We start from the raw sequence: 72,089 nt of genomic DNA, 5'->3' as shown, positions 1-72,089 counted from the left end.
GCTTCTAAGTAAAGCAAAATCAGGTTCAAATCATAGCTGCAGTATTTATTAGCTATGAGATCTTGAACCAACTACCTGAGCTTCTCTTTCTTCAAATACAAAACTAGAATATTAATACCTAATAGGGTAGCCCTGAGAGTTAAATGATAAAGTCCTAACAGTATGCCTGGCTCAGAAGTGAAACTCAGCAGACACTCCTACCACAACCACCACTACTATTAATAACAGTGGCAGTTAACTTTAAATGAGTGCTAACTGCAAGGTACCATCCTAAACATTTTATATAAATTATCTCATTTAATCCTTATTTATTTAATAAATTAATAAGACTTGTTCTATTATCCCTCCAGATTTTACTGATGAGGAAACAGAGGCACAGAGCAGATAATCTTACCCTAGGTTACACGACTGAAACGTGACAAAGCCAGAATATTGCTACTACTATTTTTCTCTCCTCCATAAGTTAGATGTGTAAAAACATCTTATGTAAGATTCCAAACACTTTCCCTCCCATTGTCTCATTTTATCTTATCTTTAAAGCAACTTTGTAATGAAGGCTGACCAGGGCTAACAATCCCCATCTTACAAATAGGAAAAGAGAAGCTCGAAGAAGACAAATGACTTATTCAATCTCACACAAACAATAGTCACACCACAACTTCTGCTGTGTGGCAGAACTGGAAAATGAACCCATGTCTTCAAAGTCCAAGACTAGTATTCTTTCCAGTAGAAAACTGAATTTCCTACATAATATTCCAGAATGGAGACTTCTTCATTCAGACTCTTCTCATATTAATCTAAATTAATGATGTTTTGCTGTCACTATTATTTCTGAAATGCATGTATTGGGATGGTCCTTGAATCAAGTGCCAGTGAATTCACTTGGAGAAGCTTTTCCCAAGGGCTTGAAGAGCTTATGCTCATCTAGTTCAAATGATCAAGTTTCCATCCTCCTATCATTTGGCATTTAGCCTTCTCCTATGCATTAGCATGGATTGCATTACTCATAATGTGAACCAGCTCTTCAATGGCAATGATTAAAGCACTATATAAAGGAAGACATACTCTCAGTAAAAAAGAAGGCACTGGGGGCAGAGCAAGATGGCAGAGGAGTAGGAGACCTGGATTTCGTCTCCTCTCAGGAATTCAGCTGGATAGGGATCAAACAATTCTGAACACCTACAAACTCAACAGGAGATCGAAGAAAAGAATAGCAACAACTCTCTCATCAGAAAAGTGACCACTTTCTGGAAGGTAGGATGTGCGGAGAAGTGAATCCGAGGCGATATTCGGGAGGATAGACGGCAGGGGAGGGGCCTCCGTCAGCCGCTTCTGGCAAGTGATAGAGCCGGGGAGCACAAAATCGGAACTTTTAAAAGTCTGCTCCGCTGAGGGACGTCACTCCGGTGGCTAAGCAAAAATGAACTATTGGGACTTCATCAAGATAAAAAGCTTTTGCAAAGCAAAGGAAACAGTCAACAAAACCAAAAGACAACTGACAGAATGGGAGAAGATATTTGCAAATGACATATCAGATAAAGGGCTAGTATCCAAAATCTATAAAGAACTCATCAAACTCAACACCCAAAGAACAAAGAATCCAATCAAGAAATGGGCATAAAGACATGAACAGACATTTTTCCAAAGAAGACATCCAAATGGCCAACAGACACATGAAAAAGTGCTCAATATCACTCGGCATCAGGGAAATCCAAATCCAAACCTCAATGAGATACCACCTCACACCAGTCAGAATGGCTAAAATTAACAAGTCAGAAAACGACAAATGTTGGCGGGGATGCGGAGAAAGGGGAACCCTCCTACACTTTTGGTGGGAATGCAAGCTGGTGCAGCCACTCTGGAAAACAGTATGGAGGTTCCTCAGAAAGTTGAAAATAGAGCTACCCTATGATCCAGCAATTGCACTACTGGGTATTTACCCCAACGATACAAAAGTAGGGATCCGAAAGGGTACGTACACCCCGATGTTTATAGCAGCACTGTCCACAATAGCTAAACTGTGGAAAGAGCCAAGATGTCCATCGACAGATGAATGGATAAAGAAGATGTAGTATATATATACAATGGAATATTATGCAGCCAGCAAAAGGAATGAGATCTTGCCATTTACAACGACGTGGATGGAACTGGAGGGTATTATGTTGAGCGAAATAAGTCAAACAGAAAGACATGTATCATATGATCTCACTGATATGAGGAATTCTTAATTGCAGGAAACAAACTGAGGGTTGCTGGAGTGGGGGGTGGGGTGGGAGGGATGGGGTGACTGGGTGATAGACACTGGGGAGGGTATGTGCTCTGGTAAGCGCTGTGAATTGTGCAAGACTGTTGAATCTCAGATCTGTACCTCTGAAACAAATAATGCAATATATCTTAAGAAAAGAAAAAAAAAGAAGAAGAAGAAGAAGGTAGCGGGAGGGGAAGAATGAAGCGGGGGAAATCGGAGGGGTAGATGAACCATGAGAGACGATGGACTCTGAAAAACAAACTGAGGGTTCTAGAGGGGAGGCGGGTGGGAGGATGGGTTAGCCTGGTGGTGGGTATTGAGGAGGGCACATTCTGCATGGAGCACTGGGTGTTATGCACAAACAATGAATCATGGAACACTACATCTAAAACTAATGATGTAATGTAGGGGATTAACATAAGAATAAAAAATAAATTAATTAATAAATAAATAAAAAGAAGGCACTAACTTTTTAGCTACAAAATAATAGGCTTAACTCCAACTAGGAATATATATTTGCATCAGACAGGCCAGAGTAAGTATACTGATCTGATCACTACGTGACCATAAATAACTTGCTGTACCCTTCTAAACTGCAGTTTCCTTATCTATAAGATGGGGATAATAACACCTAATCAGAGGATTCAGGAGGAGAATTAAATAGCAAAGTGTAGGTAAAGTTCTAGTACATAGCATGTCTTCACCAAATGGTAGCTATTACATCAACACAGAAATATAAGAGTCTGCTTAAGATAATCACACTGATTAAATTGTTTCTCCTACCAAAGTATAAGAGCTTTAAGAAATATCTTCCATTTTGATAATACTTTACAATTCTCCTTATCTATTATCTTATTTAATTTTCACAACAATCCTGTGAGGATTTTGCAATTGAAAAAGCTGAGGCTCATGCAGGGTCAAAGACTTTTCCAAGGTCACTGTATTTGTCAGGAAAGAACAGGCTAATGCTAAAGAATAAACACCCCAAAATCTCAGCGTCTTAACACAGAAATTTTATTTCTTACTCATGTAAAATCCATTGTAGGTCTCAGGGCAGCTATCCTATAATGGGTAACTCATTTTCTACCAATGGTGAAGAAAGAGCTGTAAGGTCATACAAGGGCTTTTCCTTAACTCAGCCTGGATATGACTCATGTCACATACCTTCCTGTCTACTGAGCAGAACTAGTCTCACAGCCCCACCAACTGCAAGAGAGTTTGTCAATGTAATCACCCAAGAATCCAGGAAGGAGAGAGAGTTAGGACCATATAACAGACAGAACTAATGAAGGCGGCTGAAGCTTCAATGATAGGAAATGGTGAAGGTGGAGTTTGAACTCAGTGTTTCTATTCTCTATTTTCAATATTATTTTCAACCCTATCAAAGTACTTTTCACATTTTCAGAGAAAACACAAAATAAAGAAAAATAAAGAAGCTCTCAAAGTTGCTGTGGTTTATACCTCTCCACACTGTTTTTTTGTTTGTTTTATTTTTAAGATTTTATTTATTTGACAGAGATAGCGAAAGAGGGAACACAAGCAGGGGTAGTGGGAGAGGGAGAAGCAGGCTTCCCGCTGAGCAGGGAGCCCGATGCTGGGCTTGATCCCAGGGCCCTGGGATCATGACCTGAGCCAAAGGCAGGCGCTTAAGGACTGAGCCACCCAGGCGCCCTTCCACACTGCTTTTTAAGTAGCTATCTATTCTGTTTCGCTGTGCTGATCAGTTTGGATAAAAAGCTAATATACTGCTATTGAGATACATTGGCTATAGCTTTAAAGAAAAATAATAAACTCATACAGACTATGATACATCTTCAGTAAAACAGGCTAGCAGAAATAAAGGTAAATTCAGAGCCAGTATATCTACTGATTGATTATGAATACCTTCCACTTTTACAACTTTTCCTGTATTTATATAAAGACTTGTCCCAGAAACATTCCCTTTGTTAAAGATATTTCAATTCAACAGTCTTATGATGAGTGATTTACATTTTCTTCTTAATTTATAGGTGGTGTTTTAAATGCCAGTTTCAATTGCATTTCAACTTTTCCTGCTATCCTGTCTCAACTGACTGCTTGACTGATACAGTCATCATTTAATTCTTTTTTTTTTTTTTTAAGATTTTGTTTATTTATTTGACAGACAGAGACACAGCGAGAGAGGGAACACAAGCAGGGAGAGTGGGAGAGGGAGAAGCAGGCTTCCCACTGGGCAGGGAGCCCGATGCGAGGCTCGATCCCACGACCCTGGGATCATGACCTGAGCCGAAGGCAGACGCTTAACCGACTGAGCCACCCAGGCGCCCCGATACAGTCATCATTTAACAAACATATCCTGAGAACTTATTGCACACCAGACATTTGTGGACCTGGGCAGAGTTGCTACATTGCTGCATTACAAAAGGATAGCCTATGATAGCTAACACTGGCCCAATAGAAAAGGTATGTTTTTCTAACTCACACAAAGGTTCATTAGAAGCTAGCTACAGACCTGATGCTGGGATAATGGAATGGATATGACAATGTCTTTATCTCCAAGGATATCACAGTGTAATGGGGAAGATATGCAAAAAAACATGGAATTATACTACCAGGTCATAAATGTTATTGTAAAGGAAAGTCCAAGATGTTATGAGAACACAGAAGAGGAGCTTCTAACCCAGTCTGGAAGATCAAGGGAAATTCTCCAAAAAAGTAACAATTAAACTGAGCCCTAAAATGAGTAGGTGTTAAAGAAATGCTTTTAGGTAAAGACAGAGAGTGATATCTCCCACAGAAAGGAAACAATTTGGGGGAAAAAAAAACAGAGGAAAGAAATACCAGTGGATGTTAGAGGAAACCACAAGCATCTCTGTTGGATAAACATTGAGGTCAGAACCTAGGAGATAAGGTGAGAGAGGAAGGAAGTAATCAGGGACAGACTCTAAAGGTCCTTTCAAACTAAGGAGCTTGTTTTATACATAAGGTAAGAAACAGGAAGTCATTGAAGGAGATAAAACAGGAAAGCACATGTGATTAGATTTGCATTTTATATTCTTCTGACATAGGTGAGCTTTGTGTCTAGGGCTTTCATATAACACAATTAGAGATATTTCAAAGAATAATTTGTTAAGTAATCCAATTTGAATTTTCAAGTTAGAGAGGAAAAAAAAAACATTAGAAATGTTCATATGACTCTCACTTTGCTAGGGATGGATGCCAAGTAGATAGACATTCCTATCAGTGATGCAGATCTCTTTTCTGAATGACTTTATAAAGCTCAAGCTTGTTTCATATTATAAAAACGATAATCGAAACATAAATTTTAATACAATAAGCCATATTTCAACAGATTCCATTTACATTAGCCCTGCATAACACATTATTTATGATGGACATGTACACCTAATCTTGATGTTGTGAAGGTGACCCAGGCATGCTAGGTGGAGAAGGGAGCTGAGCCAGTGAAAGCATTTACACATCACCTCAAGTGCGTATTACCAGCTCAGCTCTGCATGAAAGGCAATTTGGACTGTGAAGAAACTGAAGACTAAATTGAGGACAATGAGACTATTGAACTAACATATCCAGTACCAAGGCCCAAGTTCTGTTCTCAAAGGAAAACATGCTCCAAGAGGGGAAAATAATATGAATTCTAAATCTCTTTGAAGATCAAGGCAAAAAAAAAAAAAAAAAAAAAAAAAAAACTGAGTATCACCAGAGTGGAAATGGGCATTACTCCTAGTAATCATACCATTGTACTAAAACAATATTTAAAAGTTGAATTTTCAGATGACACCAAAATGTCCTATTCTTTTCTCCCTCATGCAGGTTTTTGCTGAAATGATCAAAAGTTCAGTGACAGGAGATTGGATCAAAGAAGCATAGGGGCAAAGGAGAATGACGATCATTCATTATAATTCATTCATTCAATAAACATTCATAAAGCTCCTACCACTATAAGCCAGGCACCGTGCTAGGAGCTTTCACAAGTACTGTCTCATTTAATGAAAGAAATACTACTACTAATTTAACTTTGCAGATAATGAAACTCAGGTAAGTAGAGCTTAAGACTTTAATAGCCCACATTTAGTTTTTCTTTAAGCACAAAGTATTCCTTTACCAAAAAAAAAAAAAAAAAGAGGAAGACTTAAATTTATTAGAAGTATTCAATGTAACAACATTTTAATGACTTTTGGAAGCATTTAAACCATAAACATATACAGACTTTTATTTTACAGATTTTATTTATTTATTTGTCAGAGAGCAAAAGCACAAGCAGGGGTAGTGGCAGGCAGAGGAAGAAGCAGGTTCCATGCTGAGCAAGGAGCCTGATGCGGGACTCGATCCCAAGACCCTGGGATCATGACCTGAGCTGAAGGCAGACCTTTAACTGACTGAGCCACCCAGGCATCCCATATACAGACTATTTTAAAAGGCAAATATACCATGGAAAACTGCTGCTACATTTCTTACCAACCTAATGTTGAATCAGACTTATTTTAATACTTCCCTGTTACAAACTCAGTTCCTTTCTCAGAAGTTTACCTATTTTGCTCACACTGAGTCATATTATTTGTTTATTCATTCATTCCTTCCTTCTACAGATATTTACTTGGTGTCTATCATATGCTAAGCTCAATGCTATGGACTAGCATACAATGGAACATCTGCTCTCAACAGATTCACAATTTGCAAGGGAAGCTAGACAACTAAGCAGATAATTAGCACACAAAATGATAAGTGCTACGATATAAGGATGTTCAGGGGACCTGGGTAGCACAGTCAGGTTATATGCTTTCAATCTGGAAGCCGATGAGTCTATGACAACCCAGGGGCTTCTTAACTATAGAAAATTCTGAGATCCAACACTTTTCAAACAGACTTCCATCATCTTTCCATGGGAAGCTTCTCTCATGACCTATGACTCTATGACCCCAAGCTGTTCATTCACTCAAACAATATTTAATGAGCAACTGCTATGTGCCGCAAACTGTGCTAGGCACTGAGGTTACAAAGCTGAATAAGTATTCCCTGCTTTCATGAGTTAGCAATCTCATACAAAAAAAAACAAAAACAAACAAACAAAAAGAGAGAGAGAGAGAAAGAGAGAAAGAAAAAGAAGAAGAAAAAAGAAAAGAAAAGCAAAGAAAAAGAATCTGCTAAAGCCTTTGAAAAGACCGCTATGTCATTCAGTATCAGTGAACAACTTGATTTTTGCACACCCTTGCTGTATGACATTGAACAAGTTATTTCACCTTGCTAGTCCTTGGTTTTCTCATCTGTGAAATGATAATAGTATCTTCCTTATTCATTTCATAGCATTAATCAAAATCATATGACATCATGAAAGCAAAAGCACCTTGAAAACTATGAAGGTATGTGAAAATATAATGAATTTTATTTGTCATCCTCATGATTAAAGGGAGTCTCTGATTTAACTAAAAGCATTAATCATAATATATTTTAAAATAAATGCAACTGTATTACTTTCTAATACTTACAGTAACTAAAAGTAGGCCAATAAACTACCATTTAGTAAAAGATCAATTGGAGGCTCATTTAAAGGCATAGATATAAAGTATTTGAATTGATTTGCACAAGTTCATGCTTCTGAACTATTCAAAAGCAGTCAGATCTCTGAAGGGCTATAAACAATCTCTCTTGCAAAGAGGTTTATACTATTATTTGCTCTGCTAGTAATAAGTTTGCAGAGAACATGCCAAATTACTTCAATTTTCATATTAATTGATACTATGTTAATAACTTTCCAACATTTTGAAACTGGAGAATGGCAGTGATATGCCATAGCAGAAAGAAAACATAATTTTTCCTCAGAATACCAAACCTGACTCCTGGCTCTACCATTTGATGCCTGTGATCTTGGATGAGTCCATTAAATGATACTCAGTTTTCTTATCTCTAAAATATGAAAAATAAGCATAGCCACATGACAAATTCACTGTGAGAATTAAGTGAGATAGCACAGCTGAAAGTGTGTTTTAAGTTGTTAACTTAAAATGATACTGATATCAGTGTCATTTTTAGTATATATATTTAACTCTACTTATCAAATGACGTTCAGAGGAGTACTTTTCCTTGATAACTGAGTTTATAGGTAAAACAATGGCTCTGAAGCTCTGTGCAATCAATTACCTTTTTTGTACCTGAGGTATAAACCTGAGGTAAACACTCTCCTAGGTCACTATAAATGCATCAAAAGCACAATGTGGTAAGCACAACTCTAGTTTCCTCAAAATGTTTTTCCAGATCCAAGCCACATTAAAGAGTCCAAAGGAAATTCACTGATCCAAATGAGACTATGCAAATCTGATGGATTTATGAAGCTGAGCGTGGTAAAGACTAAGGGTCTAAAAATGGAGGGAGCAGGGAGTTAGATCTAAACTGTTAGAAGACAGTTCCAGAAGTTAGACTGTTTTTGTTTTGTTTGTTTTTTAAGATTTTATTTATTTATTTGAGAGAGAGAGAGGGAGAGAGAGAGGAAGAGCACAGAGGAAGAAGCAGACTCCCTGCTGAGCAGAGAGACCAATGCGGGGCTCGATCCCAGGACCTTGAGATCATAACCTAAACTGAAGGCAGACACTTAACTTACTGAGCTACCCAGGCACCCCTGTTTTGTTTGCTTTTTAGTCTAGTCCCTGTGGCTGCTGGGGTGGGACAGTGAATAGGAGAGCGTGGAGGTGGGGGCATCAGTGGCATTTTAAAAATACATCTGGAATGTAAGGTCAACAAATCCAAAAGACAACTTATGGAATGGCAGAAGATATTTACAAATGATATATCAGATAAAGGGCTAATATCCAGAATCTATAAAGCACTCATCAAACTCAACACCCAAAGAACAAATAATCCAATCAAGAAATGGGCAGAAGACATGAACAGACATTTCTGCAAAGAAGACATACAAATGGCCAACAGACACATGAAAAAGTGCTCAAAATCACTCGGCATCAGGGAAATCCAAATCAAAACCTCAATGAGATAACACCTCACACCAGTCAGAATGGCTAAAATTAACAAGTCAGGAAACGACAGATGTTGGTGAGGATGCGGAGAAAGGGGAACCCTTCTATACTGTTGGTGGGAATGCAAGCTGGTGCAGCCACTCTGGAAAACAGTATGGAAGTTCCTCAAAAAGTTGAAAATAGAGCTACTCTGCAATCCAGCAATTGTACTACTGGGTATTTACCACAAGGATACAAATGTAGTGATCCAAAGAGGTACTTGCACCCCAATGTTTATAGCAGCAATGTCCACAATACCCAAACTATGGAAAGAGCCTAGATGTCCACCAATAGATGAATGGATAAAGAAGTGATATATATATACAATGGAATATTATGCAGCTATCAAAAAAATGAAATCTTGCCATTTGCAATGATGTGGATGGAACTAGAGAGTAGTATGCTAAGCAAAATAAGTCAATCAGATAAAAATAAGTATCCTATGATCTCACTGATATGAGGAATTTGAGAAACAAGGATCATAGGGGAAGGGAGGGAAAAATGAAACAAGATGAAACCAGAGAGGGAGACAAACCATAAGAGACTCTCAATCTCAGAAACAAACTGAGGGTTGCTGGAGTGGAGGGGGATGGGAGGGATGGGGTGGCTGGGTGATGGACATTGGGGAGGGTATGTACTATGATGAGCGCTGTGAATTGTATAAGACTGATGAATCACAGACCTGTACCCCTGAAACAAATAATACATTATATGTTAATAAAAAAAATTTTTTTTTAAAGGGTAGGGCTTTGGGTTTAGTGAAACTTGATTTTGCCCTGGCTCAAAAATTTGCAGCTACAATATCTTGGGCAATCTATTTTTTTTGTTTTTTCATCAATAAAATGAAGATAATAGTTATCTACTTTGCAAGGTTATGGTTAGGAGTAGATTTATTCATTCAATTGATATTTACTGAGTACCAACTATGTGCCAGGGACAATTTTGGGTGCTAAGAATATGGTGGTGAATAAGAGAGACATGATCCGGGGTACCTGGGTGGCTCAGTCATTAAGCATCTGCCTTCGGCTCAGGTCATGATCTCGGGGTCCTGAGATCGAGCCCCGCATCAGGCTCCCTGCTCCGTGGAAAGCCTGCCTCTCCCTTTCCCACTCCCCTTGCTTGTGTTCCCTCCCTCACTGTGTCTCTCTCTGTCAAATAAATAAATAAAATCTTAAAAAAAAAAAAAAGAGAGAGACATGATCCTACTTCCTTGGAATTTATATTCCATTGGAAGTTATATATAATAAATACACAGACAGATTTTAAAATCTGATAAAAAAGTATTATATAGAGAATTAAAATAGAATGATATAATGGGCTTAGGTTATATACATAGGTGCTTTAGAGTGATCAGGGAAGACTTTCAGAAAACATGGCCTTTACTAAGATCTAGTAATTAAGAAGGAGCAGAGAAAGTGGGGCACCTTTCCAAGAAAAGGAACTGGCCAGGGCAGAAACCTTCAGGCAGTAATGAACTTGGTAAGTTTGATGAACTGAAAGAAAAGCATCATGCCTAGAATATGGTAGGTAGAAAATGATACCTGATTTTGAAGAGATGAGTAGGGCCCAGATCCTGCAGGGATTTATAACCTGTTTTATTCTAAGTGTGATGGGAAGAAGTAAAGGATTTTTAAATAGACAAAACTTTGATTTGACCCATTAAAAGAGACTAGCACACTATCTGGTATTTGACCACTTGATTCATGGTAGCTATTCCTCTCAAAACAGTGATTGTGTAGTAGGATATAACTAATATTGGATCCCCCAGAAATCTATAGTGAATAAACTATTGCTTGAGTACCAGCTATGTGCAGGTCATTATACAATGTTCTAGAAGTAGGAATTGAGAATGATGCCCCAAAAGAGCTGATGAAAGAATGTTCCTCTTTAGTATTATAGTGTCCTTCCCAAGCTAAGTTTCATTCTTCTAAGAGATATCAAAAAAGGCTAGTGCCTTCTCTGGCAGGATTGGATAATCTGGCTAAGACCTGTGTCTACTTATCAGAACGCTATATCCTGTCAAGAAACCTGAACAGTATCCAAAAATAAGTGGTTAAATTCAAATCATAGAGTTCAAGGCAAGAAAGACAGTGATCCAAAATGTTGGTTCCATTGATTATCTCATCTTTGATGGGGAAAAAAAAGCATTTTCAGGTCTTAGTTTCTGGTGTTGTTATTCTATTTATTAAATGATCTCTTGCTAAGTATAGAAATTCTTAATTAGAATAATTTTCCTTTAAAAAGTTTTTTTTTTAAACTGAATTTTTCACTTGCCTATTGAAAAAGGCTTTGCAATGTCTTCAGGATAAAGTCCAAATTCATGGTTTGAAGAAAACCCTTGATGACGTGAGCTTGCCTCATTCCACAATCTCAGCTCTCACAATTACCACCACAGTCATGATAAAATGGTTGCTTGATATGTGCCAGATACTACTGTAAATGCTTTACATGTTCTATCTCATTTATTCCTTAAAACTACCCTATGAGGTTGATCCTCTCATAAGCATCTCCATTTTATGGATGAGGAAATTGAAGCACCAAACATTAGTAACTTGATAGAACTAGTAAGTAGTTAAGCTGATATCAAATCCTTGCAGCTTGACTCCAGAGTTTATGTTCTTAACCAATGGGTTCCACAACCTCATGAATTACTATTTCCAGGAGGTGACATCCTCTTTCCCACTTCTATGCTTCATGTCAGAAAACAGCACTTTCCCTCTTTTGAGGCTTGTCAAATTCCTCTCAACCAGCTCAAACACAACTGTCTTTCTGAAGCATGCCTTAATCTCTCCAGACAGTATTAGTCATTCCAATCTTGGCACTCTCATGTTATTTTCTATGTACCCTATTATAGCATTTGACACTTTACATCATAAGTTTTTGTTTATGAAAGTCTCTCCTACAAGATTATAAACTCTTTAAAGGCTAAGCAATTATCTCCTTTTTTAAATTTTATTTTATTGTGTTATGATAGTCACCATACAGTATATCATTAGTTTAATTATCTCCTTTTTAATCTACAGAGAACCTACTAGGGCCTGCCATAGAGCACTAACCAGACATACACACACACACACACACACACACACCAATGTCTGAGAAAGATGACTGCCTCCTCACTAACCATATCTCTGAGGAAAAGAGGTTCTCTGACTCAGATCAAAACAGGACCTCATAGTAAGACTATCCTGGTGATAGAAAGAGTAGCTTAAAGTAGAAGATCTGGGAGTGTTAGAGTATCTTTTCTCTTGTAATTAATATCTTCTCTCTCTTCCATGCAGCAGAAATGATAAGCAGGCCTGCAGTAGCCTCCTCTTTGGGCACCAAAATAAGGGGGACCATGAGAAGGAAGCACAGAGCCAAGCTTGCCTCTACTTTACCTAGATCTTAAGTAAAAGGGGAAAAGGAGCCCTCCCTGATCACCAAAAAGGAGGCCAGACAGAAATTAGCAGTATAGCCTCACTAAGAAGAAAGAGCATGCCACTGGCCCAGATATCTCCTGGAGAGGGACTCCAGAGAAATCTAGTGTGGCAGAGTAGATGGCTACAGAATGGCCTTCAAAATTAGCAACTGTTCAATAAATACCTATTAGGTGAGCAAATGGACTTTTGCTGCATAGCAGGGCTTTACTTTGCTTTCACAGTATAGGAAGATAACTTTGGTCAACTAATACTATCTTACTGAAAATTCTGTTAAGCCAAAAAGAACAAACTACAAAATCTGGAGAATCTGGCCTATTTTACTGCTGTTCTCCTTGATTTTACATTTGCACTTTGTGTGTCTAGGGATGCTCACTTTAGAGCTATTTCATACAAATAAAAACAGAAACCTCTAAATTGTGACCAGAACAATGCAATAAAAGCTGTATAATATAGAGGAGCCTGGGTGGCTTAGTCAGTTGAGTGTCTGACTCTTGATTTTGGCTCAGGTCATGATCTCAGGGTCATGGGATTGAGCTCCACACTGGGCTCCATGCTCAGCACAAAGTCTGCTTGAAATTCTCTCTCTCCCTCTCCCTTTGCCCCTTGCCCTGCTCACCCTCTAAAAAAAAATAAATCTTTAGAAAAAAAGCCATGTAATATAAATTGCCTTTGCCTAAGAAAAGAAAGCAAAAAAAGGAGTATCTAATCATTTTTGTTTACTGATATTGGGAATCTCTCTTTGGACAAACACACAAATAGATATGTGGGTACCAGAGATACCAGTTGCCAGTGCCCTTGCATCCAGTATGAAGCAACAAATTTAAATGCATCATTAAAAAAAAAGTCTCATCCCTAGTGACAAATCAGTGTCTAGAAGGACAGTCAAATGACTGTTTAGCAAAGGATGACAAATGAGTTTGTAATATACAATATGACAGAGTTCTTTCCATGAACATCAATTACAACAGGGCAGCAGTTATTTTGTCCGGAAGAGAAATATTTATTCTCCATGTCTGACACTGTGCATGTTATCTAATTGACCAGTAATAGCATTTTCTGTGTAATATTCAGTGACTTCTTAAAGGTAAAAGCAGTAGTGAAAGTATATTTTCTTAAACCAAGTCAGGCATCAGCCAGATACATTAGAAAACAAAATATATTTTAATTTGTACGTGATGTGAGTAGAAAGCAAATATTAGATTAATGATATTATACTTGGAAATGATTTATCTTTTCTTTCATTTAAGTAATATTAGATGAGCAACAACTATGTTTCAGACCATGGGCTAGAAACTAGAAATACACAAAACATATCTGACTACCAGAAGCTTACAGGGTAGACATAATCTATGCAACTAACTGTTATTCAGTGTTTTCAGTCCTCAAAGAGAGAAAGGATCCAGGTGCTAAAAGAGAATACTATTTTCTTTCTCCATGGTCATTCCCCATGGGCTCTGGCCCTACCAAGTGGCAAGTATTAGAGAACTGTACCCTACAACTTAGTCCTACCTGTCATCAAGCCTATAAGCACCAAGGATGTATATGAAGATCCCTATCCACAGCAGAGAGTGGGATATGGAATTAGACTTACAGCCCTGAACTAAGTGCTCAGTGTCTGGAAGCAGGTACCACTTATTCATTAACTGACAAACATTAACTGAGTTTTTTATTACATGTTGGGTCCTGAGCTTCCATTTACCTACAGCCTTTTTTCTAACCCCCACACGTGCCAAATTCATCCCATTCAAGTTATGCCAAGCTCTTAGTTTTCACTTCAGATACTGGTAAGAATTGGAAAGAGCCAAGATGTCCATCAACAGATGAATGGATAAAGAAGATGTGGTATATATACACAATGGAATATTATGCAGCCATCAAAACAAACAAACAAACAAACAAACAAAAAAACGAAATCTTGCCATTTGCAATGACGTGGATAGAACTAGAGGGTATTATGGTAAGCAAAATAAGTCAATCAGAGAAAGACATGTATCATATGATCTCACTGATATGAGGAGTTCTTAATCTCAGGAAACAAACTGAGGGTTGCTGGAGTGGTGGGGGGTGGGGGGGTGGGGTGGCTGGGTGATAGACATTGGGGAGGGTATGTGCTATGGTGAGTGCTGTGAATTGTGTATGACTGTTGAATCACAGACCTATACCTCTGAAACAAATAATACATTATATGTTAAAAAAAAAAAAAAGAAGAAGAAGAAGAAGATAGTGGGGAGGGAAAAATGAAGGGGGAGAAATAGGAGGGGGAGATGAACCATGAGAGACTATGGACTCTGAGAAACAAACTGAGGGTTCTAGAGGGGAGGGGGGTGGGGGGATGGGTTAGCCTGGTGATGGGTATTAAAGAGGGCACGTACTGCATGGAGCACTGGGTGTTATACGCAAGCAATGAATCATGGAACACTACATCAAAAACTAATGAGGTATGGTGATAAACAATATAATAAAATAAAAATTTAAAAAAATATATAAAAATAATTAAAGAATTCCTATGAGGGTGAAGTCCTGCTTTAAACTCCATCCCATCTGATTGAACTGGTTACAACTCTCATAACTCTTGTCAGCTCATTCCCTCAAGACCTTTGCCACTGTTTCCTCTACCTCATCTATTATCTAGAATGGTACAAATATATAACGGTAGCCAGAATGAAGAGACTGCTAACCATGAAATATGCAAATAGCTTTGCTTCAACCTATAAATACTTTTAGACCTGCCCTACTTGAGATGCATCTCCAGCTCTTCATTATAAAGAATTAGACTTCTGGCCACCTGATGAAAAGGAGTGTACCTGTGGCAGCAAGTCTGCACTGTGAATCCTGGTCCCAAGTCACAGCTGATTGATTGAATTAAACTAACCATATTTTTTTCAGTAGGAAATCGAAATTATGAGAGACAGCTAGTCTCTGCGTGTGTAGCCCCATACAAAATGATTTATTTTAGAGATACTGAGGAAAAATGATTTTGGGGGCTTCATGACCAATATGATGATGCAGAAAGTAGATTATAAAATAGAGACAATTATGGAGTTTTGTAGGGTTACCACATTCTGTCACAGGGAAGAAGCAGAGAAAGCTTGTCTCTAAAACAGAGAAGAATAACACCTGAGTTAGGAACAAAGAGAGCTTCAAGATCCTTCATGAGACATGGTTACCCTTGGGGTATATGAAACACTTTTGTATCTTTTAATAAACTTCTTAAAAAAAACTAGAACTCAAGCTAGTTTGGTTCCTGCACATGCAAGCAAAGAATTGTAATTAATGTAGCACACCTCTATATGATTTAGTCCTACAAACTTGTTAGTGTCTTTAGCTATTCCATACTCTCTCCTCTACCCCAATGACCAGCCTCTAAAGTACAAGCATAACTTAACCTGGCTCATTCATTCACTCACATACTCTTTTAAAAACATTTACTATGCACCAGGTACTATGCTAAATGATAGAGTTAGATGACTAAGATATAATCCCTGTCCTCATATTGCTCACTGCCCTATAGGGGAGATAAACAGGTAAGTAAGCAATTATAATACAGAATGACTAGGGTTGGAAAAGTAGTGAAATATACAGCATGGGAGAACAAAAGGTTTAGGTGAAATCCAAAAATTTAGCTGGTCAGGAAAAGATTCTTAGAGTGATGACATTTATAAGATGAGTAGGAGACTGCTGGACAAAGAAAAATGTAAGGGGGAAATGATATTTCAAGTAGAGGAAATAGAATGTACAAAATAAGGAAGTTAGAAATCTTATAGTTGGTAGATAGGGAACAACAAGTATTTCTCTACGGTTGGAGCTTTGTATGTGTAGGCCTAAAAAGAAGGGAGTAAGTGGTAGGAGATGAACTTAGAGAGATAGACAACATCTAGGTCACAAAGAGCCTTGCATATGATGCTACAAAATTTGACCTTTATTTTGAATGCTACAGAGTCATTGAAGAATTATGGACTGAAAAGTTTAAAAATTGAGTTATTTTAGAAAAATTGTGTCAACAGTTTGTAAGATGGACTGCAAAACTGGAGTGGGAGGCAGTAAAGAGAAGAGAAAACCATGAACGCAGGAAGTCTGGGAAGAAATCTAAGTCAGCCAGTTAAGAAGAGGTGAAAGCCTGAAATTGTAGTAATGGGATTGGGTGGTAGGAAATGCCTTTGGGAGCTAATGAAGAATATAATCTGGTGGACTTCATAAATATTTAGATACTGGGATGAAATAAGGAAGAATCTGAAAAGACTCATGTTTCCATACTGGATGGCCACTGGGAAGATGGCACCCTGAAGGAGATATGGTACAAAAGAAAAAGAATAAATGTAAGGAAATAATGAGTTCAGTTTTAGACCTCTTGAGTTTGAAGTTTATGTGAAATGCCCAAATATACATGCATAGTAGGCAGTTATAAATAGGGTATAACTCCCAGCAGACAGTTAAGGGCTAGAGATAAAAGATCTGGGATCTTGTTGAATCTCTGAGTGTATATGAGGACAAAAAAGGAGAGTGCATAACATCAGTAGAGGTGGAGATGAGAGAACAAGCCTTGAGGAACACTGGTATTTATGGAACTAAAGGCACAGAGGCATAAAAAGAGCATAGCATGCTTTGGGAAATGCAAACCCCCTAAGATGGATGAAAAGTAGGGTAAGAGAGATGCAGGAGATGGGATTGGAAAGGAAGACAGAGCCAAGTCACAAAGGCTCTTTGTGTTATGATATTTGGCACAGTCAGGCTCAATAAATATTTATTGACAGAATAAAGGACTTGCTACTGTATATGGTAAAAACTACTGAAAAACTACTGAACATTTCTAAGTAGGAATTTTACTTTACTGAACCTAAATCATCACCATGATCATCGTCATCATCATCACTTTTCCTTACATATTGTTCAGGTGTTGCTGTTAAAAAGAGTTTCCATGATGCTTTCATTTAAAAGTTGAGAAAACTCTCTAAGATTTTTTAAAAATATTCCTTTTACAGATGTAATACTCAAATTTAGGACGGTGAAGTACCTAGCTAAAAGCTAGCAAGCACAAGAGAATCCTCAGAGTCTCAATCTTCTGACTTCCAATTAAGTGTTAATTTCAGTATACTACTGCCACCACTCTGAAATAGCCTCCTAAAGTCACATACTGTATTAGCATTGGAAAAACACTCATATGTATTGACATATTTGATAATACATGGTTTCATATAGGATAGCACAAAGAGATATTTGGTTTGAGAGGCTTCCTGGGACTCAGGACTTTCAATGCTAAATCTGAGAAACTCCCAGACAAACCTGGACAAGTTGATCACTCTATAGATTTACTATATTCCTGAAAGGAGTAAATATAATAAAATGATTAAAAACATGATCTTCCATGTCAGACTGCCCAGATTCAAATCCTGGATTTACCTCATACTAGCGTAGTGATTAGATAAATTACTCAACATACTGGGGCAACCGCTGTTTCATGTATAAATAAAGGAAATAAAAATACCTGAATTTTCACGATTAAATGAAACAATATATGTAATACAAATATATAAAAATATATGAAATAATATATGTAAATATCTAGCTGAATACCTAGCACAGAGCAATCAATGACTTCAAATTTCTCACCTCATATGTATTCTCTCCTCTGTTCCATAGTCTGCCTCTTCACTACATTTGGACTAAGATTTTTGTTTTTCAATTTTGATATCAAGGGAGAGAAATTTTGTCTCTGGAGAGTGACTCCACTGGGATAAGAAACAAAGGGTCTCAGCATCTAAATCTCTACAAGTGTTACTGCTCTGAGGCCCTGAGCTGCTGAGAGCCGTGCCCTGGGCTGTGTTTAAGTCTGGCTCCTTTGTTTTGTGACTCGTCACTTGCTCTTTCTGGGTTTAAGTTTTTTCATCTGCAAAGCAAAAAGTTTTGACTAAGTGATCTTTAGGGCGTCTTCTTACTTGGACATTCTATGATGTCTCCATTCCCTAGACTCTACTGAAAGGGTGACGAAAGGAACCAACCCTACTACAGCAACCCTTTTAACTTCCAAAGCCTAGAGATAAAAAGTATGAGAATAACCTAAGGACTTTTGTGGGACTGTCACAAAACTAAAATGAGTGTAACTTTCCTTAAATAAGAAATGATAATTCCTGAGCTGTCTGGGAGGCCCAGTTGGTTAAATGTCTGACTCTTGGTTTACGCTCAGGTCTTAATCTCATGGGTCCTAAAACAGAGCCTCAAGTTGGGCTCCGTACTCAGTGAGAGTCTCCTTGGATATTCTCTCCCTCTCCCCCTTCTCTCACCCTCTCTCTCTCTCAAAAATAAGTAAATATATCTTAAAAAAAAAAAAGAAATAATAATTCCCTATGTGCCTTCTTGGTACAAGGCATTGTTCTCACTGTTTTATATATATCATATTCACATCATATTCTAATTCTCACAACAACCTTGTGAGGTAGTAATTGTTATCCTCATTTAACAGATAAGGAAACTGAGGTTCTGATAAGCTCTATAATTTATCAAAGCCACACATCTGTCAAGAGTTGGAGGCAGACCTTTAATCCAGGTATGTGTAAGTGAAATGCCTGTGATTTTCCTATGATAGCACACTGCTATTAATGATTGTCTCATCCCATAAAAGGACCTCACTTTTAGAATATAGGCATTAGAGGAGATACAGGCATGATTTCACAATATCCTAAATTACCTATGCATATATTCTAATATTCCAACCCAACATCTTGAATCCTGTTCCTTTTCCATGCTGCATGGGTATAGTCTCTAGCCATTGAGTATCAGGATAGTTACTGGACCCATGTTTCTCTTCATATTATTATGAGTTCCAGAAAAATCCATTGCAGCTTTCCTGTCCTCTTGACACAGTTCTCATAATTGTTAGGGAATGTACTTATTATATTCTCTTCCTGCACCATTGTTTCTGATACTCCACAACAGTTCTGCTAGTATTCCAACTCCTACCTCCACTGTCACTCTGTGTATAAGTCCTAGAAGTTACTAGGGAACCATAACCTGGCTTTCTCCCAAGTCTCCCTGTTCTTCTCAGTATTTCCTCCTCCTTCTAGTACACACATCCAGCCAGGTGATCCAAATTCCTACTCTTCTTCAACCTGCATTCTGGGTTCCCACTATTCCTTCTGACTCTGTCCCTTTGAATACTTCATGCACCTTTAAACTACTATGCTCCACGCCATCACCAATTTAAAAAGCAAACCACAAACATGAATGTTTAATCTTGATGACTAAACTTCTTATCCCCATTCACATGATGGTCCTTTCCCAGTGGTCCTCAGTGTCCTTGTACTTATTCTTGTTCTCATTTCCATGTTGCTTTCTCAGAAGGCCAGCTATAGAAGGAGCTTCAAGCACTACCTTAAAGTCTAGATGAGATGACTGTTAAGGTCCCTTCCTATGTAGAAACTTTAAGATTCTGGGTTATAAAGCCAAGATTTTCTTAGTGCTGGGATCTCCAATTTATTCTCCTGCTAGCTTTTTTCTAATCACTTCAATTCCTGAGGAATTATCATAAATATCTTATCAACTTCCTATATGCCTGGCTGGTATAGCATTAGATTTCTCTAGGATCTCAAGTGGGATTCTTAGGCCCACACTTTCCTGCTTCAGCATCCATGCATTCCTTCAGATGCTTGTTTACTGAGTTCCTGACTGTTTTACAGTGACCTTTGATCTGAACATATTCCTAAATCCTAATTCTGGCATGGCTTTTAACAACTACCTAGCCTCAACAAGAGCCCTGTAGAACAAGGAGTCACACTGTGTGCTAGGCACAGAGTTAGCAAAGAGTTGAAGCACAAAATCTACAAATTTGGGGATTTCACCAAAGGGCAGGATCTATGGTATCTAAACAGGATCATATTTCTATAATGTTCTATCAAATTCCTAAGTATAACCACAGCTGTAATAAACATTTCTTGAACATCGACTAAAGCATTTTTCTATTGCTTTGTATTCATTAACTCATTAAGTACTTACAAGAGTCCTGCGATGTAGGCACCATTGTTATTTTGCAAAACAAAGAACCCACAGCACAGAAACTATTTATGGGCACAAAACTGACGTCAAACTACCACAGTATGGTTAAGATAATGATGTTCTTAATATAGAATTCAATATATTTCTGTAAATTGATTAGTGTGAAAAGTAACTTGAGAAAAAACAAAACAGACAAACAAGATAAAACAGATTTATAGCAACCACTTTTCCAGAGATAAAAGGGTGCAATATTGGCAATCTTTTTTTATTAAATATTTTTTAAATTACTTATTATTTTTAATTTTTTTTATTTTTATTGTTATGCTAATTACCATAAATTACATCATTAGTTTTTGAGGTAGTGTTCCATGATTCATTGTTTGCATATAACACCCAGTGCTCCATTCAGTACATGCCCTCTTTAATACCCATCACCAGGCTAACCCATCCCCCCATGCCTCTCCCCTCTAGAACACTCGGTTTTTTTCTCAGAGTCCATAGTCTCTCATGGTTTGTCTCCCCCTCCGATTCCCCCCCCTTCCTAACAATGCTCTACACCAAGACTATAATGACATCAATTCAGCTGCTATGGGCAATTGGAACAGTGGCCTTTCTTCATACCTGCTCGACATATGCCCCTCCCAAAGCCAAATATGTGATTAAGGAAGACAAGAGAGAAATTTTAAGCAATATGTGATTAAGCAAGACAAGAGATTTTCTCCTGAGAGAAAATAAGTCTTCAATCAAGTGTTTCCGAGTAGCACATGACCCAAAAGGATGATGTTCCTAGACAGAGGAGGTCAAGGGTATACATGGTAGTATAAGTAAATCAAAAGGACAACCTCCACAGACAGAGAGGAACTACTCCCAGATCAAACAGGTAGGAGAGCCCTTGTTTACAGAGGAAGACTTTTCCAGGCAGAGGAGGATCTTACAAGGGTTTATGAAGCTGAACTCCCCCTGTGAGAATCTCCACCTACTTTGGCAAGATCTCACCTACTCTGTACAAAGGTCTAATTTCAGTATTCCAGGAAACAGAACCAGCAGATCACATCATGAAGTTCACAGTACTGTTGAGAGTTAAAATGATATTTAAATGGAGAATCAGAAAAATCTTTACACATGGAAACAATGGCAAGAGTATGTGTGCAAAATATTACTGAACTTGGAAAGAGGCCAAATTCTTCATTATAGCTGTAAGAGGAATTATGATACAGATATAATTCCTAATTTATCAAGTCTTGGATTATAAATCAGTATTTCAAGAAGGATAATGGAAAACAGTTATATCTTGTGTACCTGCAAAATGCCCTGGCCTAGGATCAGGTAAAAATTATCCATTGCCAGGCGCCTGGGTGGCTCAGTTGGTTAAGCGACTACCTTCGGCTCAGGTCATGATCCTGGAGTCCTGGGATCGAGTCCCACATCGGGCTCCCTGCTCGGCAGGGAGTCTGCTTCTCCCTCTGCCCTTCCCCCCTCTCATGCTCTCTCTCTCTAATAAATAAATAAATAAATCTTAAAAAAAATTATCCAATGCCATATACACACATATTTTGTATTATTAGTTTCAGGGGTAGAATTTAGTGATTCATCAGTTACATATAACACCCAGTGCTCATTAAATCAAGTGCCCTCCTTAATACCCATCACCCAGTTACCCCATGCCCGCACTCACCTCTCCCCCAGCAACCCCCAAATTGTTTCCTACACTTAAGTTTCTTATGGTTTGCCTACCTCTCTCTTTTTATCTTATTTTATTTTTCCTACCCTTCCCCTATGTTCATCTGTTTCGCTTCTTAAATTCCACACTGAGTGGAATTATATGGTATTTGTCTTTCTCTGACTGACTTATTTTGCTTAGCATAACCTCTAGTTCCATCCATGTTGTTGCAAATGGGAAGATTTCATTCTTTTTGAATGCTGAGTAATATTCCAGTGTGTGTGTGTGTGTGTGTGTGTGTGTGTGTACACACCACAGCTTCTTTATCCACTCATCTGTCGATCTGTCATTGGACATCTGAGCTCTTTCCATACTTTGGCTATTGTGGACATTGTTGCTATAAACATCGGGGTTCATATGCCCCATAGGGTAGCTCTATTTTTAACTTTTTGAGGAATCCCCTTATTGTTTTCCAGAGTGGCTGTACCAGCTTGCATTCCCACCAACAGTGTAAGGTTTCCCTTTCTCGGCATACTCGCCAACATCTGCTTTTTCTTGTCTTCTTAAATTTAGCCATTAGGTATTGAGGTAGTATGTCATTGTAGTTTTGATTTGTATTTCCCTGATACCAAGTGATGTGGAAAATTTTTTCATGTGTCTGTTGGCCATTTGGATGTCTTCTTTGGAGAAGTGTTTGTTTATGTCTTCTGACCATTTCTTGACTGGATTATATGTTTTTTGGGTGTTGAGTTTGATAAATTCTTTATAGATTTTGGATACTAGCCCTTTATCTGATATGTCATTTTTTAATATCTTCTCCCATTCCATAGGCTGCCTTTTAGTGTTGTGGATTGTTCCCTTTGCTGTGCAAAAGTTTTTACCTCAATAGTTCATTTTTGCTTTTGTTTCCCTTGCCTAGCAAGAAGTTGCTGCAGCCAAAGTCAAGAACATTGCTGCCTGTGTTCTCCTCTAGGATTCTGATGGTTTCTTATCTCACATTTAGGTCTTTCATACATTTTGATTTTATTTTTGTGTATTATAAGAAAATGGTCCAGTTTCATTCTTCTGCATGTGGCTTTCCAGTTTTCCCAACACCATTTGTTGAAGAGACTGTCTTTTTTCCATTGGATATTCTTTCCTGCTTTATCAAAGATTAGTTGACCATAAAATTGAGGGTCCATTTCTGAGCTCTCTAATCTGTTCCATTGATCTATGTATCTGTTTTTGTGCCAGTATCACACTGTCTTTTTTTTTTTTTAAAGATTTTATTTATTTATTTGTCAGAGAGGGAGCACAAGCAGGGAAAGCGGCAGGCAGAGGGAGAAGCAGGCTCCCCGCCGAGCAGGGAGCCTGAGGTGGGACTCGATCCCAGGACCCTGGGATCATGACCGGAGCCGAAGGCAGCCGCCCAACCGACTGAGCCACCCAGGCATCCCAGTATCACACTGTCTTGATGATTACACCTTTGTAATACAGCTTGAGGTCCGGCATTGTGATGCCACCAGCTTTGCTTTTCTTTTTCAACATTACTTTGACTATTCAGAGTCTTTCTGGTTCCATACATATTTTAGAATTGTTTGTACCAGCTCTGTGAAAAATGCTGATGGTATTTTGATAGTGAATTGATTGAATGTGTAGATTGCTTTGGGTAGCATAGACATTTTAGCAATATTTCTTCTTCTAACCCATGAGCATGAAATGTTTTTCCATTACTTTGTGTCTTCCTCAATTTCTTCCATAAGTGTTCTACAGTTTTCAGAGTTCAGATCTTTTACCTCTTTGGTTAGGTTAATTCCTAGGTATCTTATGGTTTTCGGTGCAATTGTAAAAGGGATTGATTCCTTGATTTCTCTTCCTACTGCTTCATTGTTAGTGTATAGAAATGCAACTAACTTCTGTGTGATAATTTTATATCCTGTGACTTTGCTGATTCCTGTATTAGTTCTAGCAAAATTTTGAATGCCATTATCTTGATTGAATAATCATTGTTTTTATTCCCAGGCATTGATTGAGAGTGACTATTAACATAAGAAATAAAACAATTTGGAATAAACCAGACCTTTAAGAATATATCATTTGATGCCTCACCTTTCTGGTTATTGACACTTTTTTTTTAAATGACACTACATGAAACAGTATCAAATAAAGAGTTCAATGAAATAGAAAACTTATAAATGAACCCAAGTGTACAAAAGAACTTCATACACAAAAAAGATAGCATTTGAAAACAATTGAGAAAAGGATAGATTAGTTAATAATAGCTAAAACATCTGGTGAAACATCTGGAAAAAAATATAAGTTAAAACGCTACTTGATTCTGTGTGTATTATTATAAATTACAGATTAAAGAATATAATGTTTAAAAATGAAAGCACAGAGGAACTAGAAGAAAATTAGGTGGCTACACATATAATTATCTGGAAAAAATTTTAACTGTAACAGCAAATCAGGCAACTTAAAAGAAAAGATTGACCAATTTTATTACAAAGTATTTAATGTCAATGAAAAAAGAGAATAATGTTTAAGAAGTAAAATGCAATCAAACTACCAAAAGATTTACAAAATAAATAAAAAGTGATTATATGACATTTGTATCCTAGCTTTCTGTCTCCTATTGACTTTTTTGGTATAAATTATTATTATTTTTTTTTTTTACTGATTCTTCTATCAACTTTTCACCCATTTTAGTACAATAATGTTTGAGAAGAACAAATTTTAGTGACCAATTTTTAAATTCTTTCTTGTGGTTATAAACAATTTTTGATTAATTACAACTTGTAAAATAGTCACTTAATTTTCATTATATTATTGGTCTATTCTTAAATATATTTCTAGTGTTTGAGTTCCTTAAGCTATAGCACAATTTGCAAACAGAATACAAACAAAAATAACAAGCAAAATTAACTAGTCCTTAAGCAAAATAAAATGATGGTTGGTTGTGGTCATGTCTTAACAAGACATTCTTCCAACCCCATTGGTGCCTGTACTGGATGTTAGGAAACTTTTGTGTTTCTTTAAATCGAAAACATATCACAGCAGCAGAGAGCTGAAAGTTTTATGTACATATGTTTTATTTTTTTGTGTTTTAGGGTCATGAAATTGTCTGAATTTTTTATGTATGTTTTCTTTTTTATCTTTTGTACTCGAGTAAATATAAGAGTACACTTAACATGATGAGTACTGAGTAATACATAAAATTGTTGAATGACTATACTGTACACCTGAAGCTGATATAACACTGTAGTTTAACTATGCTGGAATTAAAATTAAAAACTTAATAAAAATAAGTAATATTTGCTTTTATCAAGCACTGCACACAATGACTAGAAAACATGTTTTCTTCAGAAAGGGAAAAATCTAGTCAAACTAGTAATTCTCATCAATAGCAAAATGACAGAAAATCATGAACAGACCATTCATCAAGGAAATGTGAACTTCTATAAAAAGATATTCAAATTCACCAGTAATTAAAGAACTGTAAAATTTTTTAAAAGAATAAAAATACTGCTTTCCACCTACTACACTGGTAAAGAAGCAACATAGTAATAATTGCCAGTGTTGTCAAGGGTTGAGAAAAACAATTATTTTCATTCCGTGAATGCTGAGTATAAGTTGACAAAAACATTTCTAGAGGGTAATTTCACAATACATGTATTTGGGTTTTTTTTTTTTGTTTCTGTTGTTTCTTTTTAATTTTATTATGTTATGTTAGTCACTATACAATACATCATTGGTTTTTGATGTGGTGATCCACAATCCATTGTTTTCGTATAACACCCAGTGCTCCATGCAGTACCTGCCCTCCTTAGTAACAATCACCGGGATAACTAACCCCACCTCCCCCTCCCCTCTAACACCCTGTTTGTTTCTCAGAATCCATACTCTCTCATGGTTCATCTCTCCCTCCAATCCCTCCCCCCATTTTTCCATTCCTTCTCCTAATGTCCTCCATGCTATTCCCTATGTTCCACAAATAAGTGAAACCATAGGATAATTGACTTTCTCTGCTTGACTTATTTCACTTAGCATAATCTCCTCCAGTCCCATCCATGTTGATGTTAAAGTTGGGTATTCATCCTTTCTGATGGCTGAGTAATATTCCACTGCATATGTGGACCACATCTTCTTTATCCTTTCATCTGTTGAAGGGCATCTCGGCTCTTTCCACACTTTGGCTATTGCGGACATTGCTGCTATGAACATTGGGATGCATATGGACCTTCTTTCACTACATCTGTGTCTTTGAGGTAAATACCCTGTAGTACAATTACTAGGTCATAGGGTAGCTCTATTTTTAAAATTTGAGGAACCTCCACACTGTTTTCCAAAGTGGCTGTACCAACTTACATTCCCACCAACAGTGTAAGAGGGTTCCCCTTTCTCCAAAACCTCTTCAACATTTGTTGTTTCTTTCCCTGTCCATTTTTGCCATTCTAACTGGTGTAAGGTGGTATCTCAATGTGGTTTTCAATTGGATTTCCCTGTTGGCTAATGATGATGAACATTTTTTCATGTGTCTGTTAGCCATTTGTATGTCTTCTTTGGAGAAGTGTCTTTTCATATCTTCTGCCCACTTTTTGACTTGATTATTTGTTTTTTGGGTGTTGAGTTTGAGAAGTTCTTTATAGATCTTGGATACCAGCCCTTTACCTGGAGTGTCATTTGCAAATATCTTCTCCCATTCTGTGAGTTGCCTCTTTGTTTTGTTGACTGTTTCCTTTGCTGTGCAGAAGCTTTTTATCTTGATGAAGTCACAAAAGTTCATTTTTGCTTTTGTTTCACTAGCTTTTGGAGATGTATCTTGAAAGAAGTTGCTGTGGGCGATGTCAAAGAGGTTACTGCCCATGTTCTCCACTAGATTTTGATGGATTCCTGTCTCACATTGAGGTCTGTCATCCACTTTGAGTTTATCTTTGTGAATGGTGTTAGAGAATGGTAGAGTTTCATTCTTCTGCATGTGGCTGTCCAATTTTCCCAGCACCATTTATTGAAGAGACTATCGTTTTCCCATTGCATGTTTTTTCCTGCTTTGTCAAAGATTATTTGACCATAGAGTTGAGGGCCAATATCTGGGTTCTCTATTCTGTTCCATTGGTCTATACGTCTGTTTTTGTGCCAGTACCATGCTGTCTTGGTGGTCACAGCTTTGCAATATAGCTTGAAATCGGGCAACGTGATGCTCCCAGCTTTGTTTTTCTTTTTCAACATTTCCTTGGCGATTCAGGGTCTTTTCTGATTCCAAACAAATTTTAGGATTGTTTGTTCCAGGACTTTGAAAAATGTCATTGGAATTTTGATCGGGATGGCATTGAAGGTATAAATTGCTCTGGGTAGCATAGAAATATAACAATGTTTATTCTTCCAATCCATGAGCATGGAATATTTTTCCATCTTTTTGTGTCTTCTTCAATTTCTTTCATGAGTGTTTTGTAGTTCCTAGAGTATAGATCCTTTACCTTTTTGGTTAGATTTATTCCAAGGTATCTTATGGTTTTTGGTGCTATTGTAAATGGAATCGTTTCTCTAATTTCTCTTTCTACAGTTGCGTTGTTAGTATATAAGAAAGCAACTGATTTCTGTGCATTGATTTTGTATCCTGCCACATTACTGAATTGCTGTATGAGGTTCTAGTAATTTGGGGGTGGAGTCTTTGGGATTTCCCACATAAACTATCATGTCATCTGGGAAGAGAGAGAGTTTGACTTCTTGTTTGCCAATTTGAATACTTTTTATTTCATTTTGTTGTCTGATTGCTGTAGCTAGGACTTCCAGTTCTTTGTTGAACAACAGTGGTGAGAGTGGGCATCCTTGACGTGTTCCTGATCTTAAGGGAAAGGCTCCCATCTTTTCCCCAATGAGGAAGATATTCGCTGTGGGATTTTCATAGATGGTTTTTATGAAATTGAGGAATGTGCCCTCTATCCCTATACTCTGAAGAGTTTTAATCAGGAAAGGATGCTGTATTTTGTCAAATGCTTTTTCTGCATCAATTGAGAGAATCATATGGTCCATCACCCTCCTCTTATTAATATGTTCTATCACACTGATTGATTTGTGAATGTTGAACCACCCTTGCATCCTGGGGATAAATCCCACTAGGACGTGGTGGATGATCCTTTTAATGTATTGTTGGATGCTAAAAGCTAGAATTTTGTTGAAGATTTTGGAATCCATATTCATCAGGGATATCGGTCTCAAATTCCCTTTTTGATGGGGTCTTGGCCTGGTTTGGGGATTAAGGTAATGCTGGCCTCATAGAATGAGTTTGGAAGTTTTCTTTCTGTTTCTATGTTTTGAAACAGCTTCAGTAGAATAGATATTATTTCTTTGAATGTTTGGTAGAATTCCCCAGGGAATCCATTGGGCCCTGGACTCTTGTTTTTTGGGAGGTTTTGGATCACTGCTTCAATCTCGTTACTGGTTATTGGCCTAAACATGTTGTCAATTTCTTCCTGTTTCAGTCTTGGCAGCTTATAGGTTTCCAGGAAGACCTCCATTTCATCCAGATTGCACAGTTTATTGGCATATAGTTGTAATAATAATTTCTAATAACTGTTTCTATTTCCTTCGTGTTAGTCGTGGTATCTCCCCTTTCACTCATAATTTTATTAATTTGGGTCCTTTCTCTTTCCTTTTGGATAAGTCTGGCCAGTGGTTTATGGATCTTCAAAATTCTTTCAAAGAACCAACTTCTAGTTTCATTGATCTGATCTACTGACTTTCTGGTTTCTAATTCATTGATCTCTGCTTTAATTTTACTTATTTCTCTTCTAATGCGTGGTTAGGCATCGTTTGTTGCTTTTTCTCTAGTTCTTTATGGTGTAGAGTTAGTTGGTGAATTCGGGATTTTTCTATCTTTTTGAGTGAGGCTTGGATGGCTATGTATTTCCCCCTTAGGACCGCCTTTGCAGTATCCCATAGGTTTTGGACCAATGCATTTTCATTCTCATTGATTTCCCTGAATTGTTTAAGTTCTTCTTTGATTTCGTGGTTGACCCAAACATTCTTGAGCAGAGTGGTCTTTAGCTTCCAAGTGTTTGAATTTGTGCAAAATCTTTTCTTGTGATTGAGTTCCAGTTTTAAAGCATTTTGGTCTGAGAATATGCAGGGAATAATCTCAATCTTTTGGTATCGGTTGAGACCTGATTTGTGACCAAGTATGTGGTCTCTTCGGGAGAAAGTTCCATGTGTGCTTGAGAAGAATGAGTATTCTAATGTTTTAGGGTGGAATGTTCTGTAAATATCTATGAGGTCCATCTGGTCCAATGTATCATTCAAAGCTCTTGTTTCCTTGTTGATTTTCTGCTTAGATGATTTGTCCATTGCTGAGAGTGGAGTATTGAGGTCTCCCACAATTAACGTATGGTTATCAATATGACTCTTTATTTTGCTTAACAGTTGGTTTATGTAGATGGCTGCTCCCATGTTGGGGGCATAGATATTTATAATTGTTAGATCTTCTTGTTGGATAGATCCTTTAAGAATGATATAGTGTCTTTCTGTGTCTCTAATTACAGACTTTACTTTACAATCTAATTTGTCTGATATAAGAATTGCTACCCCAGCTTTCTTTGAGGTCCGCTGGCATGGAAGACGGATCTCCATCCCTTCACTTTCAGTCTGGATGTATCTTTAGCTTCAGAATGAGTCTCTTTTAGGCAGCATATGGATGGGTCCTGTCATTTAATCTAATCCACAACCCTGTGCCGTTTTATGGGAGCATTTAGGCCATTCACGTTGAGAGTGATTATTGAAAGATATGAATTAATTGTCATCATGTTGCCTGTGAAGACCTTTTTTTTTTTTATAGATCGTCCCTGTAAATTTCTGTTGTAGATCACTCTTGAGGTCTTTCTCCTTTTATAGAACCTCCCTTAATATTTCTTGCAGGGCCGGCTTAGTGGTCACATATTCTTTCACTTTCTGTCAGTCTTGGAAGCTCTGCATCTCTCCATCCATTCTAAATGACAGCCTTGCCGGATAAAGTATTCTTGGCTGCATGTTCTTCTCGTTTAGTACCCTGAATATGTCTTGCCAGGCCTTTCTGGCTTGCCAGGACTCTGTGGATAGGTCTGATATTATTCTGATGTTCCTCCCTCTGTATGTAAGGAAACTCTTCTCCGTAACTGCCCTTAAGATGGTTTCCTTAGTTCTAAGATTTACAGGTTTTACTATTAAATGCCGGGATGTTGGCCTGTTTTCCTTGATCTTGGGACGGGTCCTCTCTGCCTCTAGGAGGCGAATGTCTCTTTCATTCCCCAGATTAGGGAAGTTCTCAGCTACGATTTGCTCAAATACATCTTCTAGTCCTCTCTCTCTCTCCACTCTCTCCGGGTTTCCAATTATTCTGACATTCGAATCCTTCATGGTGTCACTTATTTCTCTGATTCTATTTTCGTGGATTCTGAGTTGTTTTTCCCTGGCCTCCTCTTTTCCCTTTTTATCTATTATATTGTCTTCCAGGTCGCTTATTCGCTCTTTTGCCTCAGTTACCCTAGCTGTTAGATTATCTAGATTGGATTGGGTCTCATTGATAGCAGGTTTAAGTTCTGCCAATTTACCTTTCATTTCTGCCCTTAGAGACTCTATGTTGCCATTAATTGATTTCTCCATTCTAGCCATTGTCTTCACAATTGCTAGCCTGAATTCCATCTCCGACATCTTGGTTATATCTGCATCCATTTGTAAATCTGCTGCATAAGTCATAATCTCTGAGTCTTTTCTATTTTGGGGATTCCTCCTCCTAGTCATTCTGTTGATGAGTGTTTGAGGGAATGTATAGAGTCCAAATTATTGACCAGAACCCAAGCAAGATGCACCTGTTTTCTTGGGACCTTAGGGTTGCTGGCCTCTTGTTTTCCCAGCTTGTCTTCTGGGGAAGGGGCCTGACATGCTGTTACTCAGTCAACCCTCTTTGGGCGGAGTTGTCCTGCCCCCCTGTGGTGGGGGGACGGGCTCAGCGGGAATCAGTTTTTGGGCCTTTTGTTCTCTGGCGGCTTTCCCTGGCGGCTTTCCGCATCTCTTCCGTGAGTCAGAGCAGAAGAGTCCTTTTCCAACCCTCTGCCTCAGAGCAGAGAGATCGCAGTCTGTTCTTCAGTGAGCTCTCCATGCCACACTCTCTCTGGTTCTGTCTGTGCTGCTAAAACTGCAGCATCCTGGGTTGTGCGCTCCTCTGCAGTGCTCCCAGTCCTGCCTCCAGGTCGAGGCACATCTCTTCCCTTTGTGCTTTTTTTTTTTTTTTTTTTTTTTATTTGACAGAGACAGACACAGCGAGAAAGGGAACACAAGCAGGAGGAGTGGGAGAGGGAGAAGCAGGCTCCCCGCGGAGTGGGGAGCCCGATGCGGGGCTCGATCCCAGGACTCTGGATCATGACCTGAGCTGAAGGCAGACGCTTATTGACTGAGCCACCCAGGCGACCCCCCTTTGTGCTTTTAAAACCGCCAGCTGCTCCGAGTTTGCATGCGCAACCGCGCCGCTCCAGGTTCCTGCCCCAGGGGCTGCCCTAGAGTCCTTTCGCTACTGCTACCGGTCTGCGAGTCGGTCCTGTCCCCAGTGAGCGAGGCTGTCGCTCACCAGCGGTGTAGGATCCCCACAGCCAGGCTCCCTCCCACTGACGTTTATCCTCCGATATTTGCCCACGGAATCACAATCACGGCTCCCTGCTTCGTACCTCAAAACCAACCACCTACGATATTCTGTTTGTAGAGACCCAGATCTTCTTACATCTCAGGCTGGTTTCGAGGGTGCTCAGAGTGGTCTGGTAGATATCCAGCTCAATTCTGGGGACAAGTTGAAATAGGGTCCCCTACTCCTCCACCATCTTTTCCCCCTCCTCCGACAAGACATGTTTTAAAAAGTCTTTTAAAGTACAAATCACTTGACCCAGCAATTGCACTATATTGCACTTCCAGACTTTATATTATACGGAAATAATTAAATACGTGCACAAATGCATTCGTATGAGGATGGTTCAGAATAGTGTTGCTTATAACAAAAATAATATAAAGGTGCAAAAAACCTAACCTAAATTTCAAATAGTGTTTACTTACAAAGTAATATGACCATTAAAAAATTATGATGACCTCCTGGAGACGTTATAGCATAATGACTGTAATTAATAATACTGTATTTTATTTTATTTTATTTTTTAAAGATTTTATTTATTAATTTATTTGACAGAGAGAGACACAGCGAGAGAGGGAACACAAGCAGGGAGAGTGGGAGAGGGAGAAGCAGGCTTCCCGCAGAGCAGGGAGCCCAATGCGGGGCTCAATCCCAGGACCCTGGGATCATGACCTGAGCCGAAGGCAGATGCCCAACGACTGAGCCATCCAGACGCCCCAATAATAATGTATTTTATGTTTGATAGTTGCTTAAGAGAATATTTCTTAAAAGTTCTTATCACAAGAAAAAAATTTCTAACTATGTGTACTGATTGATGTTAACTAGACTTATTGTGTTTATCATTTTGCAACATATACATATTTCAAACCATTATGTTGTACACCTGAAACTGATACATTATATGACATGTATATATCTCAATAGATGTAGAAGTATATTTGTTGACATAAGATACTCATAACATACAATTGACAAAAAAAAAATTACAAAAAATATAGTATGATTTCAGTTTTGTAAACTGCCGTTCTATCTAAATCCAGAAGGATATTTAAGCAGATAGGTTAAGGAATCTATGCATTTGCTTCTTTTTACTTATCTGTATTTAGAATTTTTCAAAACATGTATTTGTTTCATTTGAAAAAATTAATTTTTAAGACCACATTACTGGATCATTATCTAAGAAACATCAGGATATGCAGGTTTTCTTTCCATTCATTCCTGAGCCAACACAGCACACATACCTCAAATCTCCTGCCTGGCAATCTTTTCTACACTTCTTCACTGACTTTCTGTTTTGGCTTTACCCTCCAGTCTAGCAATATGCACCTTTGACTCCCTTGGCCTTGACTCTGCTTTGCTTCTTGAATTCTTCCTCCTGGATTTCACAAGGAAGGATCTACACAACAAAGTGCCATTGACCTAGTTCTGGGACACTCACAATTTTGATTTTTCTGGCCTTTTCCTTCGGTTGGCCTCCAGTAGAACTCAAGAAAATAAAAATGAGCGAAGGCTGTGAGTAGCCAAGGAAGCCTTGCCAGAAGGGGAGCCACCTGACCTGGGCTGGGAAAGATGCAGTACGGTTTGAGAAGTAGAGGATGGGGAGAAAGGATAAAAACATTCCAGGTGTGCAGAGCAGCAAGCACACAGGCATATTCGGAGGAGGGAGCACGTAAACCAGCAATTTGGAATGGAGGAATTATACTGGGGGAAAGTTCTGGAAAGTATAGCTTTAAAAAAATTGAGTGCAAATTTTGAACTTTGTTTGAACTGTGTCATGAGCTATGAGACTACAGGGAAGAAAAACTAATACAAAATAAAAGCAAGCTAAATATCAAGAAAAAATAGATTAACTTGAAATATTACAAGAAAGAAAAATATGCTTTTCAACTTATGCCCAAACAACTTGTATGCAATTAAAGGCCCTTCTCAAGTTGGTGTAAATTTACCGTCCCAGATTAATCTCCCTTTACTTTATTTCCCCATAAACTCTATCTATGTATTATGTTACAGTTAACAAATCTTTAAATATATCTTATCTTCATATCCTTCCATGGCTTTGCATATTACTCCCTCTGTTTAAATCATCCTTTTCTTACTTTTCCAACAGGCAAAATTCTGTTTATTCTTCAAGGCCCAACACAAATGTCAACTCTTCTATGAGTACCGCCCTGATATCTCCATGCAAGAGTGATGACATCTGTCCCTGTATCTCCTAGAATCTGTTCATTCAATTATTTAAGCACTTACTATTCTGTTATGGTTATTGTAGATATGTTGATTCTTCCACCTAGACCACTACCTCTTAAATAGCCAGGATAATCATCATTTCTTCATTAAACATGATCATTTGTTCATCTCTAGATCCCAAAATTTAACACAGAGCTTAGCACATATGTAGGAGCTCAATAAATATTTGTTAAATGCATAAGCCAAAGTTACGAAAAGGAGAAATACTATATAGCAATTAAAAGAAATTGGGTTACACCATGCACAAAGATAAACTCAAAATGGATGAAAGATCTCAATGTGAGACAGGAATCCATCAAAATCCTAGAGGAGAACATAGGCAGTAACCTCTTCGACATCAGCCACAGCAACTTCTTTCAAGATACATCTCCAGGGCGCCTGGGTGGCTCAGTTGGTTAAGCGACTGCCTTCGGCTCAGGTCATGATCCTGGAGTCCCGGGATCGAGTCCCGCATCGGGCTCCCTGCTCAGCGGGGAGTCTGCTTCGTCCTCTGACCCTATCCCTTCTCATGTGTTCTCTCTCTCTCATTCTCTCTCTCTCAAGTAAATAAAATCTTTAAAAAAAAAAAGTACATCTCCAAAGGCAAGTGAAACAAAAGCAAAAATGAACTTTTGGGACTTCATCAATATAAAAAGCTTCTGCACAGCAAAGGAAACAGTCAACAAAACAGAGAGGCAACCCACAGAATGGGAGAAGATATTTGCAAATGACACTAAGGACAAAAGACTGATATCCAAGATCTATAAAGAACTTCTCAAACTCAACACCCAAAAAACAAATAATGCAGTCAGGAAATGGGCAGAAGACATGAACAGACACTTCTCCAAAGAAGACATACAAATGGCTAACAGACCCAAGAAAAAATGTTCATCATCATTAGCCATCTGGGAAATTCAAATCAAAACCACATCGAGGGGGCGGAGCAAGATGGCGGAGGAGTAGGAGACCTCGATTTCGTCTCCTCTCAGGAATTCAGCTGGATAGGGATCAAACAATTCTGAACACCTACAAACTCAACAGGAGATTGAAGAAAAGAAGAGCAACAACTCTCTCATCAGAAAAGCAACCACTTTCTGGAAGGTAGGACGTGCGGAGAAGTGAATCCGAGGCGATATTCGGGAGGATAGACGGCGGGGGAGGGGCCTCCGTCGGCCGCTTCTGGCAAGTGACAGAGCCGCGGAGCACAAAATTGGAACTTTTAAAAGTCTGCTCCGCCGAGGGACGTCACTCTGGTGGCTAAGTGGGGGGTGGAACCCTCCGGGACAGTGTGGTCTCAGGACCCTCAGGGTCACAGAAAGACCGGGGGTGCCTGAGTGCGGCAGAGCTCCCAGGTAATGGAGCAGGGAAGCCGGCTGCAGAGGCGGTCCCCAGGTGCGGGCTCTCAGCTCGGGGTTGCCATAAACTGTGATCCGCGGCCCAGTCGGGCCCCTGCTCCTCCAGCAGGGACCCAACAAGCAGCAGATCCGGGGAGACTCACCTTCCTCCCCGGGGAGGAGACGCGTGGGAGTGCACCACAGGGATCTGCTGGGTTTGGAGACTCCACCCGGGGTCGGGTGCCAGAGAAAGAAACGCGCAGTTACAGGCTGGGTGAGCACGGAGTGCGGCCGGAGACTGGGGAGACGGGAGTGACTGACGGCTTTTGTCTGGGGGCTCACTGAGGAGCGGGGCCCCGAGTTCTCGGCTCCTCCGGGGCGGAGATTGGGAGAGCGCCATTTTCACTCTCCGCCTCCAAAGCTGTACGGAAAGCTCCCAGGGAACAAAAGCCCGGGAGAGCAAACCCGAGCAGATTACTTAGCCGGGAGGGGGCAAGGGCGGGGCAATTCCGCCTCCGGCAGAGGCATTTGAAAACCACGGCAACAGGCCCCTCCCCAGAAGATCAGCGAGAACAGCCAGCCAAAACCAAGTTTACCGATCAATGAGAACAGCAGAACTCCAGCGGTAGGGGACTACTGCACATAGAATTCACGGCTTTTTTACCATGATTCTTTAGTCTTTTAAAGTTAATTTTTATTAACTGACTTTTTGTCTTTTTATTTCTTTTTGAATTTTTCTTTTTCCCTTTTTCAACCAACATATTATCAATCCTTTTAAAAAAAAAAAACATTTTTATTTTTCATTTTTACAGTCATATTCTATCCCTTCATAGTAGTTACCCATATTTTTGGCTTATATATATATGTTGTTCTCTCTTTAAAATTTTGAGATACTTTCTTCTAACAGATTAAAATATACCCTAAAAATCTAGTATATGGTGTTTTCTATTCCCCTGCCTGGTCACATCCTCTCCCTTTTTTTTTCTTTTTCTTTTTGCTTTTTTTAAATCCTCTTCTTTCTTTTTTCAAACAACTTCTTATCAATTCCTTTTATAAAATTTTTTATAATTTCCATTTTTACAGTCATATTCCATCCCTTCATCATATCAACCCTTATTTTTCTACATATATAAGTTTTTCTTTCTTTAAAATTTTGGGAGGCACTTTCTTCTAAAAGACCAAAAGACACCCCAAATCTAGTGTGTGGCACTGATCTATGCACCAGCCTGATCATATTTGATCACATTCTGGTTTTTTTTGTTGTTGTTGTTTTATTTTGTTTGTTTTTGTTTTTATCTTTATCTTTTTATTTTTTTTCTTTTTCTTTTTTCTCTCTTTCCCTTTCTTATCCCACTGCTTCAGGTCTTTTCTGATTTGTATAGAGTATATTTTCTGGGGACGTGGTTACTCTGCTAGCATTTTGTTCTCTCATTAATCTATTCTCCTCTGCACAAAATGACAAGACGGAAAAAATCACCTCAACAAAAAGAACAAGAGGTAGTACCGACTGCCAGGGACCTACTCAATACGGACATTAGTACGATGTCAGATCTAGAGTTCAGAATCATCACTTTAAAGATACTAGCTGGGCTTGAAAAAAATATGGAAGTTATTAGAGAAACCCTTTCTGGAGAAGTAAAAGAGCTAAAATCCAACCAAGTAGAAATCAAAAAGGCTATTAATGAGGTGCAATCAAAAACGGGGGCACTAAGTGCTAGAATAAATGAGGCAGAAGAGAGAATCAGTAATATAGAAGATAAAATGATGGAAAATAAAGAACCTGAGAAAAAGAGAGATAAACAACTACTGGATCACGAGGGCAGAATTCGAGAGATAAGCGATACCATAAGACGAAACAACATTAGAATAATTGGGATCCCAGAAGAAGAAGAAAGAGAGAGAGGGGCAGAAGGTATATTGGAGCAAATTATAGCAGAGAACTTCCCTAATTTGGGGAAAGAAACAGGCATGAAAATCCAGGAAGCACAGAGAACCCCTCTCAAAATCAATAAAAATAGGTCAACTCCCTGACTTCTAATAGTAAAACTTACGAGTCTCATAGACAAAGAGAAAATCCTGAAAGCAGCTCGGGAGAAGAGATCTGTAACCTACAATGGTAGAAAGATTAGATTGGCAACAGACCTATCCACAGAGACCTGGCAGGCCAGAAAGGACTGGCAGGATATATTCTGAGCACTAAATGAGAAAAATATGCAGCCAAGAATACTATATCCAGCTAGGCTGTCATTGAAAATTGAAGGAGAGATAAAAAGCTTCCAGGACAAACAAAAACTAAAGGAATTTGCAAACACAAAACCAGTCCTACAGGAAATCTTGAAAGGGGACCTCTAAGCAAAGAGAGAACCTAAAAGCAACATAGACCAGAAAGGAACACAGACAATATACAGTAACAGTCACCTTACAGGCAATACAATAGCACTAAATTCCTATCTTTCAATAGTTACCCTGAATGTAAATGGGCTAAATGCCCCAATCAAAAGACAAAGGCTATCAGACTGGATTAAAAAACAAGACCCATTGATATGCTGTCTGCAAGAGACTCATTTTAGAACCAAAGACACCCCCAGATTGAAAGTGAGGGGGTGGAAAGCCATTTACCATGCTAATGGACACCAAAAGAAAGCTGGAGTGACAGTCCATATATCAGACAAATTAGATTTTAAACCAAAGACTATAATAAGAGATGAGGAAGGACACTATATCCTACTTAAAGGGTCTAACCAACAAGAAGATCTAACAATTGTAAATATCTATGCCCCTAACATGGGAGCAGCCAATTATATAAGCCAATTAATAAGAAAAGCAAAGAAACACATCGACAACAATACAATAATAGTGGGGGACTTTAACACCCCCCTCACTGAAATGGACAGATCGTCTAAGCAAAAGATCAACAAGGAAATAAAGACTTTAAATGACACACTGGACCAAATGGACTTCACAGACATATTCAGAACATTCCAACCCAAAGCAACAGAATACACATTCTTCTCTAGTGCCCATGGAACATTCTCCAGAATAGATCACATCCTAGGCCATAAATCAGGTCTCAACTGGTACCAAAAGACTGGGATCATTCCCTGCCTATTTTCAGAACACAATGCTTTGAAACTAGAACTCAATCACAAGAGGAAAGTTGGAAAGAACTCAAATACATGGAGGCTAAAGAGCATCCTACTGAAGAATGAATGGGTCAACCAGGAAATTAAAGAAGAATTAAAAAAATACATGGAAACCAATGAAAATGAAAACACAACTATTCAAAATCTTTGGGATGCAGCAAAGGCAGTCCCAAGAGGAAAGTATATAGCAATACAAGCCTTTCTCAAGAAACAAGAAAGGTCTCAAGTACACAACCTAACCCTACACTAAAGGAGCTGGAGAAAGAACAGCAAATAAAGCCTAAACCCAGCAGGAGAAGAGAAATCATAAAGATCAGAGCAGAAATCAATGAAATACAAACCAAAAGAACAGTAGAACAGATCAACAAAACTAGGAGCTGGTTCTTTGAAAGAATTAACAAGATTCATAAACCCCTGGCCAGACTTATCAAAAAGAGAAGAAAAATGACCCAAATCAACAAAATCATGAATGAAAGAGGAGAGATCACAACCAACACCAAAGAAATACAAACAATTATAAGAACATATTATGAGCAACTCTATGCCAGCAAATTAGATAACCTGGAAGAGATGGATGCATTCCTAGAGAGGTATCAACTACCAAAACTGAACCAGGATGAAATAGAAAACCTGAACAGACCTATAACCACTAAGGAAATTGAAGCAGTCATCAAAAATCTCCCAAAAAACAAAAGCCCAGGGCCAGATGGCTTCCCAGGGGAATTCTACCAAACATTTAAAGAAGAATTAATACCTATTCTTCTGAAACTGTTCCAAAAAATAGAAACGGAAGGCAAACTTCCAAACTCATTTTATGAGGCCAGCATTACATTGATCCCAAAACCAGACAAAGGCCCCATCAAAAAGGAGAATTACAGACCAATATCCCTAATAAACATGGAGGCAAAAATTCTCACCAAAATACTAGCCAATAGGATCCACCAGTACATTAAAAGGATTATTCACCATGACCAAGTGGGATTTATACCTGGGCTGCAAGGTTGGTTCAACATCCGCAAATCAATCAATGTGATACAATATATTAACAAAAGAAAGAACAAGAATCATATGATCCTCTCAATAGATGCAGAAAAAGCTTTTGACAAAGTACAGCATCCTTTCTTTATCAAAACTCTTCAGAGTATAGGGATAGAGAGTACATACCTCAATATCATAAAAGCCATCTATGAAAAACCTACAGCGAATATTATTCTCAATGGGGAAAAACTGAGAGCTTTCCCCCTAAGGTCAGGAACGTGGCAGGGATGTCCACTATCACCACTGCTATTCAACATAGTATTGGAAGTCATAGCCAAAGCAATCAGACAACAAAAAGAAATAAAAGACATCCAAATTGGCAAGGAAGAAGTCAAACTCTCATTGTTTGCAGATGATATGATACATTATGTGGGAAACCCAAAAGACTCCACCCCAAAACTGCTAGAACTCATACAGGAATTCAGTTAAGTGGCAGGATATAAAATCAATACACAGAAGTCAGTGGCATTCCTATACACCAACAACAAGACAGAAGAAAGAGAAATTAAGGAGTCGATCCCATTTACAATTGCACCCAAAACCATAAGATACCTAGGAATAAATCTAACCAAAGAGGCAAAGGATCTGTACTCAGAAAACTATAAAATACTCATGAAAGAAATTGAGGAAGACACAAAGAAATGGAAAAACGTTCCATGCTCATGGATTGGAAGAACAAATATTGTGAAGAGGTCAATGCTACCTAGAGCAATCTACACATTCAATGCAATCCCCATCAAAATACCATCCACTTTTTTCAAAGAAATGGAACAAATAATCCTAAAATTTGTATGGAACCAGAAAAGACCCCGCATAGCCAGAGGAATGTTGAAAAAGAAAAGCAAAGCTGGTGGCATCACAATTCCGGACTTCCAGCTCTATTACAAAGCTGTCATCATCAAGACAGCATGGTAGTGGCACAAAATCAGACACATAGATCAATGGAACAGAATAGAGCCCAGAAATGGACCCTCAAGTCTATGGTCAACTAATCTTTGACAGAGCAGGAAAGAATGTCCAATGGAACAAAGACAGTCTCTTCAACAAATGGTGTTGGGAAAATTGGATAGCCACATGCAGAAGAATGAAACAGGACCATTTCCTTACACCACACACAAAAATAGACTCCAAATGGTTGAAAGACCTCAATGTGAGACAGGAGTCCATCAATATCCTAAAGGAGAACACAGGCAGCAACCTCTTTGACCTCAGCTGCAGCAACTTCTTCCTAGAAACATCGCCAAAGGCAAGGGAAGCAAGGGCAAAAATGAACTATTGGGACTTCATCAAGATAAAAAGCTTTTGCAAAGCAAAGGAAACAGTCAACAAAACCAAAAGACAACCGACAGAATGGGAGAAGATATTTGCAAATGACATATCAGATAAAGGGCTAGTATCCAAAATTTATAAAGAACTCATCAAACTCAACACCCAAAGAACAAAGAATCCAATCAAGAAATGGGCATAAAGACATGAACAGACATTTTTCCAAAGAAGACATCCAAATGGCCAACAGATACATGAAAAAGTGCTCAATATCGCTCGGCATCAGGGAAATCCAAATCAAAACCTCAATGAGATACCACCTCACACCAGTCAGAATGGCTAAAATTAACAAGTCAGGAAACGACAGATGTTGGCGGGGATGCGGAGAAAGGGGAACCCTCCTCCACTTTTGGTGGGAATGCAAGCTGGTGCAGCCACTCTGAAAAACTGTATGGAGGTTCCTCAAAAAGTTGAAAATAGAGCTACCATATGATCCAGCAATTGCACTACTGGGTATTTACCCCAACGATACAAAAGTAGGGATCCAAAGGGCTACGTGCACCCCGATGTTTATAGCAGCAATGTCCACAATAGCCAAACTGTGGAAAGAGCCAAGATGTCCATCAACAGATGACTGGATAAAGAAGATGTGGTATATATATACAATGGAATATTATGCAGCCATCAAAAGGAATGAGATCTTGCCATTTGCAATGACGTGGATGGAACTGGAGGGTATTATGTTGAGTGAAATAAGTCAAACAGAGAAAGACATGTATCATATGATCTCACTGATATGAGGAATTCTTAATCGCAGGAAACAAACTGAGGGTTGTTGGAGTGGGGGGTGGGGTGGGAGGGATGGGGTGACTGGGTGATAGACACTGGGGGGTATGTGGAGGGTATGTGCTCTGATAAGCGCTGTGAATTGTGCAAGACTGTTGAATCTCAGATCTGTACCTCTGAAACAAATAATGCAATATATCTTAAGAAAAAAAAAAAGAAGAAGAAGAAGGTAGCGGGAGGGGAAGAATGAAGCGGGGGAAATCGTAGGGGTAGACGAACCATGAGAGACGATGGACTCTGAAAAACAAACAGGGTTCTAGAGGGGAGGGGGGTGGGAGGATGGGTTAGCCTGGTGGTGGGTATTGAGGAGGGCACATTCTGCATGGAGCACTGGGTGTTATGCACAAACAATGAATCATGGAACACTTCATCTAAAACTAATGATGTAATGTATGGGGATTAACATAAGAATAAATAAATAAATAAATAAATAAATAAATAAATAAATATTTACTAAATAAATTAAAAAAAAAAAAAAAAACCACATCGAGAGGCACCTGGGTGGCTCAGTTGTTAAGCGTCTGCCTTTAGCTCAGGTCATGATCCCAGGGTCCTGGGGTCGAGTCCCGCATCACGCTCCCTGCTTGGTGGGAAGCCTACTTCTCCGTCTCCCACTCCCCCTGTTTGTGTTCCCTCTCTCACTGTGGCTCTCTTTGTCAAATAAATAAATAAAATCTTAAAAAAAAAAATGACATCCAGATACCACCTTACACCAGTTAGAATGGCAAACATTGACAAGGCAAGAAACAACAAATGTTGGAGAGGTTGTGGAGAAAGGGGAACCCTCTTATACTGTTGGTGGGAATGCAAGTTGGTATAGCCATGTTGGAAACCAGTGTGGAGGTTCCTCAAAAAATTAAAAATAGAGCTACCCTATGACCCAGTAATTGCACTCTTGGGTATTTATGCCAAAGAAACAGATGTAGTGAAAAGAAGGGCTATATGCACCCCAATGTTCATAGCAGCAATGTCCGCAATAGCCAAACTATGTAGAGAGCCGAGATGCCCTTCAACAGATGAAAGGATAAAGAAGATGTGGTCCACATATGCAATGGAATATTACTCAGCCATCAGAAAGGATGAATACCCAACTTTTACATCAACATGGATGGGACTGGAGGAGATTATGCTAAGTGAAATAAGTCAAGCAGAGAAAGTCAATTATCATATGGTTTCACTTTTTTGGAAGGAATAGCATGGAAGACATTAGGAGAAGGAAGGGAAAAAGGAAGGGGGGGAGTCAGAGGGGGAGATGAATCATGAGAGACTATGGACTCCAAGAAACAAACTGAGGGTTTTAGAGGGGAGGGGGTTGGGGCGATGGGTTAGCCTGGCGATGGGTATTAAGCAGTGCACATACTGAGGCAGCACTGGGTGTTATATGAAAACAATGAATCATGGAACACTACATTAGAAAATAATGTTGTACTGTATGGTGACTAACATAACATAATAAAATAAAATTTTAAAAATACAAAATAAAATAGAAAAAAATAAGTCAACAAATCTTAAAAAAAAGAAATTGTTACAGATAAAAGTATATTTAAAAATAAAAGTATGAAGGAATTAAAAGTAAGTCAAGCAGAGAAAGTCCATTATCATATGGTTTCACTAATTTGTTGAACATAAGGAATAGCATGGAGGACATTAGGAGAAGGAAGAGAAAATGAAGGGGGGGAATTGGAGGGAGAGATGAACCATGAGAGACTATGGACTCTGAGAAGCAAACAGGGTTCTAGAGGGGATAGGGATGGTGGTTGGGTTATCCTGGTGATGGGTATAAGGAGGGCACGTACTGCATGGAGCACTGGGTGTTATAGGAAAACAATAGATCGTAGATCACCACATCAAACACTAATGATGTATTGTATGGTGACTAACATAACATAATAAAATAAAAAAGAAAGAAATTTATCTCTCATTTAATGAAAATAAATTTAAAGTAAATATGCAACTAATGAATCGTTGAACACTGCAACAAAAAGTTATGATGTACTATATGCTGGCTAACTGGACATAATAATTAATGAATTAATTAATTAATTAAAGTAAATGCGTATTTTAATTGAAAAAGTTTACCATAATATCTTATTTTCCTTAATTTTCTGCTAACTTCTACATACCCAAAGTGAGCAGTATTATTTAATGTAAAGTGAAATTGAAGTATCATTTCACTCATTTTACTCATTCAGCTAAATTTCTTTTAATCAATAAATGCCTTTTAAGTTCCTAGCCTTGCATATAACATTAAGCTATGTCTGATTCTTGTAAGTCAGTTAAGTCCATAGTACAATGAAAAGATTGGCTTCATTTTTCTTATTATCCTAATACTACTAGAGGGGCCCACTTTATGATGTAATAATTCTACTGTACGAAAATATAGAAGAAATAAGGATTAGAGAAATCAACAGGTAACTGATTCCATTTTTCTAAAATGGCTTTTGTTTCATACAAAACAGAAGACAAATCAAGCAGATGTTAAAATGTAGTTCCCTTTTTCATAAAATGGGAATAACAATTTACTTATTATAGAATTTACATGGAATCTATATGTAACAATGTATATAAAGTACCTAGCACTATACTTGGATCACAATGGACCCTCAATAATCTAGAGCTGTTATTACTTAAGAAACCAAGTTCAACAACTCTAGGAGCTAGAATCTTTCAGACATTAATGGTGTCACTGAGTTTCTGGCATTTCCAGGTGCCAGGTAACCACTTAATCTGCATACGGCCAAGATTTGCTACCAAGGGCCACTGGCTGAGAGCAACAAGGAGAGACGGCAGTCAACTGGCACTGCTGATTTTGTACCAAGACCCAACTACAGAGCTTCACATGCCTTTGTCATTGCCCAAGCCCTGTCCAGCACTGTCTCTCTAGTCTAGATTTTTTTTTTATTTTTTAAAGACTTTATTTATTTGAGAGAGAAAGAGATAAAAATTAATGATTTGCTCATATCATATATTATCATCTTCTATTGCTATTTCTCAAATATTTTATTATGTTATGTTAATCACCATACATTACATCATTAGTTTTTGATGTAGTGCTCCATGATTCATTGTTTGCATGTAACACCCAGTGCTCCATTCAGTACATGCCCTCTTTAATACCCATCACCAGGCTAACCCATCCCCTCACCCCCCTCCCCTCCAGAACCCTCAGTTTATTTCTCAGAGTCCGTAGTCTCTCATGGTTCCTTTCCCCCTCCAATTTGCCCCGCTTCATTTTTCCCTTCCTACTAGCTAGTCTAGATTTCTAATCCATGATTCTGTGCCCCGCCCCCTAAGTCATCTCCTCCAGTAAACGTTCCACAACTAAGAACCACATCTCATAACATTCTTGTGAATGCCATGAAGGGCATTAGCCTGGTGGACAGAGTGATGAACTGTTACAGGATCTAAATTCTAGTCTCCGCTCTACTCCTTATTAGCCCCTGCTCTACTTCTTACCCTACCCTTTCACTTTTCTGTAGGTATAAGAAAGAGGAAATAACACACTAGGAGAGAAAAAGGGAAAATGTAATGATTTGTACAGAGAAGCAAGAAATTTTAAGTATTAAGCTCCCGGTAAAATAAGGCACATAGAGAAAAACCACATTCAGGCCTTTCACCAGTCTGTGACTACCTGTGACTACTTGATATTACTCTAAGGAAGCTAACATAATAGCATCAGTGCTCTGGAACATCGAGTTTTTCTGGTAACAGGTCATCTTGGCCAAAGCCAGGACAAAGATAAGGATGAATTAGCCTGTAAAGGGGATGGGACTTCTGGTTTCTTTCAGGATGTCACATGTGTGTAAACTAAGTATGCTGTGTATTGCCTCCATGCCTCCTTGAATGCCCTAGTTACTAATGTCCTGATGCCATAGTAAATGCTCTGCATAGGCAGAAGCTAATATGTGGGTAAATAAGCCACAATTTTCTGTCCTCTCGTTTCCTTATCTGTGAAACAGTAAAATGGGAATCCTAACATTAGCAGTGTAGAGCTAGGGGGAGGTTTTTGTTTGGCTACAATTTAAAAGTACTTTTTATGTATGAAACATAATCATTTTATGCATATTTTCTCATTTATATCTCATCCTATTCCAACCCCATTTTACAGATAGGAAACTGAGGCAGGAAACTAAAGTCTATTGTGCAGACCTAGCTTTGGAATTCAAATCTGACTGCCTTCAAAATTCATTCCTTAATTCCATAACTGTCTCAACTATAATCTAGTTCAACTCCCTCACGTAAATGAGAAAACTAAAACCCTGAGAGGAGAAGAGATTTGATCAAGGCTACAGAACATATTATTTATTTAATCAATAACAATTTTTGAAGACTATGTGCCAAGCCTATAAAAGTACTAAGGCTAAAGATAGTAATAATCCTCTTCCTTTAATAAAGTTGTACTCTATTGGACTGAAATTCATTAAGGGCACACACATCATAATCTGATCAAATAAAGGAACGTCAAATCATAATTTTTCCAGTCATTATTTTCTGACACTACTCCCATTTTTCATATTTTCAAAATTAAAAGTATAATAACCTCATTAATAAAATGAGATCAGGAGGTTTCCTTTATCAATGATATTTTTAAAAAGATTTTCTAAACATTTTCTATATGGCACACTGTTCCTTTTTATAGATCCAATTATTAAAGAAATTTAATTGTATTTAATCAGAGTATTAAGTCTCCTGTCCATCCTCTTAGCAGGCACAGAAGAACTGGTCTAATATCAGATCTATATCACTATATGCAAAACACACAGAAACAGAAAAATTAACATGGTACTTACTAACTAGGAGGAAGTACCACTTCCAAGTTTTGTTTTATTAAAAAAAAAAAGAAAACTATTTCTTACTGTTTCTTGCTTTCATCTTTTACATAAGCTGTTGAAAAGCAAACTGGGGTATTTTTCACTTTCCTGTTTGTATAAAGCTCTAGCAATGTTAAATCGTTTTACATTTGGTTAACTCTGCTGAGAATATCAGTCCCTCCCCTTTCCACACCTGGGAATTCTAACTCATTCTAACTCTAACTTTAGTTATTTCTCTAGGAAGTTGGTCCTGAACCTCACCCCTGGGCTTTCATAGTACCCACGTAACATTTCTTAGAATATGCAATACTATACATTAAATATCTTCTGAAGTGAATCTTCCGCTAGTAGTCTATACACCTCAACAGGTACAAGGACTATATCTCATTTAACTCTGTAATCCTCAGTTTCTAGCTCAGTACCTGCTTTATAAAAAAGAGATAATACTAGTTTCCTCAATTAAACTGAACAGTAGAGAGAAGTGCATTGTAGTCCTGATCAAACAGAAAAAATAAATTAGATAAGCTCTAAACTCCCATTATTTAACATCTCTGTGTCCTAGGGATTTCCCCTTAATAATAATAGTACTAATAATTAATATTAAAAGCTAACATTTATTTAACATATATTATAAACCAGATAACTTGCAAACACTAGCCTATAAGATAGTATATTAGTTTCATAAGGCTACAATGCAAAATACCACAGACTGGCTGGCTTAAACAGAAACTTATGTGCTCACAGTTCTGGAGGCTAGAAATCTAAGATTAAGGTTTTAGCAGGTTTGGTTTTTTCTGAGGCCTCTCTCCTTAGCTTACAAATAGCTAACTTTTCAGAGTGTCTTCACACAGTCACCCCCTGTTTGTATTCTCTATGTCCTAATCTCCTCTACCAGACATATTGGAGTGAGGGCCTATCTAACCCCATATTGCCTCTCTAAAGTCCCTATCTCCAAATACAGTCACACATCCAGAGGTACTGGGAGTTAGGGGAACTATGTATGAATTTGGAAGAGATACAATTCAGCCCATTACATGTAAGTACTATTAATTTTTTTAAAGATTTTATTTATTTATTTGACAGAGACACATTGAGAAAGGGAACACAAGCAGGGGGAGTGGGAGAGGGAGAAGCAGGCCTCCCACGGAGCAGGGAACCCAATGTGGGGCTCGATCCCAGGACCCTGAAATCATGACCTGAGCCGAAGGCAGACACTTAATGATTGAGCCACCCAGGCGCCCTTAATTCTTTTCTGTATATTTCAAATAAGTAAATCAGGGCCTAGTGAGTGTGGCATAGACCCAATAACCTCACCTCCTGATATTTACATCTGTGTGTTATCCCCTTCCCATAGCTGTGGATGGAACCTGTCACTTGCTTCTAACCTACAGAATATGGCAAAAATGGTGGAATGTCACTTACATGATTAGGCTACATAGGATTATAATTTCCATCTTACTACAAAGGCTTTTTGTATTGCCTTTCCAAATTTCATGCTTTGATGAAGCAAACAACCATGTTGGGTAAGCCCATGTAGCAAGGAACTATGGCAGCCTCTTGTCAACAGGAAATAAGGCCTTCCATTAACTAGGCTGCAAGAAACTGAATCCTGTCAAAAACTATGTAAGCAAGTGTCCATCAATGGATGAATGGATAAAGAACATGTGGTACCCATATATATATGGAATGTGGTATCCATATATATATGGAATGTGATATATATGTGGAATGCGATATATATATATGGAATATATATATACATATGGAATGTAATAATGGAATATTTCTAAGCCATAAAAAATGAAATGTTGCCATTTACAGTGACATGGATAGAGCTAGAGACTATTATGCTAAGCAATATAAGTCAGTCAGAGAAAAACAAATACTATATGATTTCACTTGCATGTGGAATTTAAGAAACAAATGAGCAAAGGGGGAAAAAAAGAGAGGGAAACCAAGAAACAAGCTCTTAACTATAGAGAACAAACTGATGGCAACCAGAAGGGAAGTGGGGGGTCAGGGAGTGCTGGGTTAAATAGGTGATGGGGATTAAGTAGTGCACTTCCTCTGATGAGCAGTGAGTATTGAATAGAAGTGTTGAATCACTATATTGTACATCTGAAACTAATAATACACTGTATGTTAACAAATTGGAATTTAAATAAAAACTTAAAAAAAAAAAAACAACTATGTGAGCTTGGAAGAGAATCTTTCCCAGTCAAACTTTCAGATGAGACTGATGACACTTGATTGTGACCTTATGAGAAATCCTAAAACAGAGGACCCAACTAAGCCATGCCTAGATTCTTGACCCACAAAATCTATAAGATCATATATACATGTATTTAAGTCACTAAATTTGTGGGTAAAATTGTTAAACAGCAATAAATAATATAGGAAGATTAATCCAACTTCACATATTAGTGAGTGCCCAAGCTAGGATTTGAATTCTCATCTCTGGGACTCCAAAACCATCTATGTTATATAAATACATACCATGAAGGACTGTTGTAAGGATTAAATAATGCAAAATGTCAGCACAGTTCTTGGCACATAATAAGAATTCCTTAGATGATTTTTATTGTGGTTCTAAAGTTACAAAACTATGTCTATTGTAAAACAAAAGCAAATAATATCTGAAACCTAAGTAAGGAAAAAAGGCTTAACGCAAATCAACTCTGAACACAAATCAAAGATATTTAGATTTTAGACTTATTTATAAACTTAGTCTAGTATGGCAACTCTTAGGATCATACAGCTAAGTCTTTTTTGCTTATTAAACAAACATTTACTGAATAGGTAGTATTTGAAGACCCTGGAATACACAGATTAATATGATCTCAACCCTCTCACCCTTAAATTTTTTGTTACCAACATAAGACAAATATATGTCAACATATGAAGAGTTATAGGAACACAGAGGAAAGGAAAAACACCTAGTAGGTACTCAAAGAATACCGAATGGGTGTTTAATAAATGTTTATTGAAGGAGTGAATTAATTTATCTCTTGTATTTCCCACTTTAATTAGGCCATGAGCTTGAATGTAGTCTCATTGGATTTAACCACAATACAGATTACAGAATAGCAAATCAGACTTATAAAATTCAAAGCCTGGCTCAACCACTTACCAGTTGTGTAACTTTGGGCATATTATCTAACCTCTCTATTCTTTATTATCATTTCCTATAATGGGAGCTCCATGATCACACCCTATGTCATAATAAAGCATCCTGAGTTGACCGTCAATGAGGACTCCTCATATTGTGGATGGGGAGAATACTGCTCCCTTGCATTTCTTACATCAAAACCAAGGAATTGACAAAGTTCACAATATTGAAGAAAATCCTGTATGTTTACAAAAGCAAGTGGTTTATTCATAATAAAATCTCAATTCTCTGGGGTGGTCTATAGTATTTTTTTGTTGATTTTCTCTCAGTACATACTCCCCACCAACATTTCCCTATTTACCTCATCCCAGCTCACTATTTACCTCCCACAATTCACTAAAAGTGTGAGTAAATGGATACAATCAGCTAATTTATTTCAGTAAAAACACCCTGGATCAACTGATTTATGCTAAAAAAAAAAAAAAAATCACTACCAACATGTCCTTACCTATCTCAGAAAGAGTAATACAGTCTATTAGCAAGACTTTTCACTTTTAATTTGAAAAAAAATTGATTGTGTGCATAATTATTTTTTAAATGAGATTCGCTCATTTATAACCACCTTCCCATGATTTTTGTAATTAAAAATTTAATATTCTTCCTATGCATTTTGAATGGAAAGCTAAATGTTGACTATATACAGAAAAGGAAAAACTACTACAAATAAAACAAATAAAACTGATAGCTTACAACTTTTGGGTTAAACCTCCCAACATTTGGCATCTGAAAACTTTTCCCATGTTCACGGTGTTGACATTGCTCTTTTAATTCCCAGTGTGTAGAGTTAATTGTAATTTTATTCAGAACACTATTTGCTTAGTAATCAATTTGTCCCTAAATGGAGTCACCTCCAATAGTTCAAAACAGTATTTCCCTAGGTCCTGTGTGTTAGCTTAGGACTGTAAAGATGAAAGTCTAGGCCCCACCAGCAAGAATCTCACAGACTAGCAGAGAAGATAGACATAGGTGAAGAGAATCACAACACAATGTGATAAATACAATCATAAAGAGGCAGAAAACCAAGTGGGAAACCCAGGCTGAAAATTTGAAAAGCCTTCCTAGAGTAGGTAAAGCCTCAGTTGTTATTGTCTTCAACCTCTTCTTTAATTTCCTCTCCTTAAGTGATTCTATTTTTTTCTAACTGACTTGAATGATGAATAATAATTATCCAGGAAAAGCATGGGAATGCAACAGACCATTTGAGGAAGTATGAGTAATTGGAGCAAGGCATAAAATTGTGAATATCATAAATGCTCTGGAAAATAGAAGCAGGTGAATGATGAAATATTAATGTTTCGAGCGATAAGAAATATGGCTAGAGAAGCAGACAGAGCAAGTAGCTAAAGAGTAGATGAGCAAGTGCCAAGACTCTAAGATTGAAATAACTGTTGAGAGACAAAGAAAAGGCCAGTGGTAAAAGCAGAGTATATAAAGAGTCTAATGAGGGAAATGAGGCTGAAGGGGTAAACAGGGCCCCATAGGTAGAGTCTGATAGCCCCTGGCAAGGAGTATGAAATTAACTCTGGCTGTACCAGGAATCCATTGAAGCATGGTAAGCTGGGAATACAACTCTCTCTATATATTTTTTTTCTTTGGTTTTTTAAAGTCACTTTAAATGTTATATAAAGAATGGTGTGTAAAGGGATAAGACTCAGAATCAGGGAGAGCAGTTAGAAAGCTGATATGAGGTTGGAGATAAAGGTGGCAAAAACCATGACAAACAATGGAGGTGATGAAAATGGTGAGATTCAGAATACGTTATAATCAAACTTTCTGATAGATTAAAAGAATGGTATGAGGACAAGGGAGAAAGCACAGGTGATCCCAGGTTGTGCCATTGACTGATATGAAGAAAGCTTAGTGCAGAGAAGACTTGGAGGAAAATCAGAAGTTCTAGTTGGACCATGTTAAGTTCAAGGTGTACATTACCAGCCAAATATAGGTGCTAAAGAGGCAACATAGAGAATAGGAAAGAGATTTAAAAAACATTTAGGAAGAAAAATCTGTAGTACTTCCTGACTGAATGTGGGCAGTTAGATAAAGAATCAAGGAAACTATCCCTAACATCCCATTCCTCGGTTCTTGGCTACTTTCACTTCTATAACACATTTTGTTCCGTTTCTAGAACTTGGATACAAAGGGTCATATCTTCAAATTCTCTAATTACACCTACAGAGATATGTTTATTGAAACAAGATGGAACCAAACTGAAAATAAAATGTACCACCAAATATCATTTACTGATGAGAGAAATTAAATATAAAATAAAAAGCAATTCTGCAATTTGCTGAATTACTAGGCATATCATTTGGTTCCTAGGTTGACCTGTTACTCTATCTTTCTTATTTCATGAAGACTGGAAGTGGTGTTACTAAAAGGCTTTTTCATGAAGCACGATGAAGCATATAATCTATTGCTATCTATAATGCTACCATCCTTACCCTACAAGGAAAACAGGAACATAAGTGAAACGTAAACATTTTGTCTGTGTATCCTTAAATTCTTAGGACCATATTTGGCAATTCTCTACTTTCAACAAACTGGTAATCACAAGCTCTAAAATGATCACTTTGCTTATTCACAACTCTAAAACAAATCTTTTATTTTTGCTCAGATTTAGAAGACATAAATATTTATTGAAAACGCACTGAGTGCCAAACACTGAGATAAATTATTTCTTTCATATACACTGTCTCATTTAATCCCTATAAAAATCATATGAGATAAATATCTTATCTTCAATTTATACTAAAAAAATATTTAAGAGATAGGGTTATTAAAGAATTGAAGAGAGCTCTTTGGATTTTTTTTTTTTTATTTGCTAGATTTGGGGTCCTTAGGTGGATTAGTCAGTTGAGTGTTTTACTCTTGATATCATCTCAGGTCATGATCTCAGTGTTGTGGGATGAAGCCCTGCATCCATCTCTATGCTGGGCATGGAGCCTTCTTAAGATTCTCTCTATCCCCTCCCTCTTCCCCTCCTCTCCTCTCCCTCTCTAAAACAATAATAAAATAAAATAATAAAATTTTAAAAAATATATACACACACACATATATATATATAATTTTTTTTTTTTTTGGCTAGATTCAAAGCATTAAGATATGCCTACAAAATGTCTACTCTACTATTTCTCTTTGGTCTCTAGGAGTTTCTCTCAATAACAGATTTTGTTTCAGTCCATCAGGATAACCTTCTCACACGTAACATTATTGATATGAAAAATATTAGGATAGTACTTTAGAATTTGCAAAAATATTCACATATAATCAATTTAGTCCTCAAGACAATCTTGTGAGCATGAAATTAATACCCCATTTTCCAGATGTGGAATCAAGGCTCAGGAAAACTAGTAGCCTTCTCCAATTTCCCATAATTAAATCAATTTGATGAAAGAGGATATCCTCTTAACTATGAACAGTTTCAAGCATGCGACAGGAGGGGGGAATTGGAGGGGGAGATGAACAATGAGAAACTCTGGACTCTGAGAAACAAACTGAGGGTTCTAGAGGGAAGGGGGGTGGGAGGATGGGTTAGCCTGGTGATGGGTATTAAAGAGGGCATTTACTGCATGGAGCACTGGGTGTTATATGCAAACAATGAATCATGGAACACTACATTAAAAACTAATGATGTAATGTATGGTGATTAACATAACATAATAATAACAAAAATTGTTTAGAGAATAAGTAAATGAATTAATGAATAAATGAGTATTTCATTCTAAGTTCAGTGCTATTTTATAGCAGCACCTCCTTGAAACAAATCAGAATTTAATTCTGAGTACATGGTTCCCTAGGAACCAGTATCATAAATATAAAAGTTCTGTAAATTAAAAAGGAAAACAATTGAGTTACATTATATTACTTATGTATCTACATATACACCAGAGTCTCCCTCAGCTCCATGTCTTTACCCATCCAGTTCTTTCCAACAACTGTCATCTATTCTCTATCTTTTCCCCTCTTCCAACCCTTCTTCATTGGATCATGCCATTCCCACTCATTCCATTCCAATTCCATTAAAACCTCAACTCAGAGATCATCTACTCTCAGTACCTCTAGACACTTCTTAGACTGTGTCAGGGACCCCTTTTCAGTGCTACCATAGTCCCTGCTTCTTATCACTAGTGATGCCCTAATCTTAGCATATGGGAACTGACCATTTATTTGCCTTAAAAATACTAACTCTTTCAGGGCAGAATTCATATTTTATGCATCCCTGTATCACTTATACCTAATACAGTGTTTTTACATAACATGCATACATCTATCTACCGGTCTATAAATGTTTGCTTGAACTAAAGACCTCCTGACTAAAAATATACAAAAGGTTCTACTCTTTGCCAATAATCACAAGGGGACTGAAGAGCAAATATATGAACTCAAAGTGTGCCATCACGTTACTAAACAGTTCCTTGGCAACCCAAAAGATATATATAATAAGGAAAACAGCACAAACACCAGATTTTAAAATATTAGTCCCCACAACAGAAACTTGTTGTTTGCGAACCTCAGCTTTGTCAGTTTCCTTCTCCTTCTGGCCCCCAGCCTCATGATCAATAAAGGAAATGATTTTATTAAATAAATAAAAAAGAGTCAAATTCTGAGACTCTAAAATTTCTTATGACAAAAATAAAATAGGAAGGATATTGTTAAATCTTAAATCAAGCCATACTGTTTCCCCTTTTTTAAATGTTTCAATGGCCATTCAGCTCCACTTTTAAGGATAAATACTTAACTTTATTTTATGTATCCTGCCTCATTTCTCACCAGGCATCACACCACTCTTTTAAACCATATATTCCAGCCAAGCTAAAATAACACTTGTTGCCAAAACAAACTAAGTTGCTTCAAACCACTATGTCTTTCCTTACAACCTTTTTTCAGTGTAGAATGCAGTTGCACTCCTTATCTAAGACCAACAAAATCTTCTTTTCTCACAGCAATGCTGCCACTGGGGTATAATATACCAGGTCTACCTTTGTGCCTCTCTATCCTGTTATACTTCTTTTATACTCTCAATGATGCTGCAGTACATCTCTTTGTGGATGCCACAATCCCAACACACAGCTCCTCAAGGCCAGAGACTGGGTTCATCTCATTCATGATTATATTCTTAGCACCCAGTAAAGATCCTAGCATAAAGCAGATACTCAGAGAATTTTGTGAGTCAGTGAATCAACTGATGACTATGAAAGCACTGCTTGAAGTATAGGAAGCACTGGAAATTTTTTTCTGCCTCAGACCCTATGAGAACCTAATCTACCATCATCCACATTCTGCAGGCAGTACTCGAAAGACTGGTTTATAAAACCAGTTTAATTGGCCTAAACTAAAGACTGTAATGAAAGATCGCCAATCCTTGACCAACAACGGCTCACTCATATGCCCAACCCAGCCATTTTGGGTCATTCCCTTACATATGCCTATATCTTTCTTGAGTTGAAATTTTGACAAGCATACATTGATCACCTAAAAATATACTAAATTCTGTATTAGGTACTGGGATTTTACCATTAACAAAAATGTAACATGTATCTAAAGGAATTCATAAAGGGATGATATCATTAAATCATCACTGAAACAACTGATATTATAATCTCAGGACACTAAGACACAAGTTGATAAATTCAACTTAACCAAGACCGCATAATAAATTGTGAGACCAGGTTCTGATATAACAACAAAATGAAATAAAAAATGAAGAACAAATGAAGCCCAAGAGCTTTAGAAGAAAGAGGGCTCAAATAAATAAACTCAGAAATGAATGAGAAGGAGGAAAATATGGCAGAGGAGTAGGGGACCCTATTCCAACCAGTCCCATGAATTAAGCTGGATATCTACCAGACCACTCTGAACACCCATGAAATCAGCCTGAGATGTAAGAAGATATTTCTGAATCTCTACAAACAGAATATTGTACGTGGTTGGTTTCGAGGTATAAAGTGGGGAGCAGTGATTCCAAGGGCAGATATCAGAACATAAACAGAAAGGGGAGGAAGCCTTCAGGATCCTACACTGCTGGTGAGCGATAGCCTCCCACACTGTGGACAGGGCACAGAATCACAGATGGGGAGTGGCGGAGAAATGAATTTAGGGAAGCCCCACAGACTGAAACCTGGAGTGGCGGGGCTGTTCATGCGAACTGGGGGCGGCTGGAAGTTTTAGAAGCACAAAGGGTAGAAACATGCCCCCATGCCCCAACCTGAAGGCAAGGACTGGGAGCCCTGCTGAGGGGCACACAAGCCACAAAACTGCAGCTTATATAAGCAGAAACAGAAACGGAGATAGTGTGGCCTGGAGAGCTCACTGAAGAACAGACTGCAATCTCTGCTCTGAGGCAGAGGGTTGGAAATGATCTCTTCTGCTCTGACTCTTGGAAGAAAAGCAGGGAAAGCCACTAGGGAAATCCGCCAGAGAACAAAAGACCACCAAAAATGGTTTTCACTGAGCCCATCACACCCCCACCCCCCTGACTGACAGAAATTGAAAAAAAGACCCATGCCTTTTGGGCAACTCTGCCCGAAAAGGGTTGCCTGAGTAACAGTGTGGCATGTCCCTCCCCCAGAAGACAGGTTGGGAGAACAAGAGGCCGACAACCCTGAGGTCCCTATGAAACAGGTGCATCATGCTTGGGTTGCGGTCAATAATTTGGACTCTGTACAGTCCCTCAACCACCCCTCAACAGAATGACTAGGAGGAGGAACCCCCAGAATAGGAAAGACTCAAAGACTGTGACGTCTGCCACAGATTTACAAATGGATACATATATAACCAGGAGGTCAAAAATGAACTTCAGGGTAGCAGTTATAAAGATGATAGCTAGAATGGAGAAATCGATTAATGGCAACATAGACTCTCTAAGGGCAGAAATGAAAACTGAACTGGCAGAACTTAAAAATGCTATCGATGAGATCCAATCTAATCTAGATAATCTAACAGCTAGGGTAAGTAAGGCAGAAGAATGAATTAGTGACCTGGAAGACCAATTGATAGAAAAGAAGGGAAAAAAAGAGGCCAGGGAGAAACAACTAAAAATTCATGAAAACAGAATTAGAGAAATAAGTGACACCAAGAAACGTTCCAATGTCAGAATTATTGGGATCCCTGAGGGGGTGGAGAGAGAGAGGACTAGAAGATATATTTGAACAAATCGTAGCTGATAACTTCCGTACTCTGGGAATGAAACAAACATTTCGACCTAGAGGCAGAGAGGACCCCTCCCAAGATCAAGGAAAACAGGCCAACACCCCGGCATGTAATAGTAAACCTCACAACTCTTAGAACCAAGGAAACCATCTTCAGGGCAATTAGGGAGAAGAGTTTCATTACGTACAGAGGGAGGAACATCAGAATAATGTCAGACCTATCCACAGAGTACTGGCAAGCCAGAAAGGCCTGGCAAGACATATTCAGGGTACTAAACGAGAAGAACATCCAGCCAAGAATACTTTATCCAGCAAGGCTGTCATTTAGAATGGATGGAGAGATGCAGAGCTTCCAAGACTGACAGAAAGTGAAAGGATATGTGACCACTAAGCCGGCCCTGCAAGAAATATTAAGGGGAGTTCTATAAAAGGAGAAAGCCCCCAAGAGTGATATACAACAGAAATTTACAGGAACAATCTATAAAAACAACATCTTCACAGGCAACATGATGACAATAAATTCATATCTTTCAATAATCACTCTCAATGTGACTGGCCTAAATGCTTCCCATAAAACGGCACAGGGTTGCAGATTGGATAAAAACACAGGACCCATCCATATGCTGTCTCAAGAGACTCATTCTGAAGCTAAAGATACATCCAGACTGAAAGTGAAGGGATAGAGATCCATCTTCCACACCAGTGGACCTCAAAAGAAACCTGGGGTAGCAATTCTTATATCAGACAAATTAGATTTTAAGCTAAAGACTGTAGTCAGAGACACAGAAGGACACTATATCATTCTTAAAGGGTCTATCCAACAAGAAGATCTAACAATTGTAAATATCTATGCCCCTAACATGGGAGCAGCCAACTACAAAGCCAACTGTTAACCAAAATAAAGAGTCATATTGATAATAATAAATTAATTGTAGGAGACCTCAATACTCCACTCTCAGCAATAGAAGATCATCTAAGCAGAAAAATCAACAAAGGAACAAGAGATTTCAATGACACACTGGACCAGATGGACCTCATAGATATATATAGTACATTCCACCCTAAAACAACAGAATACTCATTCTTCTTGAGCGCACCTAGAACTTTCTCCAAAATAGACCGCATGCTGGGTCACAAATCAGGTCTCAACCGATACCAAAAGATTGAGATTATTCCCTGCATATTCTCAGACCACAATGCTTTAAAACTGGAACTCAATCACAAGAAAAGAATTGGCACAAATTCAAACACTTGGAAGCTAAAGACCACTCTGCTCAAGAATGTTTGGGTCAACCAGGAAATCAAAGAAGAACTTAAACAATTCATGGAAACCAATGAGAACAAAAACACATCGGTCCAGAACCTATGGGATACTGCAAAGGTGGTCCAAAGGGGGAAATACATAGCTATCCTCAAAAAAATAGAAAAATCCTGAATTCACCAACTAACTTTACACCTCAAGGAACTGGAAAAATGCAAAAATGATGCCTAAGCCATGGATTAGAAGAGAAATAATTAAGATTAGAGCAGAGATCAATGAATTAGAAACCAGACTTATACAAAAGCCAAGAGAAAGGACCCAAATTAATAAAATTATGAGTGGAAGGGGAGAGATCACGACTAACACCAAGGAAATAGAAACAATTATTAGAAATTATTATCAACAACTATATGCCAATAAATTGAGCAACCTGTAAGAAATGGAGGCCTTCCTGGAAACCTATAAACTCCCAAGACTGAAACAGGAAGAAACTGACAACCTGAATAGGCCAATAACCAGTAACGAGATTGAAGCAGTGATCCAAAACCTCCCAAAAAACAAGAATCCAGGGCCTGATGGATTCCCTAGGGAATTCTACCAAACATTCAAAGAAGAAATAATACGTATTCTCCTGAAGCTGTGTCAAAAAATAGAAACAGAAGGAAAGCTTCCAAACTCATTCTATGAGGCCAGCATTACCTTAATCCCCAAACCAGGCAAAGACCCCATCAAAAAGGGAATTTGAGACTGATATGCCTGATGAATATGGATTCCAAAATTCTCAGCAAAATCCTAGCTAATAGGATCCAACAATACATTAAAAAGATCATCCACCACGACCAAGTGGCATTTATCCCCAGGATGCAAGGGTGGTTCAACATCCGCAATCAATCAGTGTGATAAAACACATTAATAAGAAGAGGGAGAAGAACCATACGGTCCTCTCAATTGATGCAGAAAAAGCATTTCACAAAATACAGCATCCTTTCCTGATTAAAACTCTTCAGAGTATAGGAATAGAGGGAACATTCCTCAAGTTCATAAAAATCCATCTATGAAAAACCCACAGCGAATATCCTCCTCAATGGGGAAAAGATGAGAGCCTTTCCCTTAAGATCAGGAACACATCAAGGATGCCCACTCTCGCCACTATTGTTCAACATAGTACTGGAAGTCCTAGCAACAGCAATCAGACAACAAAATGAAATAAAAAGTATTCAAATTGGCAAAGAAGTCAAACTCTCTCTCTTCCCAGATGACATGATACTTTAGGTGGGAAATCCCAAAGACTCCACCCCCAAATTACTAGAACTCAGACAGCAATTCAGTAATGTGGCAGGATACAAAATCAATGCACAGAAATCAGTTGCTTTCTTATACATTAACAATACAACTGTAGAAGAAGAAATTAGACAATCGATTCCATTTACAATAGCACCAAAAACCTTAAGATACCTCGGAATGAACCTAACCGAAGAGGTAAAGGATCTATAGGAACTACAGAACACTCATGAAAGAAATTGAAAAAGACACAAAAAGATGGAAAAACATTTCGTGCTCATCGATCAGAAGAATAAACATTGTTAAAATGTCTATGCTGCCCAGAGCAATCTATACCTTCAACGCCATCCCAATCAAAATTCCAATGACATTTTTCAAAGTGCTGAAACAAACAATCCTAAAATTTGTATGGAATCAGAAAAGATCCCGAATCACCAAGGAAATGTTGAAAAAAGAAAAACAAAGCTGGGGTATCACATTGCCTGATTTCAAACTATTTTACACTGTCATCACCGAGATAGCATGGTATTGGCACAAAAACTGACATACAGACCAATGGAACAGAATAGGGAGCCCAGATATGGACCCTCAACTCTATGGTCAAATAATCTTCAACAAAAGAGGAAAAAATATGCAATGAAAAAAGACAGTCTCTTCAATAAATGGTGCTGGGAAAATTGGACAGCCACATGCAGAAGATTGAAACTCGACCATGCTCTAACACCATACACAAAGACAAACTCAAAATGGATGAATGGTCCTCAATGTGAGACAGGAATCCATCAAAATCCTAGAGGAGAACATAGGCAATAACCTCTCTGACATTGGCCACAGCAACTTCTTTCAAGATACATCTCCAAAGGCAAGTGAAACAAAAGCAAAAATGAATTTTTGGGACTTCATCAAGATAAAAAGCTTCTGCACAGCAAAGGAAACAGTCAACAAAACAGAGAGGCAACCCACAGAATGGGAGAAAATATTTGCAAATGACACTACAGACAAAGGGCTGATATCCAAGATCTATAAAGAACTTCTCAAACTCAACACCTAAAAAACAAATAATGCAGTCAAGAAATGGGCAGAAGACAAGAACAGACACTTTTCCAAAGAAGACATACAAATGGCTAACAGACACATGAAAAAATGTTCATCATCATTAGCCATCAGGGAAATTCAAATCAAAACCACACTGAGATACCACCTTACACCAGTTAGAATGGCAAAAATTGACAAGGCAAGAAACAACGAATGTTGGACAGGTTGTGGAGAAAGGGGAACCCTCTTTCACTGTTGATGGGAATGCAAGTTGGTACAGCCACGTTGGAAAACAATGTGGAGGTTCCTCAAAAAATTAAAAATACAGCTACCCTATGACCCAGCACTAGTACTACTGGGTATTTACCCCAAAGATACAGATATAGTGAAAAGAAGGGCTATATGCACCCTAATGTTCATAGCAGGAATATCTGCAATAGCCAAACTGTGGAAAGAGCCAAGATGCCCTTCAACAGTTGAATGGATAAAGAAGATGTGGTCCACATATACAATGGAATATTACTCAGCCATCAGAAAGGATGAATACCCAACTATTACATCAACATGGATGTAACTGGAGGGGATTATGCTAAGTGAAATAAATGAAGCAGAGAAAGTCCATTATCATATGGTTCCACTTATTTATGGAACATAAGGAATAGCATGGAGGACATTAGGAGAAGGAACAGAAAAAGGAAGGGGGGGAATAGGAGGGTAGATGAACCATGATAGACTATGGACTCCAAGAAACAAACTGAGGGTTTTAGAGGGGAGGGGGGTGGAGGGATGGGTTAGCCTGGTGATAGGTATTAAGGAGGGCATGTATTGCATGGAGCACTGGGTGTTATATGAAAACAATGAATCATGGAACACTACATCAAAAACTAATGATGTATTGTATGGTGACTAACATAACATAATAAAATTAAATTAAATTTAAAAAAAGATGATTATGTTCTGAAAATCTAGTAGAGTATAGTGACCACAGTTAATAATACTGTAAGGTATACCTGAAATTTGCTGGGAGTATATCTTAAGCATTTTCACCCCCCTCCCCCAGAAAAAGTTCACTGTGGGATAATGGAAGTGTTAATTAACTTGATTATGGTAGTTTTTTCACAATGTATAAATATATATAAAATCATCACATGGTACACTCTAAATGTACTTGTCATTCTTTAAATATACTGGTCACACTTTAAATTCTTCTTGTCAATTATATTTCCATAAAGCTGGGGGAAGAAGTGGTTGACATTACCATTATAAGACCAAGATGCTAGATGAGGCATTTCTATCTCTTAGAGATCTATGCAAAATGGACAAAATTCTCCCCACACTCTCCACCCAGTTTCCAACTATATAATACACATCCATCTCCTCTGAACTCTCAGAGGCTTGGATCTTTAAGGCACTCTCTCATTTCAAGGGCAGTGTCAGCACTTGCTGTTTTTATCTAGCCCATGTCAGTCAGGGTGTGAAATTCCTCTCTTCTCTCATTCTTCTCTTATACATAAACACACTTCACTTCCACAAACCATTTCATAGATTTAACAACACAAAATACCTGGGAGTTGCTAGAATGCGCATTCAGGTGGTGCACAGCCTTTCTCCATCTCACTAACTCAACCTGCTCCCACCCCTTTATTCCCTTCTCTATTTACTTTTATTCTCTTTTACTCTCTGAAACCAAAAAGCAAATTTGTCATCTCTTCTCAGGAATAATACATTACCCTTGGAGTTTATACATCCCAAGAAGTTTACCAAATAATATCTTCCAAACAAATACAAAGCTCTCAATGACATTAATTCAGGTGAATAATATTGTCTCTACTTCCTCATAATTACTATTATTATAAATAAAAGATAAATCTATTATTTGCTGATCATAGATCTTGTGCCAAGCACTATGCCAAGTACTTTAAGAGCATTATCACATTTAACATCATCACAAAAGTTCTGTGACAAAGGTACTGTTTTAACCTTATCTTACCTATTAGAAAACTGTGAATTAAAAAGATCAGTTAAGTGAGTTGCACAAGGTCACAGAGCAAGGAAATGTGAAGACTGCATTTTTATCCAGGATGTGGCTATATTCTCTCCACCAGTGTATCCTGCTTATCAGTCTTCTGGAGATTTAAATGGTGAGAGGATGGGCAAGGGCACAAAAGAAGATGCCAAAATTCTACCCAAGTAGAAGGATAGGCGGACTTTCTAGGCAGGACAAGCAGTTTTCCAAAAATCTTTTGTTGAGTTCTTAGGTTGGTATGATTGATCTCCTGTGTGACAGTTTCCTAAATTGCATGTCACCCAGTCGAAATGTATAGTTTGACGGGTCCACAGAAGAGGGGATTGGGGGAGGGGGAGGGGAGGAGAAAAACCATTCAAAGAAGCATAAAATTTAATTAAGGAAAACATTAGATCAATTAAGACTAAAAGGTGGTATAAAACATTAAGGTAAAACATGTATTAGTGTGACATTTGCATTTTTATGAAGTATGAATCACAAAGAAATAATATATGCAGCTAAATTTCAGTAACTCCCTTTTAAAAGTCTTGTTACCATGGTAATGCCAAGAATGAGTTTTCACAGGATGTAAGATATGGATTTTTTGATTTCTTAAAAGCAGTTAAAATAAAAACTACCAACAGCATGGCCTCTTTTCACTTCTCTTACATGACCAAGGGCCACTGAAAATAAGAATCACTTAGACACCTATCCCAAAAATTACACAGAAGAAAAAAATACCAAAAAATTGAACTGGATTTCCCTCTTATATTTCTTTTAATTTTTTTTATTCTCTTTTAGGCTCTAGTGTATTTTTAATAGGTTCATCCCAAAAGCTATGCCTACAAAAACATTCTAATTGTGAGAGAAACAAAGAAGAATATTGTCTCTTCTTGGCACTCTCTATAATCCTACCTCTGCTTGTTTAATCAGGAAGTTTTTATTAACAGCTACTCTCATTACTGAAATCAGTTAAAATTCCACTATAAAGGCTATCTTTGACACCAGCAGCTAAACAGTTTGCCTTCTGAATTCCAGATCTAAGAAAAGTTGCCTGAGTCTCTAATGAGTAATAGGGGATTGAGGTTTCTAGGCTACAAAAATCCTGTTGTGGCGAAAAAGGCAGAAACCTAACTCCAAAATCAATAGCATATTACTCTCTCCACAGGCAAGAGCTGCTGGGTCAGGGGAATCATGAAAAATTCATAGCGGAGGTAGCCAAGTCATCCATAAGATAGAGAAAATGATGCTATATCTAAAGATCCCCTGAGCAATCGAAAGCACTTTATAGATTTCACTGTGGATAAGTGCTGGTGTGTTTCATCTGGGTGACTTAATGCTGCTGCGATCTTATTTTTGACAGTCAATGAGGATGTTTTGATCTATATTTATAGGGTCCTATTTACGGATAGTTCTTAGCCTCTTTACAGCGCTTGGATGGTAGTAGTCACAGGGATATGGCCTGAAGCTGACTCAGTCTTGAAGACTCCTCTTGACTGGACCTGTCTTAGCTCAGTCTTCTCTCCCTGCCTTTCTAAAGGGAACAAACGTTAGATTCTTTACAAATGTATTTAATTCTCATAACGGCCCTGCAAATTAAGTATTATTATTATTATTGTTATTATTCCCATTTTATCCATCAGAAAATGAAGTCCAGAAAGGTGAAGTGATATATTCTAGATCAGAAAGAAAGTAAGAACATGAATCAGGATTGTAGCCCAGGTATTTTTAACCCAAAGGCCCACAGAAATTCAGAAAACAAGTTTACTTGCCCCACAGGGCCTTAATATCCTTCATTTAAGGAAATTTAACCATAACCAGTCAATCCATATTCAGAGCATCACAGCAGCAGACAAGACTCTGTATAGGCCCAGGCTACGGCTATCGCCTCTGGCCCTTCCAATCCATTTTACACGCTTTTACTCTCATCTTGGTTTCTTACCAACTACTTATATGTTAAACACAAAATTCGTCAGCCTGGTATCTTACCAGTACATTAAAATACAGTTCAAATTATACTCTATAGTATTCATAAATAGAAGGTCTTTAAGATTATTGTGAATTTTCCCTAATATGCCAACACTCCCATGTCCTTGCTAGCCATCATGCCCTTGAGAGAGGCTGAAGGATTGCAATGTTCTACTATCTAGTTGTCCTACCTCTTTGCAAACAAGCTGAAGCACAGGAACCAGCTTTATTTTGTTAAACAACTGACTTATCTCTCAATGGCTGCTATTTAGGATAAAGGCAAAACTCAGGGAGTTTTCCTTTATTTTCTATTTCAAAACACTTTACTACTATTTAAATAGGCATTTTAAAAGAGCAGTTTTAGGTTCACAGCAAAAACTGAGAGAAGGTATAGAGGTTTCCCATATAACCCTGTCCCCAAAAACCCATACTGTCCCACATTATCAATATCTCCTACCAGAGCGGTACATTTGTAACAATTAATGAACCTACCTTGAGGCATCATTATCACTCAGTATACGGTTATCATTAGGGTTCACTCTTGGGTGTTGTATATTCTATGGATTTGAACAAATGCATAATGACATGTTTCCACCATTATACCACACAGAGTATTTGCCCACAAAAGTCCTCTATGCTCTGCCTATTCATCCTTCTCTCTGCCTCACCCAACAACTGGCAACCACTGGTCTTTTTACTGTCTCCTTTTGGCTCTTCTAGAATGTTACATAGCTGGAATTGTATAGTATGTAACCTTTTAAGATTGGTTTCTTTCACCTACTAAAATGCATTTGAGATTCCTCCATATCTTTTCATGGGCTGGTTGCTTATTTCTTGTTAGCACTGAAACATATTTCATCATTCAGACTTATCACCCTTTATTTATCCATTTACCTACTGAAGGACATCTTGGTTGCTTATGAGTTTTGGCAATTATAAATAAAGCTGCAATAAACATGTTTGTGTAGGGGTTTTTTGTGGATGTAAGTTTTCAACTCATGAATAAATATCAAGGAGTATGATTGCTGGATTCTATGGTAAGAGTATGTTTAGTTTTGTAGGACTGTCTTCCACAGTGGATGAACCACTTTGTGTTCCCATCAGCTATGAAAGTTTCTCCTCTTCCACGTCTTCACCAGCATTGGGTGTTGCCAGTGTTCTGGACTGTGGTTGTTTTAATAGATGTACAGTAGTATTTCCCTGTTTTAATTTAATTTCCCTGATGATATATGATGTGGAGGATCTTTTATATTTATTTGTCATCCTATATCTTTGTTGGTGAGGTGTCTATTCAGGTACTTTGCCCATTTTTAGTTGGTTGTTTATTTTCCTACTGCTGAATTTTAACAGTTCTTCATATACTTTGGATAACAGCCCTTTATCAGATATATCTTTTGCAGATATTTTCTCCCAATCTCTGGCTTGGACAGTGGCTTTCACAAAGCAGAAATATTTAGTTTTACTGAACTCCATCAACTTTATCAATTCTTTCTGTCATGGATTATGCTTTTGGTATTGTATCTAAAAGTTATCACCAACTCAAGGTCACCTAGATTTTTCCTATATTATCTTCTAGAAGTTTTATAGTTTGGGATTTTGTATTTAGGTCTGTGATCCAATTTTTGTTAAAGGTGTAAATTTTGTGCCTAAATTCACTTTTTGTATGTGAATGTTCACTTGTTTCAGCATCATTTGTTGAAGGGACTATCTTTATTGTATAGCTTTGTTCCTTTGTCAAAGTTCATTTGACTATATTAATATGGGTCTATTTCTGGGCTCTCCATTATGTTCCATTGATCTATTTGTTTATTCTTTTGCCAACCAAACACTGTCTTGATTATTATAGCTTTACAGTAAGTTTTAAAGTCAGGTAGTGTCAGTTCTCCAACTTTGTTCTTCTTCAATATTATGTAGGCTATTCTTTTTTTTTTTTTCTCTGTCTCCATATAAACTTTTGAATCAATTTGTTGACATCAAGGAAATAACTTTTTGGTATTTTGACTGGAATTTCATGGAATCTATACATCAACTTGGGAAGAACTGGCATCCTGACAATACTGAGTCTTCCTATCCATGAACATGGACTATCTCTCCATCTATTTAGTTCTTTTTTACTTCTTTCATCAAATTTTTGTAATTTTCCTTATGTAGACTTTAACATCTCTTATGAAATTTACATGTAAGTATTTAATTTTTTAGAGTGCTAATATAAATACTATTGTATTTTTAATTTAAAATTCCACTTATTCATTGCTGGCATTGCTTTATGTTTTTATTTCCTATTTTCTACTGTGTTTCTAAAACAGTAAAAATGTATCTTATTTGTTCCAGATAGTTATGTCACCATACTCCCCAAAATGAGTCCTACACATTTGCCAACATTCCTTCACCTGAGGTTTTTTTTTTTTAAAGATTTTATTTATTTATTTGACAGAGAGACACAGCAAGAGAGGGAACACAAGCAGGGGGAGTGGGAGAGGGAGAAGCAGGCCTCCCGCGGAGCAGGGAGCCCGATGTGGGGCTCGATCCCAGGACCCTGAGATCATGACCTGAGCTGAAGGCAGACGCTCAACGACTGAGCCACCCAGGCGCCCCCTTCACCTGAGGTTTTACCTGGAGTTTACATGAGGTTCTCTGCCCTTGGTCTCTTTTAAAACTTTGTTTTACCTTACCTCTTCTAAGCATCATTTGCTGGCCTTTCTGACTATGGCAATTACTCCCTCTCCTATAAGTCTACCACATACCTTTCAGCTCCTAACTATACTCTGCCTTAAATAGATTCTACTTTTCAGTGTGTCTTTAGTCTACAGCAAGCTATGATCTCCTTAAAGCCAAGATCAGCTGGGTCTCACACATTTCTCAGTTTATAAAAGTGCCAGGAACTGTGTCATATAGGTTTACATTCGGATTTCATTTAGTTTGACTTCTCCAAGCCAGCTAATATTTCTCTTTTAGCATGATCTTTTATTGCTTTCTACTAGTGTCTTGAACAAAAGATAAATTTAACCAGCAATCCCCAGAACAGTCTTTAAGGGAAGCAGTAGTCATTGTGGTTGAATTACATGGGAGAAGTAAGACTTCCTAATCTCAGATACTGTGAAAATATCTGGGTTGGCTTTATTCATTTGTCAAATGCCTTTTATATGCCAGGTTCAGTGTTAGGTGGGAAGCACATTCAAAAATGAGAAAAATAGCCCTGCCTCTCAAGGGGCTCACAGTCTAATGAGAAAGCTTCAGCAGAAATATTGGGGCTGATTCTTAAAAGAGTTAGGAGTTCACTAGAGAAAAAAAAAAGGAAAAATCAACATGAGTAAGGACCTGGACATTACCAATTCTAATGCACTCACTACCAATATTCCTTAAATACAGGTATTTTTTAAAAAAACAATTCTTCTCTCACTACATATTTTCTCATCTTATTCTTGATTTTTTTTTCTTTACCTCCATAAAAGAAATTAATTAGAAAGTCACTGGCACCAGAAATTTCTCATCCATGGCAAGCCTTTTTATAAGCATTTTAGTGCTCTTGGTAACAGGGGAAAAAGGACGCCAGCAGAGCCTAGAGAGATTATTAGGAAGTCTTAATCTCCATGAGAGAAAGATTGTATTGTTACCAGACCCATCCAGGCCTCAACCTGCTGTGGTACACTGAGAGGCTTAAGCCTACAAATTGCCTTAAAATACCCAGTCAATGCCATCACCAAAGCAGAACGCATTATGGATCATAAAGGGAGGCAAGTAGAAAGAACAAAGAAGATTTTTCACACTGGGCACCACTAAGATGCAATGCCTTTTGAAATCTGTTTGGCAATGGCCTGGCCAAACTCCAAGTTCAGTAATTATCTTATTCATTACTGAATGCACTTAGTGGCCTGAACAAGAACTTAAAAAACAGATTCTTTTGTGTGTCTTCTAATAATAGCAAATGGTAATAATGATAATAAAAACCACTATTTATTGTAAATCTACAATGTGATACATTATATACACTATCACACCTAATTATCACAAGAACTCTGCAAGGTACGTAATTCTTACCACACACACCCCACCTCCACTGCCCTTACCATTTTAAAAATGAGGAATCTGCATTTTAAAGGGTAAGTTTAACAGTAACTTACCCAAAGTCACATAGCTAGTAAATGGCAGTCCCAATATTTAAACCCAGGCAAGTCTAGCAATGACGCTGCTGTCATTTCTACTTTACTGCATTGTCTCTCATGAAGTGTTCCTTTATTACCTAACATTAGGAAAGGTTAATATATAACCACAGGGCTACACATTCAAGGACACTAGCTATGCGCAGGGCTGAAAGAGGAACAAAAACTACTTCCCACATCAGAAATCAAAACCAAATCCAGAGAATAATTCTGGAAGAAACGAAGTATAAATTAGTTGGCCTCCTTTCTGTGTTTCTCAGTTATGATCATTTTCAAGTTTTTATGATTATGATCTGTGGAGAAAAACAGTCAATAAGAAGGGATAAAAATCATAAAATATAATGAAAATAGATTAGACAAAAATAAAAATAGTAGCCAACTCATCAAAAAGGAAGTTGGAAAAGTAAAAAAGATAGACATACCTTACCAATCACCTAAAATGATATGAATTCAATAGAAGTGAATCAAAGGATAATGTATTCAAGAAGCAAAACAAGTCCATTATGGATGTAATGTATGGGGATTAACATAAGAATAAAAAAATTTAAAAAATTAAAAATTAAAAAAATTTAAAAAACCAAGTCCATTATGGTATAACAGAAATGAAGGGGATTAAAACTGGAGAACCTGAGTTTGAGTCATGTTTCACACTATTTAGCTCTATGATCTTAGATAATTAATTTCTCGGTGCTTAGTTCCATCATCTGTGAAATGAGAGAAAAATACATTCTTTCATTTCAGACTTTTGAGGATTAACTATAATACCATGAGTAAAAATTTTTTTAAATTCTAAACACACAGTTTGTAGTTATTTTTAGTATTTCTCTATGACACATTGTCCTTTGAAATGCAGAGTAAACTCAGAAAGACAAAGCAACTCTCTCTATAGTTCAGAACAACTAGAAAATAGATGCAAAGCAACATACAAGCAAATGCATAATAGAAAATAAAGTAAAATATGATAAAGTTGGTCAGAAAGAGAGGGAGAAGAAAAGTAACTAACATTTACTGAGACCTAATTTGGTGTCAGAAGCTTTTCAAAACAATTTTATTTAAGAGCTAACAACTTTGAATGGGGGTATTTCCCCTAATTTTATAAAGAAGGAAACTAAAGTTCAAAAATATGCAGAAATTTACACAAAGTCACACAGCTAATAAGTGTTGGAGCTTTAATTCAAACACAGATTTCTTAAGCTCCAAAATTCATATTTCAGAGGAAGTAAATTTACAGCTGGAACCTGAACAAAAGAGCAGAGCTGGTACAGCACAGCATGGAAAACAAACCAAAACCACACCAAAACCTAGTCTAGCATATCATTCAAAGTTTGGCTAAAAACAGATGGCAAACAAACAAGATAAATGGGAGTTTAATAAAGGAACTAAGAGGCAACACACGGAATGGGAGGAGATATTTGCAAATGACATTATAGATAAACGGCTGATATCCAAGATCTATAAAGAACTTCTCAAACTCAACATCCAAAAAACAAATAGTCAAGTCAGAAAATGGGCAGAAGACATGAACAGACACTTCTCCAAAGAAGACATACGAATGGCTAACAGACACATAAAAAAATGTTCATCATCATTAGCCATCAGGGAAATTCAAATCAAAACCACATTAAGATACCACCTTATACCGTATTAAAGATGGCACATTCTGCATGGAGCACTGGGTGTTATGCACAATGAATCATGGAACACGACATCTAAAACTAATGATGTAATGTATGGGGATTAACATAACAATAAAAAAATTTTTAAAAAAAGATACCACCTTATACCAGTTAAAATGTCAAAACTTAACAAGGCAGGAAACAACAAATGTTGGAGAGGTTGTGGAGAAAGGGGAACCCTCTTACACTGTTGGTGGAAACCAAGTTGGAAAACAGTATGGAGTTTCCTCAAAAAGTTGAAAATAGAGCTACCCTATGACCCAGCAATTGCTCTCCTGGGTATTTACCCCAAATGGGCACATGCACCCCAATGTTCATAGCAGCCATGTCCACAATAGCCAAACTGTGGAAGGAGCCGAGATACCCTTCAACAGGCAAATGGATAAAGAAGATGTGGTCCATATATACAATGGAATATTACTCAGCCATCAGAAAGGATGAATACCTATCATTTGCATCAACATGGATGGAACTGGAAGGGATTATGCTAGGTGAAATAAGTCAAGCAGAGAAAGACAGTTATCACATGGTTTCACTTATATGTGGAACATAAGGAATAGCATGAAGGACATTAGGGGAAGGAAGGGAAAAATGAAGGCAGGAAATCAGAAAGGGAGATGAACCATGAGAAACTATGGACTCCAGGAAACAAACTGAGGGATTCAGAGGGGAGGGGAGTAAAGGGATGGGTTAGCCTGGTGATGGGTATTAAGGAGGGCATGTATTGCATGCAGCACTGGGTATTATACACAAGGAATCATGGAAGACTACATCAAAAACTAATGAAGTACTGTATGGTGACTAACATCACATAATAAATCAATCTATCAATCAAACAAACAAAAGTTTTTCTGAGAGAAAATAAAACTACATTATCTTGAAAAATATATATATATATAAAAGGAACAATTAATGAGTGTGAACAGAGTAAGGAAAATCCATCAGGGATAATGAAATATCCCAGTTCTAGCAAAGGCAAAAGGCTTTTACCTTATACCCATGGAGGTTGAGACTTATCTAAGCCTCTTTAGGCATGAAGGATCATAGGGAGAAAGTTGTTACCAAACCTGGAAAAAGTTAAGGTGACTTTAATAGAGGAGAAACAAACATTCCAATCTCTCTTTTTCCCACTTTGTGATATCTTGACAGTACCTCTCATTGGCACACAACTGCAAGCCAGAGTGTAATGGAGCCTGCTAATTTAGTCCATAAAGGTCAGTCTCCTGGGACTCCAAGCAGGGTGGGGAAAAAGTAGAGCTCGGGTCTAAAGGGGCAAATGGAAAATATTCAGAACATGAGAGAAATGGCCCAATGTATTTTTAGGTATCAGCCATACTTTTAAAGGCAGACTCTGCTATTAACAACTATGACCGCAGAATAGAATATTTTATACTGAGATCAATGAATTTGAGTAAGGAGTAATCTGAGTAAGGAGTAGATAGGGAACGTGAAGAGAAAGTATGACTCACCTCCAAACTCTACAATTTGACCTTGCTTTTGTCCTGATTTCCCCCAAAATACAATATATTAGATCTCAAATTGTTGAATGTAATGATAATTTTACCAATTAATTTCCAATATTTTACAAATATTTTTTCATTAATCTTACATGGAAAAAGATGTCAAAAACTGTTATGTTTCTGAGAAGGTAAAAAGCCTTATAAAGTTAAAGTGCTGTGCAAAATAAGAATTTGTGGCTTGGCAAACCACAAATCAATCCTGTGAACCCCTTTGGAAATCATGCAAATAAGTGTCTCTATGTATTCTGTGTGCATGC

Source organism: Mirounga leonina, unplaced genomic scaffold (genome assembly GCF_011800145.1).
Source record: "Mirounga leonina isolate KUSES-001 unplaced genomic scaffold, KU_Mleo_1.0 Mir_173, whole genome shotgun sequence".
NCBI lineage: Eukaryota > Metazoa > Chordata > Mammalia > Carnivora > Phocidae > Mirounga > Mirounga leonina.
The sequence above is the reverse complement of the archived record's forward strand: the minus strand, read 5'-3'. Positions refer to the sequence as shown.